The sequence below is a fragment of the Engraulis encrasicolus genome, chromosome 19 (genome assembly GCF_034702125.1).
Source record: "Engraulis encrasicolus isolate BLACKSEA-1 chromosome 19, IST_EnEncr_1.0, whole genome shotgun sequence".
In the NCBI taxonomy this organism is placed as follows: domain Eukaryota; kingdom Metazoa; phylum Chordata; class Actinopteri; order Clupeiformes; family Engraulidae; genus Engraulis; species Engraulis encrasicolus.
Genome location: NC_085875.1, coordinates 45,798,667 through 45,869,181, shown reverse-complemented (window position 1 = coordinate 45,869,181; position 70,515 = coordinate 45,798,667). Strand labels below are relative to the sequence as shown.

The 70,515-nt window shown below is 42.3% G+C and overlaps 6 protein-coding genes across 7 annotated transcripts in view; 5 read left to right on the top strand and 1 right to left on the bottom strand.

Moving 5' to 3' along the window:
- tmem39b (transmembrane protein 39B) overlaps positions 1-22,446 on the top strand; it is a 22,461-nt gene extending 15 nt beyond the window's left edge. Inside the window, exons 1-9 of one of the 2 annotated variants that reach the window (XM_063224258.1) lie at positions 1-175; positions 2,182-2,404; positions 4,877-5,096; positions 6,561-6,644; positions 7,155-7,309; positions 8,189-8,522; positions 19,817-20,004; positions 21,359-21,479; positions 22,034-22,446. The exon at positions 1-175 is cut by the window's left edge and continues 15 nt beyond it. In XM_063224258.1, coding sequence (XP_063080328.1) covers positions 2,277-2,404; positions 4,877-5,096; positions 6,561-6,644; positions 7,155-7,309; positions 8,189-8,522; positions 19,817-20,004; positions 21,359-21,479; positions 22,034-22,264 — 1,461 coding nt within the window. In that variant the 5' untranslated portion in view covers positions 1-175; positions 2,182-2,276 and the 3' untranslated portion in view covers positions 22,265-22,446. Of the gene's footprint in view, positions 176-2,162; positions 2,405-4,876; positions 5,097-6,560; positions 6,645-7,154; positions 7,310-8,188; positions 8,523-19,816; positions 20,005-21,358; positions 21,480-22,033 lie in introns of both variants that reach the window. The other variant, XM_063224257.1, reaches the window with a different exon arrangement.
- A 1,769-nt stretch (positions 22,447-24,215) lies between these two features.
- On the top strand, positions 24,216-32,871 carry ccdc28b (coiled-coil domain containing 28B). Its single transcript, XM_063224256.1, has 6 exons — positions 24,216-24,390; positions 25,447-25,862; positions 26,669-26,841; positions 27,399-27,553; positions 30,579-30,601; positions 30,771-32,871. The coding sequence occupies exons 2-6, from the start codon at positions 25,627-25,629 to the stop codon at positions 30,823-30,825; spliced, it is 642 nt and encodes a 213-aa protein (XP_063080326.1). The 5' UTR covers positions 24,216-24,390; positions 25,447-25,626; the 3' UTR covers positions 30,826-32,871.
- A 740-nt stretch (positions 32,872-33,611) lies between these two features.
- iqcc (IQ motif containing C) lies at positions 33,612-40,202 on the top strand. Its single transcript, XM_063224255.1, has 5 exons — positions 33,612-33,753; positions 34,716-34,859; positions 35,017-35,305; positions 35,886-36,010; positions 39,872-40,202. Exons 1-5 carry the CDS (start codon positions 33,712-33,714, stop codon positions 39,935-39,937), a joined length of 666 nt encoding a protein of 221 aa, XP_063080325.1. The 5' UTR covers positions 33,612-33,711; the 3' UTR covers positions 39,938-40,202.
- A 1,608-nt stretch (positions 40,203-41,810) lies between these two features.
- Positions 41,811-56,912, top strand: dcdc2b (doublecortin domain containing 2B). The gene is made up of 15 exons (XM_063223922.1): positions 41,811-42,091; positions 42,552-42,602; positions 43,419-43,427; positions 44,255-44,350; positions 44,685-44,816; positions 46,298-46,444; positions 47,466-47,508; positions 48,357-48,416; positions 49,112-49,280; positions 50,999-51,114; positions 52,012-52,086; positions 53,318-53,383; positions 53,668-53,784; positions 56,484-56,573; positions 56,796-56,912. Exons 1-15 carry the CDS (start codon positions 41,811-41,813, stop codon positions 56,910-56,912), a joined length of 1,569 nt encoding a protein of 522 aa, XP_063079992.1.
- Positions 56,913-60,951: 4,039 nt separating this feature from the next.
- Positions 60,952-63,901, bottom strand: tmem234 (transmembrane protein 234). The gene is made up of 5 exons (XM_063224254.1): positions 63,805-63,901; positions 62,919-63,070; positions 62,545-62,611; positions 62,325-62,417; positions 60,952-62,016 (listed from the first exon to the last, which is right to left on the bottom strand). Exons 1-5 carry the CDS (start codon positions 63,815-63,817, stop codon positions 61,901-61,903), a joined length of 441 nt encoding a protein of 146 aa, XP_063080324.1. The 5' UTR covers positions 63,818-63,901; the 3' UTR covers positions 60,952-61,900.
- Positions 63,902-64,293: 392 nt separating this feature from the next.
- Positions 64,294-68,052, top strand: LOC134470226 (axoneme-associated protein mst101(2)-like). Its single transcript, XM_063224253.1, has 4 exons — positions 64,294-64,430; positions 65,435-65,769; positions 66,020-66,175; positions 66,348-68,052. The coding sequence occupies exons 1-4, from the start codon at positions 64,298-64,300 to the stop codon at positions 67,203-67,205; spliced, it is 1,482 nt and encodes a 493-aa protein (XP_063080323.1). The 5' UTR covers positions 64,294-64,297; the 3' UTR covers positions 67,206-68,052.
- Positions 68,053-70,515: the final 2,463 nt, after the last annotated feature.

Below are 70,515 nucleotides of genomic sequence, written 5' to 3'. Positions count from 1 at the left end.
CATCTGTAGTACCAAACTGTTAGCTGGTTGCTGTTACCCTACCACATTAACATAATGGGTCATAGCATTCACTGTAGGTGAACATTCAGTCAATTTAACAGCATAGTGCCAAATATAGTTTTCACTTAATGCATTTAAGCCGTCTGTTGGCGGATAAATCTACACCTGGAAACTGGTAAGCAGCACTCATATAGACGTTAACACGAGTGGCTCTGTAGGGCGAATCCCATGCTAACCAATGCTTGCTAGCTGGTTGTGTGTAGGCCGCAGTCTTTTGTGTTTGGGCATGTTTATAGTTGTTTGAACGGAATATGGATATCGATTATGTTGATGTTTCTACTCATGCTATTGTGCAAGACCCAGCTGGTTCAGCAAAAGTCTCACGATCCACGTTACAAGACTATTAGTCAACGTAGCTAGCAGTCAATCCGTTCAAGTGGCTTCCGCAAAATCTTAGCTCTTCAGTACCTGTCCCATCTTGTGAGTTAAACGTGAGGTTATTACTTTTCGTTGCAGTGAAATGAGCTTGCACTCATTCACACGAAACCAGTTCGATGTAATACTGCAAAGTTATTGGGGTCTGTAAAAGTGGAGCTTGTCATTTATACAGTACCAGTTGCTTCCTTGTTTGAATGCCTGTCATTTGTCTCCGTTTGCTATTTTGTCAGATGAGCTAACGAGTTGTCAACACAGGTTTACGTATTGCATAACATGCATGCATCACTAGTGCCCCTTTCATTAACTTCAGCTCATGTTTGTTTGCTTTGTCGTGGGAGCACGACTCTGACGTGTGAATTGATACCGACACAAGTTCTAAAAAATGAAGAGCAGAGGGAAACTTGTGTTTTGTAGGCCTGCTGAACAGGGCTGGGCTGAAAGCATCCTAGCACCACAACACTGCATGGAAAGGCATGGTTGACTTGAGTCAAGTAGAACTAACCGCTAAATCTAGCTTGATGGTTCTACTGTTTCTAGCCCATGAAACCTCGTTAAAAGACGACCTGTAGGTTGAACAGTTCTAACGACTTTGTCATTGAACACATTGTTCGGGGATGGAAGCACTGTGTTTTGTCCAATCATGTTTGAGGCGGGACAAACATGTGGTTGCATGTGTGGAACGTTTGGGCATGCAAAAAGGAAATATCGAAATGTGGAATGAGAGAATTATACCACCAAGAGTCTTCCGATTACTATTGGAAGCAAGGCTTTGAGGGCAGCGCGGAATCACAGAGAAAACAAAAACCTTTTGAGTACATCGTGTACGCACTTGTTTTCATACCCTGATAGAGCTAGAGTAGTAAATACAAACACTTCCATAGCCAAGTTATATCATATTAACAACATGGCAATTCTATATATCTTGCTACATTTTCTCCTGTTCCATTGTTTATATTGTTACATTTCCCTCCAAAGGCAATTTCTTTGCCTTGCTCTCGTCACGTGTTGTCATTGTGGTGCAGCCTTTGTGTGTTGGATCGGCTCGGTGCACGTGTAGAGCTAGAACTAGAAGGATGTGTATGTGTTCCTCTAGTTCTATCACGGAGATTTTTGCATTACAAGTTGTGGCAGAAGATACGCTTACCTAGAACTATATGCTAATTTCATTAGGTCTGTTCTAATGGGATACTTTTCAAAGAATCTCCAGTGGCTGTTATGTGTTACTTTATGTCTATTTCACCAACTCAATAGAACAACAACTGGATGGATTGAATCGCCTTAAAAGTGATAGGCCTACAATGAAGAGAACATTGCTACGTTTACATGAGGCATTTAATTCAATGAATTACCTCATACATTACGAATAAAGCTCAATTCCGGTTTGTAAACGTCAGGCCTAAACGTAGCCAATGTTTACTAACTTTCCCACATAGCTTTTGTCAGTTGTATAGTGCTGATTTGGGTTATGTGTAATTGATATGGAGTAGTAAAGAAAGCTGCTATGGGTTTGTGGAGTGATTTGATATGCTTAAGTGCAGGTGGTGTGTTGTTGCTGCTCCCACAGTTGTTTGACCCCTGGTGTGAAGTAGTCAGTAAGACAAGGAAGCCATTAAAAAATCCACTCCAATTGAGTGATCGGGCGAAACCCATTTATTTTTGAATCCCGCTCAATGTTGGTTATGCTCTGACGACAGCATCATTGTTATTATTTTGTTTTCATACAGCCTCTTTCTCTGTGGAAAGGTGCAAACAGCCGACGCCCCCCCTGACCAGAGAGAGCAGAGGCGACTCAACGACGGCCGCACAAGGGAGAACGAGAAGACGCAGCGTCTCCTGGAATGGCAGGTGGTCGCAGAGGGGCCAACCGCACCACGTACTGCAGGTCTCCGCTGGGCGGCGAACAATCCGTGGGCAATGGCAACCACTCCACCAGCTCCCCCGTCACAGGGGTGAGGTCACGGACAAGGTAGGGAGATTGTGGACTGTCACACTTTAGTCTGGACTGCTGCAGCATATACTGTGTTTACTTTCTTGTGGTAGCGCGGCTGACTTATGAATTGATAATGATAATGAAAATGAAAACGGGGGTGGTGTTGAGAAGTGGGCAATGGCAACCACATCGCCAGCTCCCCCGTCACAGGGGTGAGGTCACAGACAAGGTAGGGAGATTGTAGAGTAGACTGTCACACTTTAGTCAGTCTGGACTGCTGCAGTACTTGCAGTACTTTGTTTATTTGCTTGTGTGAGCAACCTGACCTACCGTATGATTATTTGTAATGAAATGAGTTCTATGAAACAGAGATGGTGTTGAGAAGTGGACAGTGACAACTACTCGCCCAACTCCCCCGTCAATTGGTTTGAGGTCACGGATGCGCCAGGGAGATTTGGAGCCTGGACTTCGGCATCCGCAAGCTTCCGCTTAATTCACATTTACGTTTGGGCTTAGGCTTCTTGGGTGAGATTACAAAATTGCTTTCCAGCGTAACCATTCAGCGAAGGGGCGGGGAGAAGGAAGAGCGAGAGAATTACAACTCCTTACATGTGGGCAGATTAAACCTTTCACGTCCAAATGTTATTGATTGGGTAAATATGTGGTAAATCAGATCCACGCAGTACAGACAGTACAGCAAGCGTTCAGCCCTCCCACCTGTAATCGGTACATAGTCTGTGGGCAATAACGACTCAGAAACAGCTCCCTGTCACAGGTGGGCTGAGGCCACGGACAACAAGGTTGGAGATTTTGGACAGCTGTGCTGCACTGTCTGCGATGATTCTCATTCATCAAGATCATCTTGGTCGAAAGAGTCCAGATCTAGGCCCCTGATCTATTTAACTCTGAAAGGGATCTGTTAGAGTTTGTTTCCCAATTCACTTTACATTGAGCTATTGGACCACTGGCTTGAATGTTTCATGGATCACCCAGTGCTTTCTCTATGGCCCTGCTTGATCCGCTATGACCTGGCCTCCATCACACACACACACACACACACACACACCGTCGTACTTTAGCACACGTTTATGTGTGATCCCCCCGCCAGCCTTTAGTCTGGACCTCTGTAGTGTGTGTACTGTGATGTCAGTGACATTTCAGGTCCTTTGAAGTTCTCAAGAGTGCTCCTCTCCGCCGTTTTTCTGCTAATAAATAATGTGGACGGTGGTGGTGACAGAGTTACAGTGCAGTAGTGCAGTGCTCAGGCTTTGCCTTCGTTTCGAGGTAACAACTGCTTGCTAAATAAAACAACACAGGACCTGGAATAAATGACAAAACACTCTCAAAGGCCTTACAGGAAGGCTAAAGAAGAAGCACAGATGGTCTTTTTTGTGTGAAGCAAGCTCTGGTCATGCTATGCTATTTTGTAGTGCAGTAGGCACTTTCCCCCCTTCCATGTGCACACCATGCAACTCCCATGGGACACAATTTGCCCAGAATCTATAAAAGCGAGTTTTGCCCAACATCTGTGTATTTGGCCATTGGATAGACTTTATCCAGGGTCCTTCCTCTTTAATGGTAGCCTCTCCCTGGTGTATTACTATATAGACACTTGATCATGTTACTACTGTGGCAGCCATGGCCTAGTTGTTAGGCAGTTGGTCTTTCAATCTGGGGGTTGTAGGTTTTAATCCCCACCTGACCTCTCCCTACACCTATCCATGGCCAAAGTGCCCTTGAGCAAGGCACCTAACCCCACATTGCTCCAGGGACTGTAACCGATACCCTGAAAAGTAAAGTCGCTTTGAATAAAAAGTGTCAGATAATTGTAATGTAACATAATGTAATGAGATTGCCCAAATCTTGCAAAGACCTTGCATGGTGCAGTGAAGGAAACTGTACCAAATCTATGGCTCTTGCTGTATATCTAGTATAAGTTATGGACTCTGGCCTCGTGTTTCACACGACTACAGTGCAGACTAATTTGAACCGTAAAGAAGATATATCCTGCACGGTTAAAGGTGAAGATCAAAGGCTACCACTGCCACTTATTTTCTCTCAAGAAGCTTGAGACGTGGTGTGATTACTTTAGTGTCCCTGCAAATTCTCTTTACATTTAGCCAAGAAGTTATTCTTCTTATGACAACCTGTTGGGTAATTATTTATTGTTGTAAAACGAATCACTGAAATCCAAAAGTGACACTTCTCTATACACATACTAACATATGGTAACGTAACATTGAATGTTTTTTTTTAAGTTTCTGTATTTTGTTGATATCTAGCTGTGATGGCTTGACATAGGTTTACTGTTTGTTAACAATCCTTGGCTGCACACTGTTAAACCTCTCATTGTTAGAAACTGCTGTCGGTCAAATAACAAGCTCACGTGGTTGGCTACTTAGCATCTTGTCCCTCCTCACACAAATGTGTTGCCCATGTATTCGCTGTGCTTTCTTCACCACTGGAAAGAATCAATGGATTAATCAAGCAGGTCTTCTCCTGTTTTAGGAACGGCTCTGGTACCGGCATGTCCAGTCCACCTCTGGCTGCTCAGACAGTGGTCCCTCTGAAGCACTGCAAGATTCCAGAACTTTCCATGGAGAAGAGCGTGCTGTTTGAACTCCACCTGTTCTTCTGCCACCTCATCGCCCTCTTTGTCCACTATGTCAACATCTACAAGACGGTGTGGTGGTACCCGCCGAACCACCCACCCTCCCATACCTCCCTGGTGAGTCAAAACACTCGCTTACATTGCATTACACTTAGCTGATGCTTTTTATCCAAAGCAACGTAGTTAAAAAAAAAAGGGAAAAAAAGTACATGGAGGGTATTGGTTACAGTCCCTGAAGCATTGCTGGGTTAGGCACCTCGCTCAAGGGCACCTCAGCCATTGAGTGAGATGGGAAGTGGATGGGTGGGATTCGCACATGCAATCCTCTGATTAGAAGTTCATGTCCTTATCCATTAGGCCGCGGCTGTCCCATCCACACAGTCCATAAGTAGTGATGCTAAGGGCTAAGTTGTGCAATGTTATGCTCCCTAGGAGAAATTCAGTGCACTGAATATTTTCTTTGTTCCATGCTAGTGATCCTGTCTCTCTTGTGTCACTGTCAGAATGTATGTTTGGTAGCTGGGACACCTGGTTCAGCTTCCTTTGCTGGCCCTTCCCCGCCTCTCTCTCCCAACTCCTGTTACCACCTTCACCGTCCGTCCTGTCGTATAAAACTAAAAATAAAGGCTTGAAAAGCCCCAAAAAATAATTTTACAGAAATCAGGGATATTCTAAATTATTTTTTTTGCAAATTGGTGTCACAGGGTGTATGCAGGGTTTTAAAAAGTATTAAAAGGTGATCAATTAAAAAGTCAACATTTAATGGCATTAAAAGTCGTAAATTTGCTCAAAAAGTATTCATTTTTGAAAAACGAGGTATTATTTTGTTTAGTTGCACCATTTTGATTTTAAAAATCTTTGTTTATTCACTGTTTATCACAGTTTTTCAAAACACCAGTGATTCGCGCAACAGTAGCCACCTGACCTAGTTCATAGCAGACTTTTAAACAGCACTCTGGAATCGCACTGCTCCCTTTCGGGCGTCTTTTTGCAAAACACGAAAGTGTAATGTAATGTTTAGAAGGTAGAAATTACAAAAGATGTCTTGTTAATACTGGAATCGGAATGTCGTGATGGTTGTAAAAAAAATCTAAAGGTAGTGAAAAAGGGTATTAAATGGTAGTAAATTTGACTTCAAGATTGCTGTATATACCCTGTGTCATTTTCTGTCTTCACTTCGCTTCACTGTCAGTGAGTCAGACACATGTAATAAGGCAGCAATATTAGCAACAGGTGCACATTTTGTGTATGCCTCCAAGGCAAGGTGTGGTACTCAGCAACTTGAATGGTTACAAAGACAGCTAATCCGGAGGTTCAGCTGACCATGTTAATGTACATGTTTTGCATGCTTGTTGGATTGCACACCTGGGGTTTGTGAATGTTTCATATCATACATTTTATTTTCAGAAAGAAAAATGTAAACAAAAAACCCATTACAGTTTAACTACTTTATCTAAAGGATTTGTCACATGAGTTAAGATAGGATAAAACTTCTGACTAAACTTAAAGCTAAACACTTGGTGTTGATTGAGATGTCTGACAGAGTTCATTCTAATACTTTTTTGCTTTCCCCAACTCTAGAACTTCCATTTAATTGATTACAACATGCTGATATTCACCATCATCGTGTTGGCACGAAGGCTCATAGCAGCAATTGTAAAGGAGGTAAGAAATACATGTTTTAGGGTCATATGAACTCTGCTGTGTAAGGACCCATTAGAGCAGTGGTTCTCAACCTTTTTTTGAACCAACGCCCCCTTGACCTCATCCTAAGCCTCCCAACGCCCCATTGACCTCATGATAAGGCTGTCAACACCCCCCTTGGTATTAAACAAAATACATGGACTAATGCCCCCAATGACAACTAGGCACTACCCCCTCTCAACTGTAGTTGTAGCTGTAGTGCCCCCGTTGAGAAACACAACATTAGAGAACATCTAGGGCTACACCAAAACACATAGTTGAATAAATCCTTCACATTTTTTGAAAGCTTTCTGCAAACCCAAAGTGTCTGCAGTGCAGTCAATTTTGCAGCAATTCAACACTCAGAAAATAGCACCAGCACTATGACTGTTACATTCCACTCTCTAAATGTTAAATTAACACCGCAACATGTACAGGGTTGTAGTCTAACACGTTTGTCTGGCTGCTGTGTCTTGTAATCTCCCCCTCTAGGCATCTCAGAGTGGGAAGCTGTCGTTCCCCCACTCCATCCTCCTGGTCACAGCTCGTTTCGCAGTGCTCACCCTGACGGGCTGGAGCCTGTGTCACTCTCTCATCCACCTCTTCAGAACATACTCGGTGCTCAGTCTACTGTTCCTCTGTTACCCGTAAGTATCAGTGAGGATGCTTTGGATATACTGTATCTCTTACTCGTCACCAGGTCACAAACGTGTGCTAGTCCCCTGCAAAATGGAGCTCTGGTGTAATCGGCAACTGACATCTGGGGACATTGGTGCCGGTGTGCGAGGTTGTACTGAAAACGATGGAATCAAACGTTTACAGAACAGTGCTCTGCACTTAATCGGAACCGGTGTGCGGAGTCCCTTCCTCACCACCAGATCACAAACATGTTGGCTAGTCTTCTGCCAAGGTCGGGACCTTAGAATCATTCCAGAAGATAGCGCTGTGGAAAACTTTTAAAAAGCATGGCGTTGCTCCACACATAAGCTGGGTTCAAATAGATGCTTGTGTAGTGTGAGCACAGCTTTCCTTGGTAGTATTAAAAGGGCCCTGGCATTTTCACTTCCCACCTGGCTCCTTGACTGGAACATAGTTACTGTACATTACAGTGATGAACAAGGGACATTTCAGTGAACTCAAGCTTGACTCTTGGAATCATGATATTTGTACTAAATCCATGCTGTTTATTCTCAATCATAGACGTCCAAGACACACACTGTAGTGTATACCACCACTGCAGTGCAGACCAGCCAAAATGAAGTCTCAACCTGCCAATTTCAAATCTCAATTTCTCTCACTTAGAGTAGTCAGTACTAAGTTGGATTTAACTCTTGAATTTACATCACTGTTATTACAACGAAAGGGGAAATGCTGTCTGAACTAATGAGGATCCTCTTCTGGGCCCCCTCTCTGTCCCTGGGCCTGGGACTACTGACTCTTTTGCCCTCCCTTCTGTCAACAACTACAACTAATACCAATCCTAACTAACAAGCTAACAACCGCTGCATCCCTTCTCTGTCCCACAGCTTCGGAATGTACATCCCATTCTTCCGCATCAGCTGCGACTTCAGCCGCACCGGGCCGCTGTCGCCCATCGCCAGCATCGGTGCCAAGGAGATGGGCAGCGTGGCGCGCGGGCGCGACTACCTCTCGGTGCTGAAGGAGACGTGGAAGCAGCACACCAGCCAGCTGTACGGCGTGGCCGTCATGCCCACGCATGCCTGCTGCCTCTCTCCGGACCTGGTGCGCAAGGAGGTGGAGGACCTGAAGGGAGACTTCAACTGGCGCATGAAGGAGGTGCTGGTCAGCTCCATGCTCAGTGCCTACTACGTGGCCTTCGTGCCCGTCTGGTTCGTCAAGGTGAGTGGAGGCCATTTTACCTGAGTTTTTTGGGTTGTTAAGGTGGATGGAGTTAGTTAGTTTCGTTTTTGTCCCCTGTCAGAAGCCCCAATATTTAGCTTTTTTTAATTCCAAGATGTAACATTAATCTGCTTGGTGATTAAGGAAATAAGGAAATATGCATTCGTGCCCAATGCCCATCCAGGTGGGCAGAGGCCGCTGCTTGCTTTTAGGTTTCATGGTGGGTGGAGGCAATTAGTTTTTCCCTTCAGCATCTCCAATATTTGGTGTTATATTTTTAAAAAGGCTGAAACCAAGTTCCTGCGAATAACCAATGGCACAAAATATCTTCAGGTGACACAATGGATTACATCCTCTAGTCATAACACTGCTTGTGGTAAAGAAACAAACCTCTGACTTTGGTCTTTGTGTCTGTCTAGTTTTTCAAGGTGGGTGGAGGCTGTGATTTTATTCGTCACCATCCCATTATTTGGCTGTGTTCACTGTATCAGATATAGTGATATGAGGAAGGTGACGGCGTGTAAAACAGAACAGCCTTTATTACATTGCACTCCAAACACATTTTCATTGCCTTTTTTGACAATGACAATAAAACTAATGAATCTTGAATCTTTGTCTGCTCTGTGCACTGCCTTCTATGTGACCTTTGTGTCCGTCTGGTTTGTCAAGGTGGCTGGAGGCCATTACTTGTTACTAGCTGTGTGCGGTTGACCCTATACGCCACTGAGTTTTAGTTAATAATAATATTGTAATATGTGGTGTGGTGGTGCCTGGTAGTTAGGCAAATTGCCCTGTGACCAGAGAGACCTAGTGACATCCACCCTAAGTCATGTGTGGACACTGGACAGAAGCTACTGTCATTTAGTTAGTTAGTTAGTTATGGTTTATTTGATTTTGGACAGATAAACATCATGTAAGATGTTTAACAATCTAACGGAAAAGCCTCATAGCATTCATGGCTAGGGATGTAAATCACAGCCTTCATGACGATACGATACGGTATCGATTTCTTAAATCAGGGATTCGATTTTTTTCGATACTTAAGAATTCCCCACGATACAATGCGATTCGGTTCGATTCGATGTTTTCCTATTACTTTTCCACTACTATTGTGTTATAGAGCTAGGGCATTGCACAGGGGCCAGCGATTCGATTATTTTCGATTCTTAAGAATGCCCCACGATACGATGCGATTCGATTAAATCGCTGGCTGATACTTCCGATACATTGATACATTTCGATTTTATTTACATCCCTATTCATGGCCATGGGCTAATTTCCAGTGCCCGTCCCGCCTCTTGCCGTAGTTAAGCAGGCTTTCTTCACTGTCCTGTAGCACTTGGTGAAGGGGCAGGGGTCTGTAGGTTTACCTGCAGAAAACAAATGCTCCTGCCTTGAGTTTGCTCCGTATGTGGTCGCTAATCCAGGGCTGATAGTATTCAGGCTCCATGCCTGATTTCAGGCTTGACAGAGTTTGCAAAAATAAAAACATTGATAAAATTAGCCATTAGGTTATTCTTATCTCAGAAAGTGTTACAGGTTCAGGGTTTTCTTCTACTATCAGACTTGAATAATGGTCATACACAGGCTATTAAATGTTTGAATAATGTGTCAAAATAGGCCTACGTTACGTCACTATGCAGTATCTTGTCGTCGTTAGAGCAGGGGAAAAAGTTCAGGCTCAGAATTTTTTTTCACCATCACCTCTGCTAATCCAGTTCATTGTAATCAGCACAAGTACAACTGCAGCCAAGTGGATGAGTTAATTTGGGAAGTCTGCCTGTTTCAGCTGCACACGTTGAAGAACCAATCAACGACCAAGACTTGTGTTCTGTGGAGTTTCCATAGTCTTTGCCATAGGAAATGGTTTTAACGGGGGTGAGAGTTTCTAGTTATCTACTCAATCCACTTCCTCCTACATACTGTGTGTAAGTAAATGCTTACAATAGGAAACCTGTATTGATTTGTCTTTTGCCAAGGGGTAAGGAGGGGAGTCCCTGTGATTCCTTTTGCTGATACCAAATGTTTCAGTGATTGCTGCTGGTGCGAATGATTTGACCCTTCTCAAACAGACACATCTTTTACATGACCACGAGATGTGTCTTTTGACATGCTTGTTTAATAAATGAGAAACAAGTCATTGCACCAGAGTAGTTCAGGGAGCACAAGACCTTATTTTTACACATGGATTGGCCGCTACAGAGTCCAGACCTCAACCTTATTGAGAATCTTTGGAAGAAGGATTTGCAGTGTTCAAACATTACCATCAAATACAGGATCTTGGTGAAAACTTCATGCAACACTGTATGGAAATAGGTCTAGACATTGCGTTTATTGAAACAGTGCAACACCAAATGCGTGCACAATCAAAGCTAAAGGCAGTCTTACAACACATTAGGGTGTGTAGCAAGTTTTTTGGTCATAAGTTTTTTTTTGCCACACTGTGTATACAGTAGGATGTCTATATTGATTTGCCTGTGGATAAGGAGGGGAGTCCCTATGATTCCTTAAGCTGACGTGTCTGCTTTGCTGCTGTCTGTTGCTGCCCTGTTTTTTTTCTTTTGGCTACTCACACAGCAGCCTGTGATAGATGTGAAACCAAATTGACACCATGATTGTGATCTAGATCTGGGTCAGTAGCTCCATTGGCAGGCCATATTTTCTCAGTTGCTTCAGGCGGTGCAGAAAGTAAAGAAGCCTTTGCTAATCCACCTAAAAGATGGAGATGATGCTGAACTCCTAGGTTTTCAAATACAAAACCCATATACAAAACTGTGGGATAAATTGAAGGGCGGTGTCCCCCATTAGTTTTCCTCTGTAGTACAGAACCATTGTGATTCGTAAGCGTGTCCCACAGGTAGGAGTGGGCGGTATGGACGGTATACTATCGTAAAAGGTATTTTTTCCATCAAGGTATGGATTTTGGCCATACCGTTCTACCGTGATATAGCGCATTGCATCCTGCAGATGGCAGTAGACAGCGTTTTGAACATCCACCCGACTGACTGCTCAACTCAAGTTGTAGCAATGTGGTTGTAGAGAAACAGCACAATCATTTCCTTTGAATAAGCTTCAAGTGTAAAATGTATGGTTAGTGTAGTGAACTATTGTTTGAAATGGTATGTGATGGCAACACATTTCGATTCTGGACTCCACAATTTACTGGGCACGAAATGCAAGAACTAGCTAACAGCCCAAGTCATTCATGTCTATGCTGGTGTCTGACAAAATGTGCTTATTTGTGCTAACATTGGTTGCCTTACATTTAACACATTGCGCAAGCCGTAACCGCTGTATGTTACTGTTTCCAGTTGAGATAATACCATTCATGATATCTGACTGGGTGTTAGTAACTAAAATGACTGTTCACTGTTTAAAATGTGGCATTAGCGATTTCGCTAACGTTAGCATGCTAACCGCTGGTGCAGTGAAAGCTGCCATTGCCATTCAAATGCATTAGTTCTGCAATGCATTGCTAACTGCCTCATGTGAAAGTTCGTTTTTCTAAACTTTAACAATGACAGCTTAAACCATTATGCTTGGCATAATCACAGATGCAAGCACACATTTCAAAATTACCATAAACAACTCCATGAATAGAAAAAAGGTGCAATGAAAGATGTAGTTGATACAATCCACGTTCAGTTCTATTTACTCTCAATGTGTTCAGTTTGACACCCCTCCCTTTTCCCCTTCTCTACCTTAGTTTAACCCCTTCGACACTTGGTGAAATTGACAGTGTTCTATTGGGTAGCATTGCATTGCATTGCAAAATGCACATAGGCTAGTTTTTGCTTGTTTTTAAAAAATGTAATGGCAAGAATTCACATATGTGAAAGGACATTGTGTCATTTCCAAAAATCAAATGCAAAGGTTAAAAAAATGTGGGTTTTTTGGTCATTTTGCAACGCTTCAATTTTAAACAAATGTACAATACCGTGATATATACCGTGATATATACCGTGACTGAAATTATACCGAGGTATACATTTTTGGCCATATCGCCCACCCCTACCCACAGGACATGTATGGCTTCATAGATTTTGTTTGTTTGTTGTTGCTAAGACCATAAGGGAAGCAATTCTGAACTATGTAGGATCGGGCCTCTGTCTCATACTCCACCTCAAAGAACCCGTGTCCAAGACAACAGTAACGTGTCTGTTGAAATGGTTTTGCTCAGTCATTTTCCCCTTTTAATAAAGTCATGTTTTTTGAGGGACAAAGATAGTGCTGTTGTGAGGAGCTGCGTTTTCCTCAGGCTATTCAGATGAAATTTGGACTACAGTACAAGAACACCAGTGTGTTTATTTTTACCCCTGATCAGCAAACTTTTCTGATGTGTCTGTTGTTTGCACATTCACTGGGCAGCAGATGAGATGAGATTGACAAGTTGTGAGCAAATGTTGTATCTTCTGTTAAGCAAGCTGAAAAAGGGCAATGTTTGTTGTTCATGGACAATGTGACACAACAGTGCCCAGTGACATTGGAAGCAGTATGGCCGTTCAGAGCACTGTTAGCAGCTTCTCTAAACCACAATTAGATGGGAATCAGTGTTTCCTACAGAATTTTCATTAATCAAGCTGGTAGGGGGCTATTTAGTATCAAAGATGTGACTATGATCATTGGAAAGGCTATCATATGTATTTTCATTGGAAATATGATATGAAAGCCCATAAGTATACATGTTGGTGAATCAAGTTACATTCAGCAACTTACTTGCAAACAAATTACCGGTACATCCGCAACACGAACTCTTTTCAGGGTAGCTAGTCAAGGTGGTAGATGTTTGTTGTCATGGTGGGCACCTTAGCAATGAAGTGCTGGGGGGAAACCCTGGTAACACTCAGTTAGTTGACAGGTTTACTGGTGTGACTGAGGGCTAACGAGCAGAGTCTTTGTGTAGCGGAGGAAGAGATTGCTTATTTTGGTCAGGGTATATGGTCTGATCATTCAGGGCGATTAAGGATTATTTTTTAATCAGGAGGTGAAGCAAGCAGACAGTAATTTAGGTCTGTGTTCATTATTATACGAGAGTATGTTATGTTCACAGCAGCTGAACTTGCCAGTTTACTAATTATGGCTCAATGCGCTACTTTTGACCACAGTCCTACATCTAGTGCCTGTTAATGATCAGGTTGTGCCCCAGTTTGCTTGAGAGCAGCTTTATAATAACTCTACAGTGAATAATGATCACCACAAAATGCAGCAGCACATCTTCTGACCAAGACACGGAGGCGTGAACTGAGGGTCGACCGATATATCGGCCGGCCGATATATCGGGCCGATATTTGCATTCATGAAGTGTATCGGTATCGGCCGATTCGCATGCGGTTTTGGCCGATACGCCCACCCCGACATTTAGACGACAGACGGGCAGATCTGTGTTGCTCGTCGTAGACCCGCAATGCACGCTGCTGCCTCACCCCTCCCCCACTCATGGAGTAAAGTAAACAGCCCTGCAGGCTGCCACAAAGTTTTAAACTTTCAAATGCCTCCTATTTCATTGTGGATACTGAATGGCATGGCATGTGCAAGTAATAGACCCAAAGGAAGAATGTTTCAGCTCCATCCATTTTCTGTACTGATTTTATTTCCCTGGTTATTGTTCAGTCAATAATCACCACCATTTGTCATACTATCTTTTATCTAGCGTTGTAACTGAGTGTCTACCGGCATTTATTATGTTTCAGTGTCAACTTTCCACCGCCTTTCAAAACGCGCATTTCATACCGTCATCAACTTCAATCTGTTTTAGCGACATTTAATAGGTAGCAAACATCACTTGGAAACAGCTATTATTAAAATATTAAAATAAAACATTTCTGTAGCATTTAACTCACCAGCATGCAGACTGCATAATGCAGCCATCTAGTTGAGCAACCAACCAGCTCTTCCAACGAGGGTAAACTACTGTTTTTATTTCCATGGTTCATTGTTCGGTCATTTATCACCCCCATTTGCCACAACTTTTACCTAGCGTTGTAACGAGTGCCTACCGGCATGTTTCAGTGTACATTTCCACCGCGTTTCAAAATGCGCATTTCGTAGCGTCATTCATTTAGCAACTTCCATCTGCTTAGCGATCTCTAATGAGTAACAAGCATCACTTGCAAACTGGCTATTTCAAATCGAGTTTATTTGTTTAGAAATAGCCTACTCACAGCCTACTCACAACCCCCCACTCCTGATACTACTTCACCCAGCTCCACTAACAGGGACACTTCATCCCCACACCCTCCTACTCTGCCTATGGTCACTACTCCCACCATCATCAACAATGCAGCAGTACCTCCACCAATGGACACAGCAGGCTCACAAATCCCCACTACCTCTATCCCCCTCCCCTGCTCCTCACGTATGCGACTTGGAACAAACCCACCACCCACCCCTTTCCCACTCCCCCCTTACCCCAACCCAGCACTCCCACAGCCGACAATCGCCACTGATCAAGTTAGAAGGACACTGAAAAGACTTAAGTCCAAGGCGGCCGGCCCTGATGGCATCTGTGCAAGACCGCTAAAGACATGTGCTGAGGAATTAGCTGAGCCTCTTCATCACCTTTTTAATAGGAGTCTACAAGAAGGCAAAGTTCCTATCTTGTGGAAAACGTCATGCCTGGTACCTGTTCCAAAGAAAACTCACCCCAAAGAACCTACTGATTACAGACCGGTTGCCCTCACCTCACACCTAATGAAAACTTTTGAACGAGTGCTGCTGCGCAACTTTCTCAAACCCCAGGTACGCCACGCACTGGATCCTCTGCAGTTCGCCTACCAAGAGAACGTGGGAGTGGAGGATGCTATCCTGTATCTTCTTCACAGGGTACACGCTCACTTGGATAAGGGTGGCTGTGCTGTGAGAATCATGTTTTTTGACTTCTCAAGCGCATTCAACACCATACAACCACTGCTGCTGAGAGAGAAATTGGTGCGGATTGGAGTGCAGCCTAGCCTGGTAACCTGGATCACTGATTACCTCACAGAGCGGCCCCAGTTTGTAAGGATGGGTGACATAACATCGGAGACAGTGATTAGCAGCACAGGAGCGCCACAAGGAACGGTTCTCTCCCCCGTGCTCTTCACCCTGTATACGACAGACTTCAGCTATAATTCTGGGACATGCCACATGCAGAAGTTCTCAGACGATACTGCAATTGTGGGGTGTATAAGAGACGGTCAGGAAGAGGAGTACAGGGGACTGGTGGATGACTTTGTAGGATGGTGCCATAACAATCAGCTGCACCTGAACACCACCAAAACCAAGGAAATGGTCATCGATTTCAGGCGCTCCACCCCGCCCTTGGTGCCTGTTTCTATTGGGGGAGAGAATGTGGAGACTGTCTGTACTTATAAGTACTTAGGAGTGCACCTTGACAATAAGCTGGACTGGTCCACAAATTCTGATGCACTTTACAGGAAAGGCCAAAGCAGGCTCTATTTCCTCAGAAGGCTGAGGTCCTTCAATGTCTGCAGCCAACTTCTGCTTATGTTTTACCAGTCTGTCATGGCCAGTGTGCTCTTCTACGCTGTGACTTGCTGGGGTGGAAGCATTAGGAAGAGAGATGCTGGACGCCTTGACAGACTGGTGAGGAAGGCGGGGTCAGTGGTGGGCATGGAGCTGCAGTCACTCACCTCAACAGCTGAGAGCAGAACACTGAGCAGACTGGACTCTATTACGGATAATCATCATCACCCCCTTAACGCCACCTTCACTAACCAACTGAGTCTGTTCAGTCACAGACTCTGTGCTTTCACCTGCAGGACCGAAAGGCTAAGGAGGTCCTTTGTCCCTTGGGCCATTCAGCTGTTTAACAGTATACAGAAGGACACTAAAGGGGGATTCATACTTGGCGTGACTGGTGTAAGTCTCCTTCATACATCACTCGCGACATCACTCGCGAACTCACTCGCGCCATCACGTGACCCAAAATGACGTCACACACCGTGGCGCGAGCTGCCGTGTCGCGACGTCGTGCACCCCACATTTTTTGTAACATGTCGTGCGCCACCAGCGACCATGCAGGTAGGCAGACAAAGCAGGAGTTGCGAAGAGAGGCTACAACTACTGTAGGCTACTACAGAATGGATCCTGCATCATTTTGAGGATAATAAAATGTCCTAGAGAGTTATTTTATCTTCTCTCTTAAATGTTGTTCAGTGAAACAATTGTTTACTTTGTTCAGAAGCACGTTGTGTTGGCGAACTATTTATAAATTCTGCCGCCAGAACAATGCCCTCACATGGTCTTGGAATGATCTGGCAATAGGCTACAACAAAAAATATATGTTTCAATGTGGTAAGTCACAAGTCAGACGTTCAGTAGCCCTACAGCAGCCGTGTTTGGCTTTCTATTTTATACATCCATTGAACTCACGCTGCGAGTTGCGAAAGATACTGCCGTTCACAGACCTGTATTAAAATATATGTTTCAATGTGGTAAGTCACAAGTCAGACGTTCAGTAGCCCTACAGCAGCCGTGTTTGGCTTTCTATTTTATACATCCATAGAACTCACGCTGCGAGTTGCGAAAGATACTGCCGTTCACAGACCTGTATTAAAATATATGTTTCAATGTGGTAAGTCACAAGTCAGACGTTCAGTAGCCCTACAGCAGCCGTGTTTGGCTTTCTATTTTATACATCCATAGAACTCACGCTGCGAGTTGTGAAAGATTCTGCCGTTCACAGACCTGTATTAAAATATATGTTTCAATGTGGTCACAAGTCAGACGTTCAGTAGCCCTACAGCAGCCGTGTTTGGCTTTCTATTTTATACATCCATAGAACTCACGCTGCGAGTTGCGAAAGATACTGCCGTTCACAGACCTGTATTAAAATATATGTTTCAATGTGGTAAGTCACAAGTCAGACGTTCAGTAGCCCTACAGCAGCCGTGTTTGGCTTTCTATTTTATACATCCATAGAACTCACGCTGCGAGTTGCGAAAGATACTGCCGTTCACAGACCTGTATTGCCGTTTCTCTCATGAACAGCAGAGGGCACTTCCGACAATGCGAGCAAGGCGCTTTTGAAGTATGAATAGTCTGTCGCAAGTGATGACGTCATTAATGGTTCTCGCGCCACTCGCGACAAACTGCGCACGTGAAGTATGCAGAGCCCTTAAGAAGGACATCATTATTGGGGATTGGACTGCCTGAGATGCCAGAGCTGGCCCAGATCTGGAACCTCTTGGCATGCGTGTGTGTGTGTGTGTGTGTGTGTGTGTGTGTGTGTGTGTGTGTGTGTGTGTGTGTGTCTGTGTGTGTCTGTGTGTGTCTGTGTCTGTGTCTGTGTCTGTGTCTGTGTTTGTTTTTATGTAGCTACTTGACACCTGAATTTCCCCCTGGGGATCAATAAAGTTTCTCTACTCTACTCTACTACTGTAAAACATTTCTGTAACATTTAACTGGCCAAGTCACCAGCATACTGCCACTTCCTCGTTCAGCAACAAGTGCATGTTCCAATCTAAGTAAAATAGAGGGGTGTCCGTGGATTGGCGGACCAAATCATTTTGTACAGGGGTGTTTTCACTGAGATTCTTAGCAATGTATTTTATAATAGGCTATGAAAATAAGGGATTTTGGTTTTAGAAAATGGTTTTACTTGTCTATGTTTTGTTTGCATTTGTTATCTTGGGTTTTTGTTTGTTATTTATTTGATTGATTTATTTTGTGAGAGGGGCTTAACATGCTTCAAAGGCTAGTAAATCAAGTACATTAGGCCTGTACAGGTGAAAAAATAGGCCTAAATATTTAAACCCATAATAATCTTGGGGTAATCCCCAACATTTCTCTAATTTACAGAAAAGCTCTATGTTATTGCACCACTGTCAAGTCACAGTCCTTTGAATTTGCCTTATGTATTCCTCTTTAGGTGGATATATAATGCTGCGTAGGTTATGGTGTGATGGAAAGGTGGTGTTACAGGATTGTTTTAATGATACTGATTTTTGTCATTTTCAAAACTTTTTTCAACAATATCGTATCGGCCTCAAATATCGGCATCGGCCGTATCGGTTATCGGTCAAGGGTGATGGAAAAAAATCGGTATCGCATCGGCCATTAAAAAACCTGTATCGGTCGACCCTTAGCGTGAACATATTACACCTGTACTCGCTGCCCTCCACTGGCCCCCTGTACGATACAGGATACATTTTAAGATTCATTTATTTGTTTTTAAAGCCCTACACGGTCTGGCACCCCCCTACCTAGCTGATCTTTTAACTTTACAGAGCCACTCCAGGGCCAACAGGTCAGCCGACAAAATATGTCTTGTGGTGTCCCGCTCCAGACTTATAAGTAGAGGGGACCAGGCCTTTGCAGTTGTTGGCCCAAAACTGTGGAACGAGCTCCCTATTCACACCCCCCTAGCTCCCTCCTTAGCTGTTTTTAAAACAGATCTTAAGACCCATTTTTATGCCCAAGCTTTTATTTCCCCTTGATCGTATTCTTGTCTTTTAAATCTCATCTGGGCCCTATTGACTTACTGATTTGTTTATTTATTTATTGTTTTAACCCACCTTTTTTGACCTTCTTATTTATTGACATTCTTGTGTGATCTTCATTCGTTTATTTAGATAGGTCTATTTGTTCTTATTGATACAGACTTCAGTGTATTTTTCAGTCATACCGTATCCACTAATAATGCCTGTGTTTTTATTTTTGTGTGTTTTATGGATGTCTCCATGTCTTTTGTCAATTGTTGCTTTATGTTGTTTCAAGTCTTTTTTACTTGGGCCCTTCTGTTAGCACTTTGGTCAGCTGCTTTTGTCGTGTTAAAAGTGCATTACAAATAAACTTTGACTTGACTTGACATCCATAGTTGCCAAGCACAGTAAAACATGCTTATCTGAAACCCCTCACTCAGCCTGCATCATGATGTGTTCAGTTGAACTCTATTTTAATGCAAACTGTTGTGTTGTTGTATGGCTCATTATATAGAATGCATAGAATACATTATCTGATCCGTGTAGTCATGTTGTAGTTACAGGGCATTTGCCTTTCTTTTTGTGTAGGAAATGTTATGTTTTGTAGGGATTTTTTTAATTGATGGTGAAGGATGGCACTCCATAATCACTATGATGCTGAAAGCAGGCCAAGTGTGTTAGGTCATTGAGACTCCAGTCCATTTGGGAAATCAATAGATGATTTTTCTCTCTGTTGGAAAAACTAATTTATCCCTCTCTCGACCCCCCCCCCCTGTCTGTCTGTGTTTCTGTCTGTCTCTGTCTCTGTCTCTGTCTCTCTCTCTCTCTCTCTCTCTCTCTCTCTCTCTCTCTCTTTCTCTCTCTCCATAGAGTACGCAGTATGTGGATAAGCGCTGGTCGTGTGAGCTCTTCATCCTGGTGTCTGTGAGCACCTCGGTCATCCTGATGCGCCACCTGTTGCCGCCGCGCTACTGCGACCTGCTCCACAAGGCTGCCGCCCACCTAGGCTGCTGGCAGAAGGTGGACCCTGCCCTCTGCAGCAACGTGCTGCAGCACATGTGAGTAGGAGCTTCATTGAACTTAATTTAGATTAAGGTTACTTAGGTTAAATTACTTTATTTGTCTCTACCAGGGAGAAATACCGATATGTCTCGTAAACAGGGAGGTTGCAGCACCACAAAAAGACATAAAAAGGACAACACCAACAAAAAAGTAAAGCAGATAAAAGTATTGGGAAATAAGAAATACAAAGATAGAGATGACAAAGGCTGAGAAACATTGGATGTCCTAACCCACTGACCCTGCCCCATCAAGTGTTGGGGACACTTGAGTGTCACAGCATCCTTAGCTGGTCTTACTCCATCGGAAAGACATTGTTTTCAGTGCAGAAGAAGAAACACAACATTGTTGTTTTATGTTCTCACTAGTGAGTGGGACCTTGATTGAGCTTAATATAAGCTTAATTAGTGCCAGAGCAAGATGGTTCTGGTACTATCCCATAGAAAAGACATATTGTGTGTCTCAAATGCACTTTGGGCACTGTTTCAGTGCGTAGGGCGCTCACACTGAAATTTCAGTGCACTGAAAGTCCAAACTTTCCATCAACACTATGCACTAAAGACCTCAGTACACTAAACGTCAATGCACGAAGTGTGCGATTTGAGAGAAAGAACTAGTTTTCAGTGCAGAATTACACAATACTGTTGTTTATTTTATCACCACTTAAATGTGCTGATTTCTGATGAAGGCTTAGAGCTTAAATGCCAGCACACCATAAAGTAAAATAATACAATTGTTGGAATTGTAGAACAGCAGTGTTGCGCTCCTTTGCACTGAAAATTGTGAGACTTTGAAAAGCTCCATCTGCAGACAGACTTTGAAGGTGTGCAGGCCTTTGCAAAACGTATAGGGAAGGCACAGGAAATATAAAATATATATATGTGAGTACATACGGGCCAGTGATGCACCATTGCTAACGCTTTAGGTGCTGGTTACATGTATGCAGATATATTTAAATGTGGATTTCTTTGTCGTTAAACGTGTACTTTAAACACGTTGTGTGGATAACATCAAAAACTCCATTGTGACAGGTGCCCCCTGAAGGGATACTTTCATAAGCAGAGTTTTGAAATGCTCTTTTTTAAAACTCAGTTTACGTCAAAACGAGAGGCCAAAACCAATGTGTTTTCAAAAAGATCCATATACATGTAAACAAGCTTCTTACTCTACCTTATGCCCTTGTTATGCCCTGTTTATGACTGTGAAGAACTGAATACAATATGGTCAGTTTGAGAAGGTTACTGTTTGGTGTGATTTTTTTTTTTTGTGGTATTACGCTTGAGGTAAAGTGGGTTGAATTGATCATCTAATGAAAGCCTTTCTTTGTGTATCTGCTGTGTTTGTCTTCCACAGATGGACTGAGGAGTACATGTGGCCACAGGGGGTGCTGGTGAAACACAATAAGAATGTCTACAAAGCCATGGGCCACTACAATGTAGCAGTGCCCTCAGACGTCTCACATTATCGATTTTATGTGAGTATAATGAACAGTTTTCAAAATGTATTGTTGGTAAATTTCCTAAGTCGTGGTGGGTATGGTTGTTAAAAAAAGAGAAAATCTTGACCACAGGTTTTAGACTCAAACTGAGCGCAGTTATGCGAGGAATATTCCAATTTTAAACACAATGTTATCAATATTCGGTTAGTGTAGGTGTCAGGTAAACTCTTAATTCATTCTGAATGTGTCTATGTTTCGGGAATATTTTCGTCCGGTTCCACACATATAAACGGGTCCTTTGCCGACCCCTCCCCGTCTCTCTCCCAATTCGCTTCCTGTCCACCTCATACTGTCCTATCAAATAAAGTCGAAAAATACCTTTTTTTTAAAAAAAAAACCCCGAATATTTTGTAGCTTCTTTTCAACCCACTATTGACAATACTCCGTGCATATAACTGCGCTCATAGAGATATCTCAATAATGAATTTGGCTGTGAGTTCAAACTGATATTTATGTACTATTATGTAAGATGATTTACAGTACACTTATACGCATAAACTAACACGTCTTTCTCTTTTACTTTTCTTCAGTTTTTCTTCAACAAGCCCCTTCGAATATTAAACATCCTCATCATTTTAGAAGGATCCATGATATTTTATCAGCTCTACTCTCTGATGTGTTCGGAGAAGTGGCACCAGACGATATCGCTAGCCCTCATCCTCTTCAGCAACTATTACGCCTTCTTCAAACTGCTCCGTGACAGAATAGTCCTGGGGAAAGCGTATTCATACACATCAAGCTCGGATCAGAAGGTCAGTTAGTGAAGCTGAAACTGCTGCCCTTTCAGTCAGTCAGTCAAGTCAAGTCTTCACAAGAACAACAAAGAAAAAAAAGAAAACATCATGCATGAGAGCTTTTTATTTTTTCTACAAATGCATTTGGTTTTGGACTTTTTTTTTGTTCTGATCTGCCATATTAAAAAAGAAAGATATTTTTGTATTCATCCACGTGTACGGTGTCTTTTTTAGAAACTACAAAATTTCACCATATAATCATGCATAATCCATAATAATTCAAGTTACATTTTGGAATTCATGGTTTTATGTGCTTTCACTATGTCTTGAATTCTATGAGTATAATTCCCTCCGAAGTCCAACATCTTATTTCCACATGGCATTGGCGTAAACACCTCGAGCATGCTACTACTATGCTGAGGACCTGGGTTTCATTTCGGCCTGAGGTCATTTCCTGATCCTCTCCTGTATCCCTCCCACTCATTTCCTCCCATTCACCTTGCAATCCTGTCAAAAATACAGCTATGAAAGCCCAAGGTCATTAAAAAAAAGTATTTCACCTCCATAAAATACATCAGCTACAGGTGACCTTTCCTTTTCATGTACGGTGTATATTGACCGATGAAAATACATTGTCTATTGATTGTAACATAAGAATGTACCTTTTGGAATTATGTCCAAATAGTTCAACCTTGGTGGAGTTTATGTTGCAAATTTGAAATCTCCCAAAAAGCATCTGTGAAAATGAGTTATGGCCTGATGAAACTGAGGTTGAACATTTTGGACATAGTTCCAAAAGGTATCTTTGGCACACAAAAAAACACTGCACATCACCGAAGTAATACCATGTCTGTAGTGCAGCATGGTTGTGGAAGAGATTCACGCTTTGGGGTTATTTTTCTTCAGCTGGAAATGGAAGCCTAGTCAGGGAGGAGGGAATTACGAATAGTTCCAAATACCAGTCAGTGTTGGCACAAAACCTTCGGCCTACTGTTAGAAAGATGAACATGAAGAGAAAGTTCATCTGTCAGCACGACAAAAGTATGCCAACTGGTAATTTTACTGCCTGGTATGGTAAGACCGCTGCCCAAGACAAGAGAGCCCTCCAGCAAGTAATCAAGTCTGCTCACTGGGTAATAAAAGCTGAACTCTCCAACATCCAGAGTCTTAACAACCAATGGTTAAAGAAGGCCAAACGCTTAACACCGGATCCACACCACCCAAGCTACACACACTTCACCCTACTACCATCTGGTCACAGATACAGGTGCATGCGTGCCCACACCAGCTGACTATGGCACAGCTTCTTTCCTCAAGCCATCAGGCTGCTTAACTCCAAACCGCCATAGATAATAAATTACTCCTCCACTCGCCATGTCTTTTTTTTCTTAAAAAAACAAACAAACAGATACTTATATATATATTTTTAAAAACTTATAAAACGTCTTTTTCCTTTTACTTTTTGGGACTTTCTGAGCAAAAGAAATTAATTACTCATGAATCATTGAATCAAAAATAATGTCTTCAGCACAAAGAATGGCTTCACCAGAATAAGAGGTATTGGAATGGCCCAGATAGAGTTTTGAGCTCATTTTTCTATTGCATTGTATAGTTGTGAAATGGAAATGTGCCATTATGAAATGGGTTGTACAGACATTTAAGATCCACTAAACATCAAGTAGGTGCTTGTAAATTGGATGGTTATTCATGAAGATTTTTGGAATGTAAAAATGAAAATCCAATGAGTTGAGGAAAAAAGAAAAGTACATGTGCGCTGGCAACTTTTACGCATCGGCAGACGTGGGGCAAGATGCGTGTGCTTCCCAACTGCCGCTAGGTGGGTTCGTCTATTTAACTAGCCAGAGCCGTACATAGCTATCCCTGGTCCAATTATGCACCTACATGTGAAAATGTGATCTGTCTCTTTAAGACGGGGGTAGCGAGGTCCATGATGACGGTCTCTGGGGTTATTATTTATGATCGCTATGGTTGGTGAGCTTACAGCCTTTGTGGAAGAGAAGCGCGGAACAGCAAGTGACTGATACCTGTTTCAGGAGGAGCTCCGGCGATGGAAAACGTTATAGCTCCATCCTCACGACAGTTTGCAGCCTTTGCCGCTGCATAAATTGTGCTGTGTCGACGCACAAAGTGGGGTAAGTGCGCTCAATGAAGGCTATGTTCGCTCTAACGGGAGACTGGTGCTACTGTGCGCATCGGTCGTTTCTTCGCCAGAATGTTTTACATGTAGCTGTTTGTTCGTTTGTTCTTCTCGTCATAAATACATGCTTGCTTTCGAGCAGGCACACATTTTGCATGCATTTTGTATTGTTAGTCACTTGGCACACGCGCCATGCATCTCGAGCTTCCATCATGAACAAAGTATTTGGACACATCCCTTACTATGCCTTCTGAAAACACGCTTTGAATGATGAACTCAACTATTTCCGAAAGCTATCACTTCACTTCTTTCGTAGGGGTCAGCAATGGCGTGTTAACTAAATGAGATTTAGGGGCACGAGAGTGTCATGTGTAGAGCTATCTGGTCAAATCTCCCTGTTGGCTACGACAGTACTATGCTGTTGTGCGGACGGCGCTCATAACTAAATCCACCGTGTTATTCAGTGCCAAAATAGGCTAAGTGTTTTTGTGACATTCATACATTGTTGCGAACCCATATCGGTTGAAAGCGACTGTCACTCATTTGTACATTTAAACCGTCTCTGATTGAACTCTGAGTAACTGTTTTTCGATTTCCATCAATGCTCTGTCACAGTGTCAGTGATAACAACAAACCAGTAAAAATGTTCCATAATCCCTCGAGATGCGTCATAAGACTCGACAACCTCGAGGTCTTTTCATTGTTTTTTTGTTGACAACAGAGCGCTAGAGTATCCTTTGAATATTCATCAGATGTTTCATGGGCGTCCACATCTTGTCATTCTCGTCTAAACTTAGACATAGTTCAGAACGCGTATTGATTTAATGCGTAATTGAGAATGGACTCATTGATCTGCGATCTACTGTATGTCAGCGGTTGCCATGATGAAAGTTGGTCTCCCATATCGAATTCACTGAAGTGTCTCCAGCCCCTGTACTCCACTAGTCCACTCAGCAGTCCAGAAATAACTCAACCACTCAATCCACAGCACAACAATACACCTCTTCAGGATCAGAGGATCAGCCTTTACTTCCTGTGTTTGTTGTTTCAGGGAGGCTCATCCAACACTGCTGGTGGTGTAGAGGACACATCTCCCTCTCCCCCTATTCTGTCCCTCTTCCTCTCTAGCCCTCTCTCTCTCTCTCTCTCTCTCTCTCTCTCTCTCTCTCTCTCTCTCTCTCTCTCTCTCTCTCTCTCTCTCTCTCTCTCCAAACGTAGGTACAGCACAGCTATGGAGGACAAAAGGAAGAAGCGGAGCCCCAAAGTCTCCCTCCCTCAGCCGCCTCCACCTCCCATCAATCCTCGCAAGCTGCCCGCGCTGCCGGCCAGCAAGAGTGCCACCTTCTCCCTTGGGCTGCCCCAGCCGCCCTCCCCCAAGAACAGGAGCAAGTACAAGCGCTCGGTGGGGATGGTGGGACAGCCCAGAGAGGTCCTCGCTGTTCCCCTACTTCCACCAAAGAACCCCAGGTGTGTGGAAAAAGTAAATGTGTGACGTTCATTATGTCTTATATTAAGTTATATCAAGTTATATCAAGTCTTCAAGTTTCTTTTGTTTCAGGTAAAGGATAAAAACCTGTTTCTTCTCTAAAATGATAATCGTGCCAAGCCTCAACTTGGTCTGGCTGACCTGGAATAGCTTTGGAACTGTCCTAAATTGCTCTATAAATCTCATGCTGGGTTATATCCATATTGCCCCCCGAAATGATTAATGCACATGTGTAATAAGCTGTCTCACTGCACTATTTGACTATGAATGAATGAAACTTTATTGTCATTGTACAGGTACAACAAAATTGGTAAAGTGCAGATACTCACGGTGCTTAAAAAAAAACTCTCTCTTTATATTAAAAAGTCAGCTGTGCAAAATGAATTTGTGTAATGACTAATAATGTCCCTTTGCAGATGAAAATGCAGTTCATCCTTTTGCTCACATAGTACAGTCAGGGTTAGATCAGGCCATGAAGGCTGTCAATGACCTGTTCAGTTCTGCCCAACAATTACTAACATCTGGTGTATATTAGAGTAGTATACAGTATTTCTACTACTAGTAGTAGTAGTAGTAGTAGATACTGTATTTATTCAGAAGGAAAACCATCAGTAGTACATTATATCCAATCCAATTCACCCTTTTAAAACCACCACAAAGATGCTCATCAACTCTTTGAACTGTGGTGAAGTGTTTCTGAACTGTTGATGTGTTGTTCGTTTACTATTGTGGTTCATTGTGGCTTGATGAGTAGTGCTGTTGATTTTGTACCTGTTTGCTTGTTCAGCCGTCCCCATAAGGAGAAGGCGAGGGCCCCCCAGCCTGCGGGCCCCAGCAAGGTGACCCAGTCCTCCCCCATGCAGCACTCCTTCCTCACCGACGTCTCGGACGTCAGGGAGATGGAGGGAGGCCTCCTCAACCTGCTCAACGACTTCCACTCCGGCAAACTGCAGGCCTTTGGTAAGGCGAGAAATATATAGCAACTATAATTTAGGCCGTGTTTGTAGCCCTTTAGCACACATCGTTCGTTCCACCACTGGAATGTTGTAATAGATACTGAAAAGGCTTTACTACCAAAGTACTACACCACTATGACAGTGCACAGGGTCTTAGTAATACATTACGACTTGGTCATTGCCATTCTGATAACAGATAATTTATAACAGGGACTGTGTCTTAAGGGATTAAGCAGGGTTTGTGACCATTTAGCTTGTTCACTGAGCTCTGTTGCATAAAGGTATGTTTGTCTGAATTTGTGTTTGTACTAATGGTGGTACCTGTAGGGGACATTTGTGTGCAGAGGTGGTTTTAAGCACGAGGCAGCATTTCACGGCGGTTGGGGGGGTTCGCTGTAATAGTATACGTAGAAACAACATCAATTTGAATGTGTTTTATGTCTTTGACATAGTGTTTGTGAGTCCTTGTGTGTTTGTGTACATGCATCTTTGTGAGCGGTGTGTGTGTGTGTGTGTGTGTGTGTATGTGTGTGTGTGTGTGTGTGTGTGTGTGTATTGCAGGTAAGGTGTGTTCGTTTGAGGAGCTGGAGCACGTGCGTGAGATGCAGGAGAAGCTGGCTCGCCTTCACTTCAGCCTGGACAGCCATGTGGAGGAGCTCTCAGAAGACCAGCGCAAGAACGCCTCCGACCGCAACCTGGAACACCTGCTCTGCAATGTAGGACACACACACACACACACACACACACACACACACACACACACACACACACACACACACACACAAAATGATATATTGATATGGTACAGTGTGATACACACACACACACACTAACATGCAGACATTAGACATTCAGACTTAAAATGCAACTTAAAATGTTTCTACATAAATAAAAGAGGAAACTAACCTCCTCAAATGTGAAACTGTTACTGCATGGCTGAGTTGGTAAAGGCGTCATTCTGCAATCACTAGTTCACTGGTCACTTGTTCTTTTTCAACTCATAGGGTCAAAGTGTTCTTGATCAAGGCTACTGAACTCAGGCTGGCTAATGAATTGATCATAAATCCAGATCATCATGGTACCATTCAGGACAGTCTGATGATTAGCTTCGGGCCATTAATCACATGGCAGATTGTCCAAGGTGATATCATTTTTGACCCAAAAAATGGTTTTTCAATGTCAGATGAGTGACAATGTTTTGATAATGGCCCAGGTAAAGTAGAGTTGAGTAGAGAGTAGAGTACTTTTATTAATACAGAGGGAAATTAAGATGTCTGACAAACAAAGTGACAAACAAAGCTAAAGCGAGATAAAGTCAGGGACAAGACAAGACAACAAAGTGTCACTGTCAGGAATAGCCTGTCCATATTGGTGGTAAGGACCCTATCTTACCCTTGGCTGCCCATATGGGGAACCCTATTAGTGTTGTGCTCGGGGGCCCTTTGTGCATTATTTCCGCCACTGCTTTGGTGTTAGTTGTAGCCTCATGACATCTTCCAGCCAGCAAATGAGCACGTATGTGAGAGTGTGAAGTATGAACTTAAAATGCTTTGGCTCACTCAGTTGAGAGTGAGAGAGTGCTAGTATACAGGCCATGCCATCTATTCCTCCATGCATTTTAGGGGAATTCCACTTTTCCACATTTTCCAAGTCCTTACAAATGGACTATGTTGTATTTACACAGTAAAAAAGTGGGTGTCTTTTTCAGAGTTTAAATCAACTCCATTTCATTTGATTCCACTGGAAAATTGTGTACATTTTAGTCTGTGATCAGTGTAACATTGTCTAGAGACAATATATTCAGTAATGTGAAGAAATTATCTCGCTGTAAAGTGGCAATTGCACTGGCCACCTGCAGAATTTTACACTGACTTTTGACTCCACTGTTGAGTTATTTGATTCTCAACATCATTGTAAATACTCTGGAATGATAAAACTTAACTCTGTGTTTTTGTGCTGTGCATTACTTTTTGTGTGAAAGGTTCTGTCATACTTGGAGGACACTGATGAGTAGGTTCTTTAACCCCTGGTTGCCGTGAAACACGTTGCTGCCACATTCTTTTCAAGGAGGGAGATTTCAGACATGTGACACACAGTCATGCATTTAGCTACAGCTCTCTTTTGTTGGGATTCATTCAGCTGTTAATTGTATTATGCAGAAAGTGATATTCTTATTATTAGTAGTAATCAAGTAGGTAGCAGGCTTCACTCAGGTTTCCTGATAACTTTTAAGGGTGCTGTCCCAAATGAATACTTAGAATCAAAGAAAAGGGGGGCGCAATTGATGCAAGGTGCGTCCCCCCTTTTCTATTATTAGTAGTATACATTATGCCAGTTGTAACTGCCTTCATGTTAAGTGTGTGCGTGTGTGTGTGTGTTTGTACATGTGCATGAGAGAGAAAATGTTCAATCGATGAGGCATGTATCAGAGCTGTGTGAAAACTACAGTGGGTATCACCCCTCAGAGCTCACTAATGCACACTCTCCTCCATCACCAACAAACCGTGTCATTGTTGAACAGCCAACAGGTGTGATGCCCTCAAAGCACACCGTCACCAATCACTCTGACAAACACGTTTTGTTTTGTTTATCCGACGATCCTTATTGCCTGTTTGTCACCAGTGGCAGTCTAGTCTACACATTAAATATACAGTAAATAATGAAGCGTTATCGTATACATAATGGATCTTACATGTCGCAGAGACTATAGTCTGGCACAAAAGAGGTGGCAGACGGGTCCATATAATATTAATGCCGCCCGATGAGTCTGTTGTGTACCCAAACAAAGGCGGGCAAGACAAGTGGCTGGAGGATTGGTGTTCAGTCAAAATGCAGATTTATTCTACAAAACACAAGAGAGAGACTGAGAGAGAAACAAGGTTCACATGCAGGTTACATTCTAGTTTTATGAATCTCACTTTTCAACTGTGCCTAGATGAAGTTCTCAAATCCTGCCTAAATGTCCCTGGTGTCCTGGCTGGCTTATTGTGGAGTCTGATTTACACAGATCAGTGGAGACAAGGCAGCCACCAGATTTCTCTAATGACAAAGTTTTGTCAGAGTAGACTGCAACAGAATAGACCTGTATCAGTCTATTTGGGAGGTCCCTTCAAGCAAAATATCCCAGCATCAAAACACCAAATGATGATGTATTGAATCAATTATACTATACTTATATCATTAAGTATAGTATTAAACAGCCGCCAGACAGAAGCCAAGTAGAAATGAGGCAGAGTAATCTCTGCCCTTTCAAACATAGGTCTTGTCAATAAGACTAACAGAACATTCTACACAGAAAGGGAAATCAATAACTAAAATTTGATTATAGAGCTCAGCATAGTCACAGGATTTTAAAGTCAAAGTGTAGTTAAAGTTGTTTCGAACAAATAAAGGCCCTGTGAGTTGGCAGTTTAATAATACCTGAAGAGTGTTCACCATACTGCCCTACAAAGGCAAAGTGCATTAACTACGCCAACATTGAAACTGATTTAAAAAAGGCCTTCAAAGTGAGCTATTGGTATTAGGTTGGATATTGCAGTTGCGGAAAATTTGACATATCTAAAACTGGACATGTGTGAACCATAAGGCTTTTTTCACAAGAAAAAAGATGGCACTAAGACCATTTTCAGTAAACTAAATTTTGGCCAAATACAGTACGTAGCTACTGTACTTTTGCCTTTGTAGGGCAGCATACGTAGCTTTGCGTTAACACTACCTCTTTCCTCTCTCTCTTCCCTACAGCTCGAAGAACTCAGCAGCTCCATGTATCCTTTGCCTTATCTGCCCTCGGCTCTATGTAATCAGGTAGGCTGCTGTAGGGAAATTGGCTTTCTGTCAGGCTGCAGCTGACTGTTTGGCCTCCGAGTTCTTATGTGGCTTAGTAGCGGAGACACTGTTTGCTTGGCATGCATCCTTAATGGTCTCTTTACCCAGACAAAAACTACACCTGGCCGAGAATCAAGACCTTCCCAAGTCATCTGGGCCCTGAAGCAACCGCAAAAGGGCATGGAGTCAAGAGGACACACACACACACACACACACACACACACACACACACACACACACACACACACACACACACACACACACACACACACACACACACACACACACACACACATTCCATCATTTCCAAAGCAAAGGCGCCACAAAGATTGCCTACATTTGACTACATTTCAACTGCCAAAAAAGCGATGTTATGTTTGTTATGTTTTTTTTATTTCTTTGTTAAATGGAAACTGGCAAGGGAAATGTCTCATAGTTGTGACGAAACAGAACAGAAGCACAGACCATGCATTGACCAAATTCAGGTAATGTGGTGGATATTTGTAACCTGTGTCAGTGGAATGTTTTTCAAAAAGACAAATTCTTTAGCAGTAAAAAGCCATCTCAAATGAAGACACTGGAGCCTTGTGTGCTATACTGCATGACGGGAAAGACCAATGGACTGAAGGTCCGGCAAGACCTCAGCCACTTAGCAGATGCTTTCAAAGGCACGTGGAACTGATTGCTATGGATTGCGAGTCCCCACGGTGCGGTCCTCCCCTGTATTGATGGCAGGTAATGGTGCTGTAATCTCCTCATCATGTTTTGCTTTCCTGGTATGGCTTTCATTATGTACCGGGTTAAAAGTGCAACTCGTCCTCCCTCATCTCTCTCTCTCTCTCTCTCTCTCTCTCTCTCTCTCTCTCTCTCTCTCTCTCTCTCTCTCTCTCTCTCGCACGCGCGCTCTCGCTCATGCATTCATGCATACACTCACATACACATACTGTATGTTTCTCTGTACTGTGCATTCTCTCTCTCTCTCTCTCTCTCTCTCTCTCTCTCCCAGGTAAAGGGTGTAAAAGCATTTCCCTGCATTGTTGTTGTTGTTCTCCGCCCCTAATAGTCTCTCCATGACTCATAAGGGTTGTGAAACAGAGCGAGGCTGACATCTGTCATAATTTAAGACAATTATTTTTTTTCCCGCTTACACTCTGAGTGCAAACATTTTGACCAGAGTCTATCCCTGACAAATGTTGCTTTATTACATCAGGAAAAACTCTTTTGTGAAAAAATACAAAGTAGTTGCTGTATTTACTGATTTTTTTTGCGTATGTGCTCTCCTATGAAATGTGAAAACGACGAGGTAGGCACAGTCTTGATAATACAATAACACTTCTGTCCCCCAAATGTCTCATCCACAACTGATAGAATTCAGTGTCATATAACGTGTCATATGTCTTTTGTGCAATTTGTCTATGAAGCTTGGACTTTAATGAAATGTGTCCTCTATATTCTTATTCTGACCAATCAGAAAATACATGTTCAGGTTCAGAAATAGATGAGTGTTTTAGTCAGTCGTCTCTCTCGTGCACCATTAGTCTGTCTAAAACCAGTTTTCGTCAGTCAGATATCTTGCTCTGAGTAACACATGCAGCACTTCCAATAGATGCTAACACAGGCCTTGTTTATTTTATTTGCAAAGTGTACCTTTAATTTTCAGACTCATGCTGGCTGCCTTTATTGCTGACAGACATTTGTTACATTTCTGTAAGAAAACAGCATTGAATTAGTTGTGCTATTTTGTTGCTTTAAAACCAATGATGTTTTGATATGCATTCAATCAAAAAGGTCACATTTGAAATACAGTACTTTTAATGTAAATTTTGATACCATTGTTTCCCAGCAATGCATATTCTGTTTTCGATGTGTTGCTGTACCCCCAGGTTTTCCTCAAGTAATTATTTACACCGTTTAGTAAAGCACAAGTCTAGAAACCATATTTGATACTGTGATGCAACCTTAGGCCTATTGTGCAGCCAGAGCTCATTGTAAAAAAATAAATCTACAGCTGTACACACATACGTTCCCAAATTTCTGACTTTAAAAAGCTTGTGTTCATCAGATAGTCAATTGCATTCAAACCGCCCGCCTTTGTCTGGCCACAAAACAACCTAAGCCATAGCCGAAGTACAGAATCTATTTTTCTTTGCAGGCTCAAATCAGAAATTGTGTAAATTGATGTTGTTATTAAATGGGCCTGTTGCCCCAAAACATATATGTTGTCTGTTTTGTGTTTCTGTGTGTCGTATGCGCTCCATACACTATTTGCAAAGGCCTCACAAAGAATATAGGCCTTGGCCTACTAGCCTACTAGCAGTGTTGGGAGTAACTGGTTACAAAAGTTACAAGTAATTAATTACTGTAATGCATTACTTTTTGCAGTAAAATAGTAAGGCATTAGGCCTACAGGGCAAAAAATTGTAATATTTAGTTATGTAATACTTAGTTACAATGTCAAGTAATTTAAGTTACAATGCATTGTACTGTAATCTGGATTTTAATGGTGTTCGGTCTGCATGCTGCCAAAACACCTTCTGGACGGGGGGTGAAATAGTCATGACTCCTGAGCTTGATTTACACTGTAAATCGACAGATCCATATAGGCCCACAGTTATTTAGGTGAAAGTAACTAAAATAATGCAAAAGTAGTGTAATATTGTAATGTAAGGGATTATTTTGAAAAGACAGTAACATGTGGGCCTAGTGTAGGCCCTATTGCAGGTTTTGAGTAAATTGCCCAACACTGCCTACTACACATATTATGGGTCTTGTGACATATTTTATTTTATGTGGACAAGATCCATCCAGTGGATAACTGTGTTGGTTTTGGATTTATCTTGTTGTCTATAAAACTAAGGAGTACACAGTGAGTGAGGACTACTTCATGACATCCAGAAGAGACAAGATTGTCAACCTTTCAAGCTTACTCCGGACCAGTAGGTGGCAGTGCAGTTCTGATGTTTGTTTACAGTAAACACAAGTGGGTTAGCAAGCATAGCAACTTAGCAACGGCGAAAGTATCAAAGCATCATCCAACGTCCATGAACTTATGGAGAAAACAGAGTGGTTTGAAAAAGTCACAGGTTTCCAGGTAGATGCAATGTTCTGTTCGTACTCAGGAAAATGTTACGCATATACATATTAGCAACGGAGCAGCAGAAAAGTATGGTTTAAGCGTAGTTATGCAGTAGCCTACTTGTAGTGGCATACAGACTGAGACTCCCAACGGAGTTCGCTCCCGGACGTGCGGTCCCCGGTGTTTCTATCACTCCCGGACTTGCGGTCCCCACCCGATTATATTTCACGTATTATCATATACTGCCACATACAAGCAATTTAGGGTTAGGTTTAGGTTTAGGGTTAGGTTTAGGGTTAGGGTTAAGGTTAGGGTTAGGTTTAGGGTTAAGGTTAGGGTTAGAAACAAAAAACTAACATCAACAAGATAACTGGCTCCGTAATATGGCGGTGGTACCGTTAGTCTGGCTAGTGGGAGCGAGATGAAATGGGAGTGTAATGAGATGGGAGCGTGAATCTGGGAATCCTTGTAGTGTAGTGAAGGGAGACATGAAAGTGATTAAGTTGATTTCCCCATTTAGGCACTGCTAAGGAGTTATTTCACATTTCAAAACCTAGACAACATTTATTTTCTTCCTGACATGTTCGGGTGATTTGAGTTAGTCTAACATGCTCGTTTTACGTCTGTCACACAGACCTGTATTAATACAGGTCTGTGGTCTGTCACCACCAGACATCACTTCATATTCAGGTAGCCAAGGTATTGCATCCACAGATTGCATCTCATTTTGTATCATATCATCACTCATTCATTCTCAAAAGCAACTCGAAAGAAATTAGGATATTCACGCAATTAATTTTGATATACGCAGACCTTCCCCTTCGATTGTGCCTTTCGTTCACAAACAAACAAAGGCCTTCCCTCTATAAACGAAGCTCCAAAAAACTCCGGCAAAAGTGGAGATTTTTTAAAAAGCCTTTGTATATAAACAGAGACTCAGTTTTCATGAAATAATGTCTTTTGTTCATTCTTTACAGGCATTCTGTCGAGGATACCTGGTGAGAAAGGCGCTCCAATGTGTGCGAAATGAATATGAGGACATTGTCAAAGAGATTGAGGGAAATCTGGATGAGCTGCGGTGGAGGGGAACTGTCATACAGATCCCTGCATTCTCTGAAGAGGTGAATAACAAAACGCTTGCCACCCACTTCGAACAGACCTTCTGGGATTGACACAGTCACATGTCAGCAATATAATGGTTTGTTATGGACATGTCAGTCTGTTTAATCAATAGTATATGCTAATGGGTTTATGCACACATATGTAATCTCATTCCAGAATAGTCTGTTTTGGGGCAATGGTCGACAAGACCAAGTTCACCCAACCACCCAACCTGAGCGGAATGTCACAGATGACAAGAGGCCGCCACATTTCGAGGAGGTTGTGCCAGTGAAAGACATTTCCCCCAGAGCCAGTGCAGGAGGTGACTCCTCTCGTCTGACTGCTGGAGGAAGAGATGGCGAATCCAAGCAGGAAGGGGTAAAGGAGATTTCACACCCAGAGGGCATCCAGGACACCACTGCTGCTCTGGGGCGGTTAGGACTGCACCCAAGCCTTATGGAGAAAGGCGAGTAGTGCCAGTGGACTGTGGCAAAATACTGGTGACCAACTTGCATTACCGTACATTACACTTCATGCTTGGCTGACACTTTTATTCAAAGTGACTTCCAGCCATTTAAAGGGTATTGGTTACAGTTCCTGGAGCAAAGTGGGGTTAGGTGCCTTGACCAAGGGCATTTCAGCCATGCATAGTAGGGAGCAGTAAGGGTGGGATTCAAACCTGCAACCCTCTGAACTTAAAACCACTGAACCATTAGGCCATGGCTAAAATGCAAAATACATTTACTATGTTATAGAGATAAAGGAAGTCACAATGGATGTGAGTGATTAAATTAGGGGTAGTTGTGGTCTGATGAGTATGCTTGAGTCATGCTTGGCTGAAATGCCCTTGGGCAAGTCACCTACTGTTCAGGGACTCCAACCAATACCCAATACCTAACTAGCTAGGTTCTATTGGACAAAGTGTGTGATATAATGTAAATTCGGGATAGATGTGTACTAAGTTATGCACCCACAAGCTTCCTTTAGTGGCAATTGTTCTGATTCCTTTTTTAATACAGTAGAGTAATAACATGGTTATTTGTTAGGCTCTCTTCGGCAGTCCCTGGAGGAGACAGACCCTCCGCGGACACGAGAGGAAGCGCGAGTGCTCCGCAACAAGCTGGCCATGGAACTACTATGGATACAGCAAGCCATATCCAGCCGCAAGAAAGTGAGCGGACACACACACACTCACTTCACACACGTACACGTACACGTACACCAATGGCGTATTTGCCATTGAGGAAAGGGAGGACGATCCTCCCTCAAAATAATAAAGCCAGATCTTCCAGTATAAAGTACTGAAAACAAAACATATTTATTATATCTTTGTTATATAATTGTTAGTATTTTATAGCTATTTAGCGATAAAAACATATACTTTAGCGCTTATAATTCACATAATAGACCTTGGAGGACCGTCCTCCCTTCCATCCTCATTGACTTCCATTGTAAATGGTGAAAACTCGGGCGTAGCGCGGGCTTTACTTTTTAACATTGAAGTGAATGGAGCATAGAGCTCGAAAGTCCCGCCCCTTAGTTCCGCGTTTCACGGGACCTAAGCTGACCATCTAACAACATGGTAGAGAGTAAATATCTTCTGATCTCAGTCATGATATGCGCTGGGCTACAAATATGCTGTTTAAGAGGCTAGATAAAGATTATTCATGCAGAAGTATCAATGTTTTGTTCCGAGGCCGTCGGCATGAAAAATGTGAAGAAACACAGCTTTCTAAAAAGTTTGGGGGTTCATACGAAAAATTAAGCAAAAATATCAGAAACAACATATATGGAGCTCGTGGCACAACTCGAAGGGGATCGAAATATCATTTTAATACCGCCATTGGATTACATGCTACGATTTTCGGCTAAAAACGCCGTTGAGGTCCCATGAAATCGGGGGAAGTGACGTCACTTTCGAGCTCAATAGAGCTCTTCAGCGTTGACGTCAACTTGTATGCGGCGTTTGGACTACCGGTTCCCTGGCGATTTTTTACATTGCAAAACGCCATAGAGATTCAGGTTTGGCAAAAATATAAGTTGCACGGCAACAACGAACATTAGCGTGTCCCCGCATCCCTTTCTCATTAGTGGAACGGATCGTATCATCATGTTGGTGTATTCACATGTTAAATCATGACGATTATAATTCAATATTGCTAACCCCTTTCTGATCATTAAAACTTCCGAACTACATACTTTCCTTTGGTTGCCATGGGTACAACCTTCCGCACGTACATGCCGTTAGATACAGGCGCCGCTTCTGTAGTCGCCAAAAGCTTCCGGGTTTAGCATATGGACGCAACATCGTATTTATGTCGAAGTTTGACACAAAATGATCAACCATGTCATACCTACAGCCTGTTTTTAACACCCTCGACAGTTTGCGGGGGTTCGCTAAGCGCGTGCTTGCACTCGGAGCTTATTTGAAATTTACCCCTATTCATTCCCAATGGAGGCCGGAAGCCGATAGGAACCAGGACGTCCTTAAATGCTAACATGAAAGACTACAATCTACTACATGCTTCCGCTTCCGCTGAAGAACTCTATAGGGAGGACTTTCCTCCCTTTAGGCGGGTCTAGAGCCATGGAAATAATCTGCCTATCAGCGAAGCTGAATTTATCAAAAGCCAATCAGAATTTGACGAGTTGGGTTGACAGACGACAAGCATGGACTCGGTCGTCATGACAACAATATACAAATCTACCGTGTGAGAAGAATGCGGCAGCAGACAGTGGGAAGTTTGGAGTAATTGGCGAATGTTTTATGAACCCTTAGGCTAATAAATTAAATACAAATTAAATATCAACTGTTTTCATGTTGTGAATCGCGCAATACCACTCCCTGGATTTAGATTGAAAACCAAGTGGAAAGGTCAGTGTGTTTATTCAGTCACTCACGTCACTTGATCCAATGCAATCGAAGCACGGATGCAAATCGCATTCATTCAAATGGTCGGACCATCATCAACGTTTTTAAAAGAGAGTCTCGTTTCAGCATGTCCTGCGTGCACAAATGATAGTCTAAATGCTTGTCATTGCGTTTCTCCGTTGTGCTTTTCTCCGAAAAGAGGATTATTTACAAATGGGAATAAAAATGCTTTTGGCTGAATGCACTGACCTAGGGTTACTGGCGTTCTGTTCTCCCTCCTCAAGACGAGAAACATGACAGCACGAAGCTTTAAACTCTTCATAAAACGTCTCTGGCTAAACTTCAAACATGTAGCCTACATCATGTTATGTAGTTTCATTTGGGTGGAATTAGGAATACTAGGCACGGATTTACAAAGTAATATGTAGGACGTATTTTTTATTCGGAACCTACTATTGGCTATTTCACTACAGTATCATAGGCTTAATGATACTGTAGTGAAATAGCCAATAATCAGACGCACAGCGTTCCATAGACAAGGCTCGTCAGCTCCTCCTTCCACAGCTGCGCTGCTGTCGCTCTCAACGCAGGTTCAAACGCAAAACGGATAGGTGACTACAACGTCGTAGGCCATGTACCATGTTATGGATCATATATAAGATTTTAAAAATAAGATAATGGAAGTGGTTTAAATGTTTAAAAATATGTAAGAATATGTTGGAAGGAGTTGAGTTTCAAACCCTTAGGATAGGCCTATTCTATGTCACTCAACGTAGGCATTCCTAGGGTCTTCAGAATTGTCCATTTATATGGTAAAAAAAACCAACACACACACACACAACTGACAGGGTGAAATGCTATGCTGCCTTGATAATATACTCCCTATGAAACTTTCTACTTTCTAAAATATTTTTCTTCACTCTTCTCTTTCTTTCCCCTCAAACACTTTGGGCAGGTATGATAATATATTATACATAGTTTGTTGCAATTATTTTATAGATGTCATACAGCTTTCCAGACAACACAATGCCATATCAGTTAAGTTGCCTAGTAGGCCTACAACCTAATACTAAACATCTGCCATTACTAACCCCATTTACCTGCATCTATTCGACTGACCACCTCCTTGTCCTCCCTAATTTTTATGACCAAAAGACGCCACTGATGTACACGTACACGTACACGTACACGTACATGTACATGTACACGTACACGTACACGTACACGTACACACACTCTCTTACGGGTGAATTATATACTGTCTGTCATCACGACCAAATATTATTTATTGGCTAGAGTCAGATCCAAATGTTTCAAACCTGAACAACATTCACCTCTCCCACTTAACATTGGTGCTCATTTATTATAGGTAGTTAAGGAGACTCTTTACGAAATTAGTAGAAGGGTATATTAAAACCAAATCACACACACACACACACACACACACACACACACACACACACACACACACACACACACACACACACACACACACACACACACACACACACAATGGTGGAGGGGGAAGTGTCCTAATGACTCCTAATGGTAGCCTACTAAGCTGCCGTAAGACCTTACAAGTGTTATCTGGCTTAAGGGTAGTGTTTCACTTCAGCATTTTGACACAGGACTCAGACTGCGGTAGGTCCAATTTCTTGGCTACTGTTTGGCCCAGTGTCTTCATTTTTTTCACACCTCTCGCTTCTTTCCCTCCAAAAACCAAAAGAGTTTATGCCAAATATTTCTGTCATACTAGTTGGCTACAAACTACTACTTTGTTTAGCTTTACAGCTTTGTTCAGTAGAGTAGAGTAGAGATGCTGGTAGATCATTTTTTGTTCCGGGAAATTAAGGTGTCCAGTAGCATACAGGCGAAAAACAGAAAACACAAGACATTACATTACAAGAATACAAACAGAATAAAGACATTCCACACATTATTGCACATGTTAACATACAGCACACACTTTCATACACTGAGAGCAGTTACTGTACATGCAGGAGATATTAGGATTTTAAATGGACGATTTTTTAAATGGCCTTATTTTGTGGTATCAGACAAATAAGTGCTCCATGTGTCATTTCTGATCTTGAAAATCACTGTTGCTGAGCTGTGTACTATGCCACAAAGGATGATTGGTTGCTTTTTTAATCTCTACAGTACTTGTCCCTGAGGAAAGACATGGAAGAAGGACAACGTCAGTCACACGCCGCTGCCTCAACATGAGAGATGGACATACTGAGATACTCCTTCAGTCCGTGAGCTAAGGCTACATCATGTCCAGCCGGACGGGGGACACTTATTTCAGTGAAATGACACTATTTTTGGTACTTGAACTTTATTGCTATATGAAGGTATTTTTGACTGTAGTTTTATTGGGTTATGTTTGCATGTGTGTGTATGTGTGTGTGTGTGTGTGTGTGTGTGTGTGCGTGCGCGCGCGCAAAAATGGGGTGCATATTCTTTGTATAACAGATTTTGTACTAAAATAAATGCAATTATGTTTTATGACCACTGCTCACTGATCTGTCATCTGTTATGCATGAAATTGGTCTCACTGTCTCTTTAAGTGTGTATGAAAGACTGCACTGAATCATTGTGCTGTTAGCTTGGTTTAGTACAATTAGAAAAGAATTATTCAGTACATACAATACTACATTGACGCTGTTGTCTCCTGGAAATTACAGTATCTGTGGGGCTATATGGCATGAGAATGATTTGTTAATTTCCTTCTCAGAGGTGTTGCTTTTGAAATATCTGACCTATGAGGCGGCGATGAGGCCCAGCTCTCCCCAGTAGTAAAAGAGTGGCACTATTCAAATAGCAGTGTGCTTGCCAAGGGCAATGAAGCACGGGGGTCATTCCAGGCAGCATCGCTCCTGCCCAAAGCTGATAACATGCAAAAGCCTCGCCGCTGTAGAGACCCTGCCCAATTTATGGTCAATAAAATGAACATTGCTGTTTTGACAAGCCATCGCTTGGCTTATACAGCCAGTGCCGGTAATCAACAACCATTGTTGAAATGTATACACCTGTGTACCTAATGATGGGACATGATTTCCGATATGTCTTTTGAATTTTGTTGCCTTTCTTGTTAAGGATAAAATTGTCCAACCAACCCATAAATGAACAGCCAAACTGGGAAACAGTGTGACCTATCACGAGCCGACGAGAAGACCAGACTTATTGGGAAGTGTGTGTGTGTGTGTTCCCATGTCTGTACATGTATGCGTGTGTTTGTGTGTGTTATCTAGCATGATGTGTGTTTTTCTGTTTGGATGGTGTTATTTTCACAGTGCGGATGTGCGGCGTCCTGTCGTGAATGGAAACTCATTGATAATTCAGTGCTGTGTATTATCTTTGTTGAGCGGAGGAGAGGAGTGACGTGCTTTGTCTGATTCATGCAACCAAGACCACTTGAGCTGTGCCCCGTCTCCATCTCCATTTCTTGCATCACACGAGCTTCTGTTTCAATTAATTTCATACTTGCCAGGTCTCTCTCTCTCTCTCTCTCTCTCTCTCTCTCTCTCTCTCTCTCTCTCACCCTCTCACCCTCTTTTTATCATGTCCTTTCCCTCGCAATCCATTTCATTCTCTCTCTCTCTTTCTCTCTCTCTCTTTCTCTCTCTCTCTCTCTCTCTCTCTCTCTCTCTCTCTCTCTCTCTCCCTCTCTCTCTTGCTCTCTTACCCTTTTGTTGTGGGTAGGGCCCACAAAGCTAGCAGCCATTGCTGCTTGGGCTGCCATGGCAACCAGGAAATACTCACAGACCTTCTGTGCGACTGGACACATGAGCGTGTGAAGGGAAGCCTAGAGAGGACACACGGACACACACACACACACTAGACTTTCAAACACACATGCACTACACACACACACACACCTTCAAACACATCACGTTGGACGACACTTAAACTGCTCACCTTTTTTTGCTTTAGAAACAATATATACAGTTTTATTTTCTGAGGACATTTGACATGGACTATATCAGTGGACTACCGGGGCTGGAGCCCAACCACAGCGTGTGGTGAGTGGGGAGAAGTGTAGAGCAGAGCAGAAGACAGCTGAGCTTGAGCTGGTTCTGTTCTGGATTGGTCCAAGATGACCTCCGGCACCACCACGGTGGTCCTGCCTCCTGTCAAGAGCGTGGTGGTCTACCGCAATGGTGACCCCTTCTTCACAGGGAGGCGATTCGTGGTCAACCAAAGGCAGGTCGCCTGCATGGAAGCCTTCCTGAACGACGTGACCCAGAACATCCATGCTCCTCTGGCCGTGAGGACCCTCTACACCCCCAGGAACGGACACCGCATTCGGGAGCTGGAGGACCTGCAGACGGGTTCCCACTACGTGGCGGCTGGATTCGAGAGGTTCAAGAGACTGGAGTGAGTTTAGACAGCAGAGGAGATAGAACACAGCCTATTTGATGTGGTGTTTAATGTTTATTTGATGTGGGTTTTTAAGTGTGGTTATAGTAATCACAAGACACTTTTTCTACAAATTAATGTGCAATATTGAAAGCATTTTTTTTTTACAAGATAAGTCCCTAGATATCTATAATTCCTATTTTTTTATACTGATTTTCTAAATGAATGTGGGTTTTGCTCCTTGCTGGACAAAGTGGGTCAAATTATTGTAATCCAATACATCATAATGTAATGATAATCATAATCACCTCAGAGGTCAGGAAGTTATTAATAATTCTGCACATTAAGTGACTAATTTATGATATTATTCATTACACCATATTCTGTATTACAACGGCATTCTTCAATTACGTTCAGCCACCTGCTATGTCCTTGTCCTGTCTGAAATTTGATTTTCTGTTTTGTTTTTATTCCACAGTTATTTGAATACAGGCGTGAAGAAACCTCAAATCAGCAAATTAGAGGTAAGGTCATGCTCATTTAACAGCAATTTGATAAAGCTCCTATCTTGCCCCGTTTACAGTTGCCTATCTGCATAACTACCATTCAGGGGGTCAGCATGTTGACAATAAATATTAGGTTGTTGTGACCCATGGTCAGTGCCATCAATCAGTTCTGTCATCCTCTCCTGTCCAGTCCATCCAGTGTAGTGAGGAGTGGGCAAGGCTGGACAGGGGGACAAATAGGGCCCTGGCACTTTTGGCTTAAAGGGGCCCCCTATATACATATATTTTACATTTTTTTCTGAAAATAGGGGCCCATGAAGGTGCCGGGCCCACCGGGAAATGGCCTCTATGTCAGATGGCCAGTCCATTCCTGGGAGTGGGTGGTTAAGAAGAGTGTGGCAATGGCTGTGTTTTGTGTTTGTGGTGTCCCTTGTTACGAGGGCAGGACAGCAGTCATTAGGGTCCTCTTTATGACAGCACTATCATCAAACGGAGCGGCTTGGTGTGAAGACAGGCGAATTAGCAAGAGAATGAAAAACTGTGTGTGTGTGTGTGTGTGTGTGTGTGTGTGTGTGTGTGTGTGTGTGTGTGTGTGTGTGTGTGTGTGTGTGTGTGTGTGTGTGTGTGAGAGTGAGAGTGAGAGTGAAATAGTGTGTGTGCATGTTGTGTGTAAGAGAGAATAAGTGTGTGTGTGTGTATGCGTGTGTGTGTGTGTGTGTGTGTGTGTGTGTGTGTGTGTGTGTGTGTGTGTGTGTGTGTGTGTGTGTGTGTGTGTGTGTGTGTGTGTGTGAGTGAGTGTGTGAGAGTGAAATAGTGTGTGTGCATGTTGTGTGTAAGAGAGAGAGAGTGTGTGTGTGTGTGTGTGTGTGTGTGTGTGTGTGTGTGTGTGTGTGTGTGCACGCGTGCGCACGCACACGTAAGGAGAGAGAGATTGAGATTTCTTGCGGGTAAAAACAAAGAGCTCGGAGCTTTAATGTTATTGGAGATTCTGGCCTGCCCAGGCATGCCTGCCCCTGAGTGCTCCCTACCAACCACCATTGTTTGGCCAAATACTGTTACAAATCGGACACAGAAAACAGCTGCTGCAGTGCCGTAGAACTACGGCCAAAGACTACCTCTGAGCCAAGTCCTCAAACATTTGAGCACCGACTGTGTATTTAACTCTTCGCTAGAGCATGCGGTGTATTTTAAAACCTTCATTAAGACTCAGATTGGGACCATCTGTGCCTGTTGGTTGAGGAGTAGGAGGTGGCGGAAAATAATGCCACACGTTCAGTCTGTCCTGAAAATATACTAAGCAACAATACACGAAAGGTTTTGTGCCTATTTTATATAAAGACTCGATATCATTTTTTTTTCCATGAGCGGGGGGGTAATTCCTCTCAGAAGTTGAGTAGAGGGATTGAAGATAATTGCATGTTCAATATGTTCAACCCAGGTGCTTTGCATAATAAATAGCTTACATTACAGGTGCTATGCATATGAATAACATGCAGGTGTTATGCATCTTTTATCGGTGATTAACAAGATGAGCCATTATAACTACAATATAGCCAGTAAACCTCACATGTGATTATCAATACCTGTAAAACCATGAACATAGCTAAACCTGTGCAATCATTTAATTCATTTGTCTTCATGGCTCGGATAATTATAAACATTGTATCACAATGAGTTTCGTATTGTTTTGTTCGCTACAGGCAAGACCACCCTTGAGACCAAATGTGTCTGCCAGATGGAGGAAGATCATCCCCATTCCATGCATCATACAGTAAGCAGGAAGAAAAGACTGTATGCTTCCAGATATACTAAATAATAATATATAAAAGTAGCGTAATTATATGTTATATAATAGCAACATTATTGTTTACTTTAATGGCCAAGAGAAAATACAGTATACGCTATGTATTCAATTTTTAGTGAAATTGGTTGTTGGCTCTAAACATGAACACACACACACACACACACACACACACACGCACACACACACACGCACGCACGCACGCACACACACACACACACACACACACACACACACACACACACACACACACACACACACACACACACACACAGAGTAATCTTCTCCTCTGCTACATGTACAGTGTGTTCAGGAATGGTGATGTGCTGGGCTCTGCGTTGAGGTTCATCTTACCCAGGAGCATGCTGAGAGACCTGGAGCAGGTGCTCTGCCTCATCACAGAGAAGGCTGCTCTACGGACCGGAGCCGTCCGCAGGTCTCACTGTCTTCCATTATTCTCTCTCTCTCTCTCTCTCTCTCTCTCTCTCTCTCTCTCTCTCTCTCTCTCTGTCTCTCTGTCTTTATCCCCCTTTCCCACTTGCTAAGTTTACATGAGACATTTAATTCCGAATTAACTGACTTTGATTCTGAATAAAAAGCTTAATTCCGCTTTGAAAACGTCATGTAAATACGTTTTAATTCGGAATTAAATGAAAGATCAAAGTAAACTCAACACTGTTTAATTCTGAATTATTAATTCGGAATTAAAAACGGCATGTAAACGTAGTGACTGTCTTCCATTACTCTCTCTCTTCATCCCCCTTCCCCTTAATTCTCTTCATCTCCTATACGGCCTTTCTCTAAGGTGACAGTTACACGCATCTGGATATTTTAAAATGCGGGTATTTTCATTCCTTTAGGTTTAAACATGACCTGTGGATAAAAATAAAAACTCCATTGTTACAGATGCGCTTTAGCTCCCTAATTGAGATATTTTTAAAACGTGAGGCCTAAACCAAAGTGTTTTCAAAAATATCCATATACGTGTAAACAGCTTCTACGTTTTCGCTTTCTCTGCTCTACACACCGGACCCTATGCAGGTCTCTTTACTAACTTCTTTTCTCTCTTCTTTTCTTTTTCTTTCTTTCTTTCTTTCTTTCTTTCTTTCTTTCTTTCTTTCTTTCTTTCTTTCTTTCTTTCTCTCACACACTGTAGCACTCTCTCCCTCTATTTTACTCTCTTGCTCTCCTTCTCTCTCTCTCTCTCTCTCTCTCTCTCTCTCTCTCTCTCTCTCTCTTTTCCTTCACTCTCTTCATCTCTTACCATCTTTGTCTACCTTCTTTCTCTGCTCTCCGCTCTACAGAAGCTGTGCTACATTAACTCCCTCCACTTCTCCTTCGCTCTCCAATTCTCTTTCTTTCTCACTCCGTCTTTCCTCTCATTCTCTCACTCGATAGCTTTGTCTCTTTTTTTTTACCTTATATTTATTTCCCTTTCCCTCCCTCTAACTTTATCTTTACTCTATCTCTCCTCTCGTCTTCTCACTCTTTTGCTTCCTATCTTTCACTCTTCCTCTCTCCATCGTTCTATTTCTCTCCCTTCGGCTTCATGGTTCTGTCTAACCGTTTCTCCATCGTTCTCTCTCTAACACTTCGTCTTCTCTCTTGTTGACACAAGCACACGATCAGATCAAGTACTTTTCTGCGTAACTAAAGGACACAAACACTCAGCCCACACAACAAGCATCAGGCTTTCAGTAAATTGCCACTAGATAGCGTGTATAGACAAAGACACGCACATACACACACACACACACACACACACACACACACACACACACACACACACACACACACACACACACACACACACACACACACACACACACACGCACACGCATGCACACACACACACACAAGGAGCATAATATGAATTTCAGATGTGGCATGCCCTTTGCTCTGCTGTGACGTCACCAGGCTGTGCACTCTGGACGGGGTGACAGTGACGTCAGCGCAGGAGCTGGTGAGTGGCCAGTGCTACGTTGCCGTGGGAACAGAGAAGTTCAAGAAGCTTCCTTATTTGGAGGTGTCGCTGCCAAAAGCTGCAGGGGGCAGCGCAGACAGGTGGAGTACACACACGCACACGCACACACACACGCACACACACACATTTACTCACTCACTCACACGCGTGCACACACACACACACACACACAATCACAGAAACAAACAGACAGTGATGCACACACACCCCAAACACAGATAATCACCCCCTCTGTGGCACCAACAGATAGAATTGGTCACAGATAGCAAAAACATGGACGTGAGTGATTATACGCAAATAGACAAAAAGCCTTCACCCACCCCCACACTTAAACACTTGCACACACACACACACACACACACACACACACACACACACACACACACACACACACACACACACACACACACACACACACACACACACACACACACACACACACACACACACACACACACACACACACACTCTCTCTCTCTCTCTCTCAGACATGCACACAAAGAAGTTACACAAAGACAATAAATCAGTGCCTTGTAAAGTGAATTTGAATGCTTGCACATTTGCATTGGTCAGACACAGCCGTCCTTTTCAGAGTGTCTAATACCATATTGTAAATAACATCAGCCGTCAAGGCGTCTCTTAAACCTTCTGACCTTTAAAAGAAAAGACTGCGTCTCGGAATGCTGTGCACGAATGGTTAAAAACTGGTAAAGCCATTTAAGGATAAAAAATAAGGTTATGTCTGAGTTGTTTGCTTTTATTGCATCATCAAAAATATCATAAAAAGTAGGTGATATTGACATGTAAATGGTATTATGATATTACCAGATGTAGCGGGGCTGAAAGCAGATAAAAGTCTTTATTTGTCCCAACCTTTTCATTAAAAAACAATTGTCTACTTGCTCTTTAATGGTTGCTAATGTCATTTAATGTAATGTAGGCCTATTGTAATTCTACGTACTTTACCAACCTTTTGTATTCTTACATCCCCTTTTTACATCTACACTACAGGATCTAAGCAAACAAATACCAGCACAGCAGCCCCTAGTGATACTCCCTTTTTAAAAAACAACAACAACATATGACCTTTGACCTTTGTAGGTTTTATCCACTGAACCGCAGACAACAACAGAGGAAATATGAGGTAAGACATAATAACCATGTTTGGACACTTAAATCTGATTAAATGATCTGATAAAATAATCGTAAACACCCCTGCTGTGCGCACTGAATTAGGCAAGACCTCTTTTAGATCAAATGCCCAACATGCTTGGAATAACCTCCAAAGCATTTTAAACTTGGAATCTGTCCCCTCTATTGATAGCTTTAAAAATATTTTTAAAACAACTTTAGTAGAGGAGTGTCACTGTTTTTAATCTCAGTTTTACTGTTTTTAATCTCAGTTTTACTGTGTTTGTTTTATGTCATTCTGTGTTCAGTTTTGTGGTCCCTGTATTTCCTGTCTGTTGTGTGCTTGCTCTTACTGTTTGGTGCTTGTCTGCCTTGCTTGTTAGTCTTTGTCTAGTGTCTATCTGCTTGCACCCATGTCTGATATGTGTATGACCTGTGCATGTCCTTGCATGTGCTTTTTTGTTTTTACGTCATATGCATGTGCCTCCTCCATTTATTTGTCTTAATGCTGTCTTGGCCAGGACTCCCTGTAAGAAGAGGTTTCATACCTCAATGGGACCTTCCTGGATAAATAAAGGTCAAATAAGATAAAAAATGTATAAACCGATTATTAGTCAAATCTATGGGACATAAAACTGGGGATGCACTAAACAGTAAGAGACTGCTATGTATAGCGTGCAGGTTGGAGTTACTGACCTCGCTCACTGGTCAAATGCAATGCATATTCTTGTAATCAGAAAAATGCGCTCATCACGACAAGGAACATCATTGAAGCCTCGTTGAGTAATTATGCTGCTGATTGAAGGGGACATTGAAGAGCTCTGTAATGAGTTCTGATTGTATGTGATAAATGTCTTTCAGAACATGATGGCCGGTCCTCAAGACACACACAGTGATTCTGCCCTTTTGGACTCACCCGAGGTAATTGTCAATTTGTGTGTTTTTCCATTGGATCAGTGATCAGCCCCTTGTTATATGCAGCCTGCCATTCAGGTCCTGTCCTGTATTTGTGACCTTAAAGGGACACTGTGTGAGATTTTTAGTTGTTTATTTCCAGAATTCATGCTACCCATTCACTAATGTTACCTTTTTCATGAATACTTACCACCACCATCAAATTCTAAGTATTCATTATGACTGGAAAAATTGCATTTTTCTTACATGAAAAGGGGGATCTTCTCCATGGTCCACCATTTTGAATTTCCAGAAATAGCCATTTTCAGCAGCAAGAATGACTGTACTTGGGCCATACTAGAAAATATTAGTTTATTACCTAGTAAACTTTCATGAAAAGATACAATTTGGCAATAGGCAGCCCAGTTTCAATGAACAGCATAGTTGCAGTACCTTTTTTGGCCATTTCCTGCACAGTGTACCTTTAATGACGAGACGGTTAAGACAGAACAGAACAGGAAATGAGTGGAAGAGATTGTAGATGTTTGGAGTGAAGAGTCCACACTCACTTCACACTTTCAGTCAGCCTTTGTCCTGCACCTTTTCCTGGGATGTGCACAATTTTGATGAAATGTTAAATGACCAGGATGATCACAACCTGGATGAATGAGAATCTTCATCCAGGCAAAAATGTCAAAGATGAGAGTGTTGTTGTTCCTCAGATGGACGGACGGAGGGTGAAGTCCACAGGGGATGAGGCGGAGGAGAGGAGCCCAGGCATGGTGCAGGGTCTGAGGAGCGTCAGAGAGGAGAAGTCCGTCTTCTACGCTAAGCCTGTGAGGGTGCGGAAGAACCCCAGCACACAACGATTTAAAGCCAGACCTCCACCAGGTATATGTAAGGGCTCTCTCTCTCTCTCTCTCTCTCTCTCTCTCTCTCTCTCTCTCTCTCTCTCTCTCTCTCTCTCTCTCTCTCTCTCTCTGAACCCTGTTCTATCCTAACCTTTTTCTCCCCTCCTCCTCAAATGTCTAGGCACAATCTCTCCTCATTTCTCCTCTTTCATTCACTGACTCACTGGCTGATTCTCAAAGTTCAGTGTCACAGCCTTGATGCAAGACAAGGCTCAAAGCCTCACAAGCATCTAAAATGATTATGAATGGAACATGCTTGGAAGTGTGGAATTGAACGTTATAGTAGTTCAGTTTTGGCCACTACACTGCTGTTTTCAATAGATTTGAAACATACAATACATTATTAAACTTAACATGAGAGTGTGGATACAAGAAGGATTCTGGGTATTTTGTCATGGCAGGGATGCAACAAGTGCAGCCTTGGAAATCTCTACGAATCAGGAGTGTGGCACTTGATAGATTTTGAAGCATATCTCACTTTGGAACAGTACTTGGTGAGTCACGATGACGTGAAATCCTCGAAAAATGGGCGTTACTCATCTTAGTAAGGCCAGGACACTTCACATTGAGAAACGACCACCCACTCACCCACTCACTCACTCACTCACTCAATCACTCAATCAATCAATCAAGGACCTCAATCTAGGACCTCTAACTCTCTCTCTCTCTCTCTCTCTCTCTCTCTCTCTCTCTTTCTCTCTCTCTCTTTCTCTCTCTCTCTCTCTTACATACAAAGAGGCACCACAAAAGAATGTGTGATAATAATGGGATAAATACATTAGGTGGTGGGCCCAGTCTCATAGCTTGTCAGTTCGTTGGTGTTAACGAGTGGCAACTTCATTTTTGCTTATATAACCCCCTGACAACCCATTAATCAATATTTTGGCTGTTGCCATCCTCAAAACTTGCACATTGATTTATAAAAATGACATCAAAAACTAGCCGACCGAGTGACGTCACGTCAATGCAAAGTCAACGAGGCAGAATACAGCTAGCGCGTGCATGCTACCCGGAACCGTCAGATTTCATGGCAAAAAGTTACAAGTTGGGGGGTAAGTGGGCTCACTTGTGGTGTACATGCAAAAAAAATATTTTCCTCAAACTTTCAGAAGTGCTCTTTTTCGCTGTTAGTGTTCGACTGTCTGACCATCATTGGGCAACGAGAGATAAATGTCAAAAAGAGGACAGGTCTGTTCCTTCAAAGCAATAGAGCAATGAGGTGACGGGGGTAGATCAATTCGCCAAAAAACTACGTGTCAGTAAAGAAATGCAAGCTGTGTTATTTTTTCCAGTAATAGGAAAATGGTCAGGAATGAAATGCCTACGTTGTTTCAATGATTAGGTGAATTATCTGCCTATGAAAAAAGCCTGATATGCGGATAAATATTCCCTTTTCAACTTTGAGGGGCGGAGACTTCCCATTGACTGTGCATTATGTGACGTCACCCCCAGTCTTTTTTATTTTCGTTATTTTTTTATATCAACGTGCAACTTTTCAGCGTGGCAACAGCCAGAATATTGCTTTACATATTGTCAGGAGGTCATATTAGAAAAATCAAGTTGCCACTCGAGAGTGAGAACGAAACTCGTTTTCTAAAGGAGCTACGAAATCTAGCCCACCGTCTACATTGACTGTTCAAGCATTTCAGTTCTGATGCCTTTTTCCCTCTCCCTGGTGTGGTGTGGTGTGTGCTGCAGCGGCTCCCCCTTCCAGCGTGTTCCAGGCCCAGAGGGGCGAGAGGAGAGAGGAGGTGCGGGGAGCGCAGGAGGTGGAGGAGGACGAGAACATCATGGTGGACGTCCCTGTAGACCAGGCACGTGTGGACACACACACGCACATGCACATGCACATACACACACACACACACATACACACACGCATATGCACATACACACACACACGCATATGCACATACACACACACACACACACGCATATGCACATACACACACACACACGCGCGCGCGCGCACACACGCACGCGCGCGCGCACACACACACACGCATATGCACACACACACACGCATATGCACACACACACACGCATATACACACACACAAGCATGCACGCACGCACGCACAGGGTGCGATTTGTAGGGGGGATGGGGGGATTGTCCCCCCTTTTGGTTTTGATATCGCAACTTTTTACAAATAATTTTAATCACAGTGTAATGTAATCCCATTGATATTGATTAAAATCTGAAACATATCCCCCCTTCTGGTTTTCCGACAAATCACACCCTGCGCACACATATGCACAGACATGGGCACCACACACAAACACGCACACACACGTTACTTTTACTTATATTTCAACACAATAGGATTACTAATCCATACATTAAATGGAAATATTACACACACAAACACACACACACACACACAGGCACACTTTTCCAGCTTCAGTAAGAAAGACTGCATTCTAAATCAGAATTCAGTTATCTGCATAACAACAAGCTGTCAATACACATTTCAGTAACATTTCAAACACCCATATCAGGAACACATTTAGACCCATATGAGAGACTTTTGCCACTACAGTAGTTCCACCACAAAGTTTGGTGAAAACTATATTTTATAATGTCTTCCTTCTTACCAATGCCTTGTCACAGTAGCCTATGCCTACACATCCCACATCAGACAATATTGTGATGTGTGTCATTGCTTGACATTGATGCTGAATTAGACTCATAAATCATCTGTCTGTGGCAGAGAGTTGCTGAGACGGTGGAGGAGGAGGAACGACAGAGGAAGGAGGACACCCTGGAGACAGGCCTGGAGGATCAGGTAGACTACTTCTCTTACTGAGATGACGGAAGGAAAAGATATCACACAAAGTGTTATGTGTCTATCTTTCTGTTCTTTTCTCTCTCTCTCTTTCTCTCTCTCGCTCACTCGTTCTCTCTTGCTCACTCGCTCTCTCGCTCACTCGCTCACCCCTCACTCACTCACACACACACACTCTCTCTCTCTCTCCCTCTCTATCTCTCTCTCTCTCATAAATCAGAGACTTCTGAAACCGAGTCAAAGGATGTGGAATACATTACACAAAGAAATAATTCTGTAGTTATTATTATTATTATTTTTGTCTCTCCATTTTCTCGGAAATCAGGGTTCTTTTAAGAATAGAAAAGATGGCCATGGCTTTTTATTTCTTTCCTGTTCCTTTTGAAGCAAAATGTAGCTCCACAAAGGAAAGTGAGTTCACCTTCACCATCTGCCTCCAGTCAGCACAAGGAACAAGTCAGCAGAAGTCCCACTGCTGAACCCGAGGTACAAAGAAACAACACGCAGACACACACAGACACCAACACACACAGACACACACACACACACACACACACACACACACAGACACCAACACACACAGACACACACACACACACACACACACACACGCACTAGGAAGTGTGCATAAGTTGGGCAACTGCACAACTTAATTTTAGGGCAAGGTCAGGATGAATACATATAGCCTATCCATTAACCGATTTTGGCAAAACCTTGAAGCACACAGAAAGCAAGATAGTAATGGTTCACAGGGATTTGAGAGAGAGAGAGAGAGAGAGAGGGAGGGAGGGAGGGAGAGTGAGAGAGAGAGATAGAGAGAGAGAGAGAGAGAGAGAGAGAGAGAGATGTAATTTTATGTCTTTTGTGATTTGTGTAATCGGGGTCTGTGTCTCATAAGATTACAGTTTCTCTCTGACTGAGGACAGAAAAGAGAGATGAAAAAGACAATCGACAATATGAACTGCTTGAAATAGAACTCTCTTGTCTTGTGTGATTGTGTGTGTGTGTGTGCGTGTGTATGTGTGTGTGAGAGAGAGACAGAGAGAGAGATTTTTTTCTGTCTAAGCACAATAATGTCACACACATCCTAAAATAATTGCCTCTCGTCTCGTCCCTGGCTGCTGCGGTGGTAAAAATAGCGCTGAAAGCCAGAGCTGTGTTGTCGTCTCCCTGGTTGATACCCAATTAGCTTTGGCTCATATCTCCATCCTCCCTCTGTTCTCTGTTGCAGGGACGAGCGGAGACACCAGAGAAGGAAGACTCATCTGAGAAAAGCAATCCTCAATGTGACCCAGAGGTGTGTGCGTGCGTGCGCGCTTGTGTGTGTGTGTGTGTGTGTGTGTGTGTGTGTGTGTGTGTGTGTGTGTGTGTGTGTGTGTGTGTGTGTGTGTGTGTGTGTGTGTGTGTGTGTGAGAGAGAGAGAGAGAGATGGATTTGTGAGGAAACAGAGAGAGAGAGAATGAGTGTGCAGTGATCCAGAGACACCCAAATATAAAACCATCTCTTCGAACAGATTTCTTGAATCATCAGGGCAAAAAAAAGAAATAAAAAGGGACATTGAAAAATGATATTCTTTTGAAGGTGAATGTGCCAGTGGATGTCTCCAGAGTGATGCAGACCCCTAGCCCTAGTAGCCCGCCTCCCACTCACACAGACACCTGTGAGGAGCCCTCTGCTTCACCTCATCACCAACCACAGGTACCAATGTCTCTAGAACTACTGTGCTCAATATAATACATGTGGTGCAAAAATACAAACATTTTGTACAAATGTGTTGTACAAAGTGCAGAAAATACAAATGTTATGTGCATTAGTGTGTCTAAGGAGGATCATTTTCCCCACCTAGCTTCGGAGCCAGGTCTCCATGTCCCAAACATTACATTGCACTTAGCGGATGATTTTATATATGCTTTTAAGTGACTTACAGTTATTTACAGGGTATTGGTTACAGTCCCTGGAGCAATGTAGGCTTAGGTGCCTTGGCCCAGGGCACTTTAGCCAGCCATGGATGGAGGTGTAGGGAGAGGTAAGGGTGGGATTTGAATCTGAAACCATCTGAGTCCACCCCCCCAACCATTACGCTAGGGCTGCCCCAAACATGTTTGTTTTTTGACGGCTACACTAAAGGATTACACGTTATCAAATGTCAGAGCACAGCCACAGCCCTAACGATGGTCACTCCATCACAGTTGGGAAGGATGATATCACGTCAAGTCAAGTCGGCTTTATTGTCAATTTCTTTACATGCACTTGTCATACAAAGAATTGAAATTACGTTTCTTACTTTCCCATGCAGACATAGACATATTTTAGGTATAGACATAGACAGAGTTAGACATATACAGTACACCTAGAGTACCAATACACATACAGACATTTAAAGTGCAAGACTGTGCAACAGAAGACATACAGAGAGCATATATTAAAAAGCGGTATTGTTGTGTATTTTCAATTCAGGTTTCATTCAATGTTGCATGTGTACATGCCTGCTCTGTCTGTTGTGCAGCTCTCTTCATTTATGTAATAAAGTATGATAAAATGGTCCACACATGAGATCAAAAAATGTATACAGGGTTCGTACGGTCATGAAAAACCTGGAAAAGTTATGGAATTTGAAAATTCAAATTTCCAGGCCTGGAAAAGTTATGGAAAACGTATTTCTGGTCAAAAGTTTTGGAAAAGTCATGGAAATCCATCCAGTGTTTCATCAATTATCTTTATGAAGTTGATGCCACGGCGTAATAAAATGTAAATGTCCGAGTTCTCGTGGAAATGTTGGCTAGTGCAGGCTGCGTCTGCCTAATCATGTGTTGCCAAATTGAGTGGGCTTCAAATAACGCATGTTGTAATGGCTCCAGGCGGGTTTCAAGCGTTTTTGGCGCTAGAAATCAGTCACACCTGGCAATCCGCCTCGTAACGCGCGAGCTAGATGTAGTGTGTGAGAGGTGATCATAGCTCTAATCCTAGAAAAGAAATGTGGTCCTGTACGATATTACAGCATGTCGCGAAGTGTAACTCCAACAATGCGCGGCTTAACTTTCTCAAAAGATGATCAACAATGGCTGGAGAGGACGAAAGTTTTGATGTGTCCGTCCGATATCGGCGAAGCAGCGGCACTTGTTAGCCACCTGAAGGGCAAGATACAGCAGGCGGTTACCTCCTCAGCTACTAACAGGTTAGCAGTAGGCTACGCGTTGTAAAATATTTAGCGGTTCCACTGAAACGTAGCTAATGCCAAAAGGAATACAATCCTAAGACCTGTTTGGTCTTGGTTTAATTTGCCAGATAGGGCACCAAGCGAACCTTTATGCTTTCGGTAAGCCCCGATATTTTGATAGCCTATTGATAAGCAATGCACCTGCTGCCTGCGAGTGAACTTGTCCAGTGTGCTGAAAGATTACATGAAATCCGTACAGTAGTATATGTGCAGCTGACCGCGAGCCAAACGACTACAAATGTCGGCATGACGCGCCTGTTTTGAAATACGGTATAAACGGCAGCGTGGCTAGAGTTTGAAAAAAGTCATCTGTGGCTTTGTTTTCAAATCGGTCAGATCGTTGCAACACAAAATGAAACTCACCCTAGCATCTCCTTGAGTGGGCGTCAGACTAGAACTATGCTACGAACAGTGCAGTCTCTCTCTCTTTTTTTTTTTTTTGCTCCAGCAACGACCACAACAAATGACGACATTATCATTCTTACAGGAGCTTTGGACTGTTGTGCTTAGGCAGGTGTAGTAGGCAGGCCTTTGATTTCTTACTTGGGCAGGATGAGCATTATCCATCTCCATAGAGAGCATGTTGATACAAATGTGTCTTCATGATGATTTTACGACCTAATTTGCTATAGGCTGGCCTAGGCCTATTCATTTTCATTTCTGACTGTACATTAGACAAGCGAATTATATAACATTGGTGAATTATAGCAGAATTAATGTAATACAACATGAAGTATAATGGTTGCTTAGCTTGTAGTACAAGATAACCTATAGTATAACTATGTTTATTGTTTACATATTTGTATAGGCTATGTAATATATAATATAATATGCCATAGTCTATAGTAAATATATACAGTAATTACATATTTATAATATAGGCTACGTAATATAGCCTGTAATATAATACGCCCCCACCCCCCGCGCGCGATTGGTCAATGGTTATTCGGTCCTGGAAATTCAGAAAAAGGTTTTGGAAAAGTCATGGAAAAGTCATGGAAAAAAATTGGTGAAAAAGTGTATGAACCCTGTGTATAGGTATATATAGGCCACTTTATTTCATTATTATACAAACACAACAGTAACATTGCGATCAACCAGTGGGGTCTTCCCCAGGAAATGAGAGCCATGGTCTGGGATGGTCTCTCTCTTCACACACTCGTGTTGTCATGTGTTGTAGGATCAGAGCTCTCCTGCTCCAGATGACAGGCCTGCCTCCCCAGGCCCACAGGAGAACACCAGAGATGACACCTCAACCCACTCTGAGCAGGTACCACAATTTCAACTTCATTGTATTACTGTACATTCCATTACACCTTTTTCTTCATTATAAGACCATCTTTGCATGTACAGTGGTAGCAAACAATACTGAAGAATTTCTTTCAAGCTTTTTCAGAAATAGCTGGAAACTGTCTGATGGTCTTTCCACTGCCTACTAGTTAATGTACTATATTGTGTGTGTGTGTGTGTCTGTGTGTGTGTGTGTGTGTAGAAAACACCCCGGGGTTCTGAGGCCGGCTGGAACACCTCCTCTGTGCCTCTGGACAAGAGCCTGGCCGAGGCAGACTCACAGGAGAGGCCTGTGTCCTCCGAAAGGAGCCGGGAGTGAGGCATCACTACTATACCTGGGGTGCGTTTCTCGAATGCGTAGTTGTTAGCCAGTTAGCAACTTGGGTAGTTGCCAATGGGAAATTGCATTGAAAACTACAAAGTAGCTAAAGTAGTTAGCGACTATGGCTTCGAGAAATGCACCCCAGAGTTGTATAAAGTAGAAGTGGTATGGGTGTAATTACAACACCAACTGTATGATATTACATATTTGCAGCTATGTAACATCAGTGTTGTTATTACATTTGCAATAGCACTTTTACTTCTACTTTATACAACTCTGCATGGGTCACTTGCTAACATTAGAACAGGGAAGGTGGAGATGGCACAGTGACGCTGACAGATATTTTTATTTGGCCAAGATGTCAGACGAAAACATAAGGCCCCATAAACGAAAAGGAAGCTAACGCTTGGGTTTACCCGTTCCAATTTGGATTGAAAATGCTGATAATGGGCCAGCGCCAAAAGTTTTTTTTTATTTTGCGCATGACATATTGTCTTAATAAAATAGACATCTGAACATATTTCACCCACTGTGTGCGATCGCTACCTCCCCTGTGTTTGTTTAGTTATTTGAAAATACACAGCTAGTGAAGCACTGTATGAAGACACTTCTTCAACATCTCTGTTCATGCTAGCACTGGTATTTTGACTGTTGCCAATTGATGCAGGTGATGCCCAGGTTCCTCAGATGGTCACATGTTTGGTTCCCTTATTATTCATAACAAATAACATAACACCACCTCCACAGGTCTTTGATCCAAGAACCCTGAGAGGAAGAGGGCCTCTTGGCTAGAGAATACACTGGCAATGAGCAAATATGGATGTACTGTCTTACACTGTACTGTAAACATTACAAGGTTCGTCGAAGAACGAAGAGTTGACATTGTGGGAGAACCCCTAAGGGTTCTCTGATGAACCTACCGGTATATGTGCTTGGAAGGTTTTCTAAATAGTTTGTGAGAGAACCTTAAGTGGTTCCTCCATAGTGGCAAACTAAAGAGCGCCTAAGTATTCTTTGAGGAACCCTTCAATTGTAACATTGGAAGAGAACGTTTTGGTCCCCCTCGAACCAGTGGAGTGGTCTTTGAGGAACTTTCCCATTTTTCTCCATCATGGGTGTTGTTTGTGATGGGGTGATTCGCAACAGGTGGTCAGTCAACTCAAGCTTTAGAAGCTGTTTACACGCATATGGATTTTTTTGCCTCTCGTGTACAAAAAATATCCCATTTTGGAGGCTTAAATGCACCTGTTACAATGGAGTTTTATTTTTATCCACGTGTTGCATTAAACCCTAAACAGGATAAACAAAATATCCACACTTAACAATATCCGTACAGGTGTGAGCAGCACCTTAGGGAGCTTAAGTGCACCTGCCACAATGGATTTTTTATTTGTGCCCACATGTTGTGTTTACACGTAAACAGATGAAAAAATATTCACATTTAAAACTATCCTCATACAGTTAGGGCCATAAATATTTGGACATCTGCACAATTTTCGTCTTTTTGGTGCTGTACACCATCCCAATGGATTTGAAATGAAACAAACGATATGTACATTAACAGCAGACTTTCAGCTTTAATATGGGGGTGTTTGCGTCCAAATCGAGTGAACTGTGAAGGAATTATGACATTTTCTATCAGTGCCACCCCATTTTTAAGGGACCAAAAGTAATTGGACAGTCTAGTATTTATACATCAAACTTTCAATTTTTAATTAATTGGTTGCAAATACTTTCCAGTCAGTTACAGCCTGTAATTTGCAATCCATAGACATCAATAGACACTTGGTTTTATCTCTGGTGATGCTATGGTGAGCTCTCTATTGCAACAGTCTTCAGTTCCTGCTTATTCTTAGGGTATTTTCCCTTCAGTTTTGCCTCCAGCAAGTGAAATGCTTGCTCAACCGTACTCAGGTGAGTTGATTGACTGGAACATTGAATAATATTTCACTTTTTTGCTGTAGAAATGGCTTAGTGGCTTTCAGATGAAGCTTTGGGTCATTGTCCATCTGCACTGTGAAGCATTGTCCAATGAGTTCAGAACCATAAGGTTTAATATGACATGATAATATAGCCTGAAAATCTTCAGAATTCATCCTGTGGCTTTTGTCTGTAGTCCTCATCATCAATAAATACAAGTGGAAAATAGTATGGACAGATATGCATGCCCACACCATGACACTACCACCACCATGATTCACTGATTGGGTGGTATGCTTTGAATCATGAGCAGTTCCTTCCCTTCTCTATACTCCTTTCTTCCCATTACCCTTGTACAAGATGATGTTTGTCTCCTCTGTCCATAGGATGTAGCTCAAGACCTATACAGTCTTTTTAAGACGTTGTTTGGCAAAGCCAAATCTGGTATTGATATTTCTGATGCAATCAATATTTTACATATTTTAGTAAACCCTCTGTATTTCCTATGGTGAAGTGTTCCTCAATTTTCTTGATCTTTTTCTTGATTGCTGCCTTGGACATGTATCCACCGTTCACCTGGACACTGTTCTACATCTGGCCAACTGTTGGGAGATGGGTTTTTGTTCACCAGATACAGAATATTGTCTGTCATCCACAGCATTTGTCTTCCATGTCTGCCAAGTAATTTGGTGTTGCTCTGGTATTTATTTTTTTCCAACATTCTGAACTCTTGAATTAGTCATATTCAATGTTTCCCCATCTCTCAAATGGGTTTGTTATGATTTTTTTCAACCTCATGATGGCTTGCATCACTGATGGTGACAGGTGGACTTTGGATCTCATGGATATTCCGTTAAAATATATGGAAATGCAAATGGAACACTTCAAATGAACTCTAAGACCTTGTATTGACATCTTGGTGATGGTGTAGTAAGGGAATAACACACATCTGACTGGAAAATAGCTGAGAAGCCTACTGTCCAATTACTTTTGATCCCTTGAAAAGTGGGCAACACACACAAAAAACGTTGCTATTTCATTCCTGTTTATGCAATATGGATTTTAACACATTCACATTAACGCTGAGAGTCTACAGTTAATGCACAGCTTGTTTGTTTTATTTCAAATCCATTGTGGTGGGGTATATGGTGGAAAAGGATTATGATTGTGTTGCTGTCCAAATATTTCTGGCCCTAACTGTACGTGTAATCAGCACCATAGCTAATTGGTGAGAACTGCCAACAAGTCACTGTAAGCTGACCTAACGTTCCCGCCGATCCATCTACCCCACTGCAATGGCATACTCATTAATGATGAAAGTAAGCTCTCTTGCCCTCAAGGCCCTTTGCTTTTGATTTGATATGTTCATGAAGTAAAGTAGCACATCTTAAATGAGCACACAAACAAATAATCAGAGCAGATCAGCTCATTAGTGAAATCACCTGTGTATAGTCTACGTGCGGATGTGCACAGGCATAATGAATACTGTATATAGCAGGGGCTTTGATTGACACCTCTGCCCTTGGATTGCTGCTGGCCATCTAAACTTGGTGGCTGGCTATATCATTAATAAAAGGTCACTCATCAATCACAGGAGATCTGTATTGTGGAGGGTGGGGTACACAAGCACTTTCAAACACTTATACTGTATGGTGGTCACTATAAATGTATATCTTAATAAAGCACATCACAAATAAAATTCAGTTTATAGCAGCAATGCGTATGAATGCTTGATTTTCTGGAAATAATGTTAGTGTTAACTTTTAATGGTAACATTTACCCAGAGCCTCTCCTATACCCTCATTGTCCCCAAAATTGTAATGACCAAGTCTGCGTCCCATTACCACCACTTAACTTCTTTTAGAGTGAACTTCCAACGCAAAAAAAATCGTCTAATCTTTCTCTGCATATTGGGACACACTAGAAGTATCGGACCGCAGTCCTAGTATGTTACTTGAGCCTCTCTGTAATGTCATAATAACCATACCTTCTGCATGAAGAAGCTAGGCAATGCTGTATTTTAGCAACAGTGAATGTTTGACATTTTTCCCTATAAAGACATTTCACAAGTTTCGGCTGCAGCGATGACGATAACAACAGACATACACAAGTTCTCTTTCACGTTGTTCAACAAAGGTTTTATTTAGAACCACAGATCTCATCCATTCCTGTAATAGAATAATACAAGTCTGTGCAAATATTTCTGCATGTATCACCTGGCTCCAGCGATATGACAAAATAGAGTTTGTTTTCAGCAAGAACGACATCTAAAAATACACTAGGTCTCCAGGCTGAGATCAGCTGCATGACCTTGGAGAGGCGATATCTTTGGGGAGAGGGAATGCAATACAAAGCCAACGTTGTGTTCCTGAATCACAGTTGCTCATACTGCATCCAAAAACAGGTCAAGTTGGCTTTAGGAGGACATACTGTATGTAAATCACATACACAGTCTTCAATGTGCTACCCAGTTCAATACTGAACTGTAACCAATTTATATTGGTTAACGTTTTAGGTACTTCTGAAATAGTATAAGATAAACCAATGTGACAGGCTAAGGATAAGCATGATCCATGTAGCACATTGTCTTTAGGCTGCAGCTTTGGGAATGTAGTTTACCTTGGGCATGTTCAAGATGGCTTGGTGCTTCTACTCCAAAAAGAAGTATGGAAAGGCAATAACGCATGTCTTACACCACAGCACTAAGGATAGAGGACACTTTATAGCTGGTCAAGAAAAACATCCTTTTCTACGAGCAGCAGGATAACGTATGCCATTGCATTGCAATGTCTACTCTGTACACTTATCCACAGCAGCGGAATATGTAAACACATCACTATAAACAGAAGATCTAGCAGAGTCTGCCACTACACCAGCGTTTTGTTTGGGTTGCGTTGCACTGCACTGCACTACACAACAGCGGCAAGAAGGATCAAGTACCAACATAAGACTGACAGGTCAACCACCACCATTGTCATTCGATAACCACCACCACCACCACCATCCTTCTCCTCCACGACCCAATCAGGACCCAGATGCCTGCCGGGGGGATTTTGATATGGCCATCAGGCCGCTGGTGCGGTGGTGTTCAGCTGGACCGTGTCCTCCTGGACCTCAGACACTGAACTGAAGATGCAGAGCGAGACTCCTGCCATGGTCAGCAGCATCCCAAACACAGCTCCTGAAACAGACCAAACACACAGGGGAGACATGTTCACTTACTGTAATTACACACTTGAACACCCCCTTGAACTCTGGTTTTACATGTACAAATATCCCTTTGTGGGGGTTAAAACATTTGCCATATTGATGTTTCATTTTCATTCACATGCCGTATTGACACTAAATGGATAAAAAATAACACCGACAATATTTCACCAACTTACCAATGTCATAAATTCCCTGAAATGTGCAAATCAGTTAAAAGTATGGCAAACAGGTGCGAGCAAACACCCAGCCGGTTTCCAGATAGGGCCTAGCTCTACTTACGTTTCCCACCGAAGTCCTCCCCCAGCAACTGGCCTGTGAGCAAAGTGATGAGGAACGTGAGGGAGTTTACGACCGGCACAGCTAAGGACAGCTCTGTGGGGAAAAAAAAACATCAAGCACATCAACATCTTAATGCCTTTTCTAGGATTGTAGATTAAAAACTACAACATTACAACATTAAAAAAAAAACTACAACACAATTTTGTCTGTTTGTTATCACCTGTGCTGGCCAAAGTGAAATAGTACACCACAGAGCCACCTTGATTCAGCAAAAATGGAACCAGATACTGTAGGTAAAAGCACAAAAGAAAGGTTGAACATATGTTGTAGGTAGGCCATTACATTTATATTATAATGTAACCTATAAATATTATAATATACATGTTAGAATGATAAGAAATTCGCAAGGCAGCTGTGTAATAAAGCATCTACACAGTTGGGCAGAGAAAAGCTGAACCCCAATCAACTCTTCATCATCAACACCTGTCCTTTGTTACATTGTACTGCGTGTGTATAGGCCTAATTACCAACATAGGCTACCCTCATGGTATGATAGTAGCCTATATTCCCCATGCAAGAAGATTACAGACAAACCTTGAAGTTGAGGAACAGGAATTTAACCTCGGCGATAAACTGCAGCACAACATTTCCTTTCTTCACCCTCTCAATGCCTTCAGTTCCCTTCTTTAGAAATGGGTTGGTGGCTCCCCATAACACCGCCACGACCAAAAGACAGCACACTTCCACTATTGAAACAACACATTGCCAGACGTTGTCGTGCCGAAAAGTGAGTGCCTGCCAGAATACGAGTGCCCTCATTGAAACCAATGGAAACCAATGACCAATTTTTCAGACATTTGTTACCCATTTTTGCAGATAAATCCGACACAATTTAAGATGGAAAGCCTATCAATAAAGAATCTACATTCCTTCTGGAAGTATTACAAAGAACTGGTTACAATTTCAGTATTATTTCCATAAAAGAATCGAAGAATTGTCATAACAAATGTTACAGTTTCATTCAAATAGCTCATATTAAGTGGAGGACGAGTAATGTTTCATAAGCATATTTTAGTTCATAAATTATGTAATTCATTCTGCAAAAATGTGTAGGCCTATAATTTTCTCTCAAAACATGTCATTGGTTTCAATGAGGGCACTCGTGTGCTGGCAGGCACTCACTTTTCGGCACGACACCGTCATTTAGTTACTTATTATTTGGGAACAGACTGCAGTGCGCTACCAGACAGCTGAAGTAAACTGACAAGTGCCAGGTAGGCTCCAGCGGAATGTAGAACTAGACGCGGAAGAAACAATTGAGCGTAAACGCGCCTCAAGAAAAGCGCCACTCATTTTGTCATAACTCCACCAATATGCCTGCCTCATATGCAGATCAATGCATAATTTTCTTAAAATGCAGAAGAATACAGATATAAACAAAACAAATCATTCGTCAAGCATTCAAGAAAAAGTTCCATACCAGCGCCCACCATAATTCATCTTCCTCTGTGAAGAAAATGCACAACAAAGATATTGAATATGAGCCCAACACTGCCCTCTGTAGTCCTGGAATTCACGATGCACCGAGGAAAGGGGGTAGGTGCGCACCTAGGCTACTAGATGTACCCTAATTAATATTTAATTAATTAATTTAATGAATTAATTAATAATATATCCTAGTAATTAAAGTAGGCCTACTAGTTATTGAGTGTTTTTTTCACCTAAAATAAGATTGATTAGATGCTGAAACTAGAAAAAAAAATAATCCTAGGCAATACAACGCGTCATAGAGCGTACAATGATTTTTCAAATAATCAACTGATAAGAGTTTTCTATTATGACGTATGAAAATGGATCGCAAGAGTAGGCTCTAAAAATTTCGACCGCTACTTTGTAGTTCAATCGTTCTACTGGCGGTGCGCGTTACTACACTCACCTTAATAGATTAGATTTCAGGGTCTCTTTTTCATTCAATGATGCTTTCGGCTGATGATTTATCTCCGGATTCTGGTGATCCACTCTCGGCTGATGATTTACCTTCGGGTTCTGGTCTTCGACCACTCTCGGCTGATGATTTACCTCCGGATTCCGGTCGTCCATGCCGCAGTAAGTAGGCCTAACAATACGCACAATATTACGCAAAGTTTTTCTTTTTACTGAATCGCGGGGGGGAAACGCACATAAGTAGGTCTGGCTATGGTTACCGTTAGTCTGCATATTTTGTAGGCTATTTTGTTTGGACCAATGGCTCATGACACACAAGAAAGTTTGAGAATACAGTAGTTAGCCCTCCACTGGTGATCATGATACAGGACCAGTAGGCCTACATAGTAGCCTACCGAGTAGGTGTTAGGTAGACTACCGATTGGCCAAACATGTCAGTGTCATATTAAAAGAGTATAAACCTGGCATAGGCCTGGCTTACCTGTAGGCTACTATGTCACCTGGTAATACTAGTCCCTCCAGGAAAGGTTATGTGCAGCCTATCTGAATTAAGTCAAGTCATCAACAAGTGCACTATACAACAAGCAAAGCAATTTGAAGTTGTGTTTGACCAGTCTCCAATGTGCAGTTAAACTAAACATGTGAATGAGACATTAACAACACACACACACACACACACACACACACACACACACACACACACACACACACACACACACACACACACACACACACACAATCTATGGCTGCCTACACAGTGCACATTTAAGAGAGTCAGATTTCACTTCCAGACTCACCATATGGATATCTATGGATAAAAGGAAATAATCTACCCCTGACAACAGCCATGTCACGAAGATAGTGTACCTTCCATTCAAGCCAGATCATGGCTTTCTTTTTTTGTAGTAAAAAAAGGAGATTGGAGTTAAGCGTGTTATGAATGTATAAGTGTTGTAAGAAATGTATCTAATTAATGACAGAGATTGTAATTAATCTAATGTAATCTCGTTTTTATAATCCCCATATGGAATACTTGGTATGAGAGAAAACAATGGGGAAAAGATGACATACTCCATGACTTTAAACAGACTAAAGGCCCGCAATAAATTAATAAAAACTCCTCTGATATAAAATAATGTAAAATAATTTGATGTCTTTCTTTGTAGTCCAATGGAGCCCATGCTGGGTGCTGGATAACACTGTAAAGCTGGCCTCAGGCTTGACGGCGGCGGAGGAGGCCGCCTATGAGGACATCCAGGGGTATTTCCGTCTTCTGGAGGCAGACCGAGACAGGCTCCGGGAGCTCGTCAAGAAGCCTAGTGAGAGGATGCTGTGGAGACGGGAGCTTCAGAGGGCTTGCCACCAGGACGACTGGGATGACTTGCGGAAGGAGTTGAAGCAAATGCAGCACGGAGTAAGGACATGCGAGGCTGTCATCAGAGACACCATTGTCAAGAAAGAAATACTCAACGACGAGTTGGAGAGAGAGATTGCGATAATGGTAGGCTACATGCACAAGAGCCTCATGCTCAGTCAAAAGTCAATTCCCATTTTTTAAAAAGTGCAATACAATTATTAACCTTGGTCTGAAAACAATGGTGGTATTTTGTTTAATGTTCAAAAGTATGGTCTAAGCTACTCTGTAGGTGTTATATTGATATTATATTGCGTTATTGTTGATGTTGTTTCTATCTTAATCATGTTGATATTAATTTATGATTGATTTCTTTGCTTGTTTTGTGCCCGTGCAGCACATCTGTAAGAGCTGGTATTCCCTGCTCGATGTCAATTTCGCTCCTGCTGTGGAGAAGGTGCGTGAGGAGACATGGTGGTTTATGGAATTGGCTGAAAAACACCAGGCCTCTCTGGTTCCCGTTGACAACCCTGACACAGCTGACCTCGACCAGGTGCATTTTCTATACAGAAATGTAGTTTTCTTTGACATTAGTAGTGTTGTCAAAAGCTGGGCTGCAGTTTGATATGATAGCCTATCATTTACACTGGGGGTCTTTGATATACTAGCCATTTTCTAGACTGATTTGTCTGTTTCATTCATTTGTTTTACGTAATTAAATGCAGCAGAAGGAAGCTGACAAAGCCACCAAGAAGGCACAGGAGGAGGCTGAAAAGGCAGCCAAAGAAACACAGAAGCAAGCTGAGAAGGCAGCCAAGGAAGCAGAGAAGCCAAATGAGAAGGCACAAAAGGAAGCTGAAAAGGCAGCCAAGAAGGCAGAGAAAGATGCTGAGAAGGACGCTAAGGTGGCAGCCAAGGAAGCAGAGAAGGCCGCCAAGGCAGCACAAGAGGAAGCTGAAAAGCTTGCAAAGAAGGCACAGGAGGAAGCTGAAAAGGCAGCCAAAAAAGCAGCCAAGGATGCCAAGAAGGCACAAGAGGAAGCTGAAAAGGCAGCAAAGAAGGCACAGGAGGAGGCTGAAAAAGAAGCCAAGGTGGCAGCCAAGGAAGCAGAGAAGGCCGCCAAGGAAGCTGAAAAGGCAGCTAAGGTGGCAGAAAAGGAAGCAGACAAGGCTGCCAAGAAGGCACAAAAGGAAGCTGAAAAGGCAGCCAAAGAAGCTGACAAGGCTGCAAAGAAGGCACAGAAAGAAGCTGAAAAGGAAGCAAGGAAGGCCCAGAAAGAAGCCGAGAAGGAAATCAAGAAAGCCGAAAAGGCAGCGAAGGCAGCAGAGAAGGAAGCTGAAAAGGCAGACAAGAAAGCACAGAAGGAAGCCGAGAAGGCTGTCAAGAAGGCCCAGAAAGAAGCCGAGAAGGAAGCGAAAGAAGCTGAGAAGGCCGCCAAGAAGGCAGAGAAGGAAGCGGAAAAGGCTGCCAAGGAGGCACAAAAAGACGCAGAGAAGGCTGCTAAGCAAGCAGAGAAAGAAGCAGAGAAGGCTGCAAAGAAGGCACAGGAGGAGAAGAAAAGGGCACAGAACAGCAGCCAATAAAGCACAGCCGGGGATCAGTGAGGTACAATGGGTCCAGTCAGCACGCCTGGTCCTCCCACCCAAAATGCCAGGGTGGAGTATGTGGAGGGGAAAACGAGCAGCTTCGAATGAATGGCAGTGAGAGAGATAGCAAAAGTAAATTTCCATTGTTACACTACTTCTAAAAGGCACCTAGATGATTAGATGTTTGCTTTTGAAATGAAAATCGAATGCGGAGGTAAACCCCTGCAAATTTACACTTCCTAATAGAGCACCGTAAGTATCCCTGAGCTGCCATTTTGATGTAGAAACAAGGATCATAGCAGTCAATGGAATTAGCCTGACTCTCCCAATGATATCTGAGCATTATTCTCACATGCTTTTGATCATTAAGCATTTGCAGATGATCATGTCAACATGGTCCACTGTACATTGTGACCAAAAAATTCAAAATAGGAACTTCTGAAAAACTGCATTATTTTGTCCGATAGGGCAAAAGGACAGGTGCTTTAGCACCACCACATTCGTATCTGTTATGGTTGTATATACTGTGACGATGATAACGAGTGTTGATGTTGCTCTGCTAACAGCAGCTATTCAAATTCAAATTCAAATTCAAAGCTATTCACTGCCATCCATTCGAAACTTCCTGTGTTCCCCTCTGCATACGGGCCAGACGTGCTGACTGGATCTATATGGACTTAAAAAAGGACAAACAGCGAGAGACTGAGGAGTGAAGAAAACCATAACTCCTGTCTTAAGAACTCTGGGCTGTGCCACTTGTCAACATGGCTTCTCACTTGTCCGAATGTATATACTGTATATATTTAACTTTTATTTTCATTATCACTATCATTAAAACTAACAAAAAAAAACTTAACATGCATTGTTTCTGATTTTCATAGAAAATGCATTATATACGTTATTTGAGATTAAACTGAATCATGAATTTGAATATAAATCTCGTGCCAGAAGTTACCTGTGTACTGATTTGTACATACACTATAAAGAATTCAGAGAGAAGGTCTGCCATGTCCTTTACAGGGGCTCATGACTACTACTGAATGACTTAATGTCTTGCCAGATGTTAAAAAGAAAATCTGGAACAAATGTTCTATGTCCATCTAACTCATTAGGTACATGTATTACATGTTATGTAATATCATTAGAGTTGTACTTTTATTACATTACATTACATTACACTGCATTTGGCAGTTGCATTTTAACCAAAGCGACTTACAATCAAGGACATAATAGCTAACATCACAACAAATATACAGAGCAGAACAAATCTTCTGTGGTCAATGACCTTTTGCGACATCATCGCGAGGTACTTGAACCATGAATTCACTTTTACTTTTGACACCTCTACTGAACTATTTGCTGTGTTGATCTCACTCTTGTCAGATGATTAAAAACAAATCTGGGACAAATGTTGAAAGCCTTTAACAAATGTCTAATAACAGTTGTGCCAATTGAGTTAACCTGTCCTGCGGTCCTGCAGTACTATTGTCTAATGATCACATGACAGTTCTCCTTCTCTTGTCTGCATTCGTTCTTTAGGTGTTCAATTATGGTTGCAGTTGATAGCACAGAGCCTGTGTGTCTTTTCATTAACCCTCCTGTTACCAATTTTGGAACATCCGTGATCCTTGGGGTCAATTTGACCCCAACCACTTAAAAGTCTACAAAATCTGTAGAAAACAATACTTTGGCACATGTTTATGTCTCAGATATGTATTATTGCTCTGTTGGTGTCATAAAAAGTCCTTTAGATATATCCTAGCACCCCCACACATAGCCCACACACCAAAAAACTTAATCCATGACTAGGCGAAAATTAGAAAAAAATAGCAATTAAATGTCATTAATTGGTCTAAAAACAGATGGACACATATTATTGAAAATGTAGTGGCTTAATTTACTCCCTAAATATGAATTTCTATTACTTATAACATTTGAAAAGAAAAAACAAATGTGATTATCAAGGATAGTATCTATCTATTACCATATGGGTCGATTTGACCCTAAAAGAAATAGACATATTCCCAAACATTCTGAACGTTTTTTTTTTAAGTCCAACATTCATTTTATTTTAATGTTTGAATGTGTATAACACAAGTATAATAGTTAGATAAGAACATGGATACATTGCCAACCTAGAGTTTTGGGAACATCATAGAAAATCATTGTTTTCTACATTATTTCTACGCTTGAATTAGTGTGCACATAAGGACGAAAACGCCATGTGGTGGGTGCCATGTTGGTGCTGTAGGTACAACAAGGTTCAGTTGGTGGATTTTGCCAAAATGTCAATGCTGTAGTTGCCACTAATGTCCACAATGTTGCCATGAATTAGTTTTAGGCTTCCCCCATCTCATTAGTACTTTTTTAGTTATCAGGGCTCAAACAAAAGCAAAATGTTCAGAAGAAACATGGCTGAATAGCTTATTTTATGTATTATATATATTTTATGTATGTTTATATTTATGTGCAGAAGTTGAATCTTCCGTTTATGTTTTATACACTTGAAAAAAATGGGGTCAAATTGACCCCAAGGAACACTGATGTAACCAAAATGTGTATAGCACTTAGGAAAAACATTTTTGTTGAAATTTCACTTTTTCCACATTCATCCGATCTATTTAGGAAAAGTCATCAAAGATGAGGCAGAAGAAATATGTACTTCATGTATTTTTTCTGGTGTTAAACATTGAATGGGGTCAAATAGACCCCAAGGATAACAGGAGGGTTAATGCACTACACGGCATAACATTCACCAGCTAATTCAGAAACTTCAGCTCTCCTTCCCATGTAGAAATGGACCATCATTTGGGCCGAAGTAAGCCACTGAACAGTGAAATGCAATTTGGCTGATGCCCTTGATAAATGGGCGACCAAACGCATTACGGTAGAATCTAATGAGGAGGAGCTATATCATTACTGGTTGTTGTATGCATACGTAAGACAAAAGCAAAGCAATGCAAATACTCTGAAGGCTTTATGCACATAATGTATGAAAAGCAGCAGAAAGTGATTGAAGAACAATAAGGGCAATAGTCAGCACCGTTTCAATGATCAGGGTAGTGCAAGTCAAGTCAAGTCAAGTGTACTTTGTCAAAAATCTATGCAACAGGGTTAGCACAGAAGTTTGAAATTGCGTTTGACCGGTCTCCAATGTGCAGTTTAACTAAAACATTTAAATAGACAATTACAATAATCTCTCTCTCTCTCTCTCTCTCTCTCTCTCTCTCTCTCTCTCTCTCTCTCTCTCACACACACACACACACACACACACACACACACACACACACACACACGCACACACACA

What these genes read in the sequence shown, in the direction of transcription:
- ccdc28b (XM_063224256.1), top strand. Translation starts at nt 25,627, where the DNA reads ATGGAGGACAAAAGGAAGAAGCGGAGCCCCAAAGTCTCCCTCCCTCAG. An exon ending in TGGAACACCTGCTCTGCAAT is followed by an intron (nt 27,554 to 30,578) that starts GTAGGACACACA and finishes TCTTCCCTACAG; the next exon opens with CTCGAAGAACTCAGCAGCTC. An exon ending in GAAGAACTCAGCAGCTCCAT is followed by an intron (nt 30,602 to 30,770) that starts GTATCCTTTGCC and finishes CTCTTTACCCAG; the next exon opens with ACAAAAACTACACCTGGCCG.
- iqcc (XM_063224255.1), top strand. Translation starts at nt 33,712, where the DNA reads ATGGAGAAAACAGAGTGGTTTGAAAAAGTCACAGGTTTCCAG. An exon ending in AAAAAGTCACAGGTTTCCAG is followed by an intron (nt 33,754 to 34,715) that starts GTAGATGCAATG and finishes CATTCTTTACAG; the next exon opens with GCATTCTGTCGAGGATACCT. An exon ending in TCCCTGCATTCTCTGAAGAG is followed by an intron (nt 34,860 to 35,016) that starts GTGAATAACAAA and finishes ATCTCATTCCAG; the next exon opens with AATAGTCTGTTTTGGGGCAA.
- dcdc2b (XM_063223922.1), top strand. Translation starts at nt 41,811, where the DNA reads ATGACCTCCGGCACCACCACGGTGGTCCTGCCTCCTGTCAAGAGCGTG. An exon ending in CGGACCGGAGCCGTCCGCAG is followed by an intron (nt 44,817 to 46,297) that starts GTCTCACTGTCT and finishes TGACGTCACCAG; the next exon opens with GCTGTGCACTCTGGACGGGG. An exon ending in CACCTCATCACCAACCACAG is followed by an intron (nt 53,785 to 56,483) that starts GTACCAATGTCT and finishes CATGTGTTGTAG; the next exon opens with GATCAGAGCTCTCCTGCTCC.
- tmem234 (XM_063224254.1), bottom strand. An exon ending in TCCTGTTCCTCAACTTCAAG is followed by an intron (nt 62,612 to 62,918) that starts GTTTGTCTGTAA and finishes TTTTACCTACAG; the next exon opens with TATCTGGTTCCATTTTTGCT. An exon ending in TTTCACTTTGGCCAGCACAG is followed by an intron (nt 62,418 to 62,544) that starts GTGATAACAAAC and finishes TTTTCCCCACAG; the next exon opens with AGCTGTCCTTAGCTGTGCCG.
- LOC134470226 (XM_063224253.1), top strand. Translation starts at nt 64,298, where the DNA reads ATGATGCTTTCGGCTGATGATTTATCTCCGGATTCTGGTGATCCACTC. An exon ending in TTCCGGTCGTCCATGCCGCA is followed by an intron (nt 64,431 to 65,434) that starts GTAAGTAGGCCT and finishes CTTTCTTTGTAG; the next exon opens with TCCAATGGAGCCCATGCTGG. An exon ending in ACACAGCTGACCTCGACCAG is followed by an intron (nt 66,176 to 66,347) that starts GTGCATTTTCTA and finishes AATTAAATGCAG; the next exon opens with CAGAAGGAAGCTGACAAAGC.